General features: G+C 43.5%; 2 protein-coding genes and 1 long non-coding RNA gene across 3 annotated transcripts in view; 2 read left to right on the forward strand and 1 right to left on the reverse strand.

Moving 5' to 3' along the window:
• Positions 1 to 1,589: 1,589 nt before the first annotated feature.
• On the reverse strand, positions 1,590 to 33,623 carry LOC126073827 (uncharacterized). The gene is made up of 4 exons (XR_007516856.1): positions 33,534 to 33,623; positions 8,921 to 8,998; positions 5,261 to 5,647; positions 1,590 to 1,678 (listed from the first exon to the last, which is right to left on the reverse strand). It is a non-coding gene; the product is annotated as an uncharacterized LOC126073827 (long non-coding RNA).
• On the forward strand, positions 33,195 to 36,800 carry DUSP23 (dual specificity phosphatase 23). The gene is made up of 3 exons (XM_049880919.1): positions 33,195 to 33,257; positions 33,362 to 33,630; positions 34,759 to 36,800. The coding sequence occupies exons 2-3, from the start codon at positions 33,364 to 33,366 to the stop codon at positions 34,942 to 34,944; spliced, it is 453 nt and encodes a 150-aa protein (XP_049736876.1). The 5' UTR covers positions 33,195 to 33,257; positions 33,362 to 33,363; the 3' UTR covers positions 34,945 to 36,800.
• A 22,442-nt stretch (positions 36,801 to 59,242) lies between these two features.
• Positions 59,243 to 72,089, forward strand: part of FCRL6 (Fc receptor like 6) — a 20,358-nt gene continuing 7,511 nt past the window's right edge. The window contains 1 exon segment of the mRNA XM_049875714.1: positions 59,243 to 59,267. Within this exon segment, the coding sequence (XP_049731671.1) occupies positions 59,243 to 59,267 (25 nt within the window).

The following is a 72,089-nucleotide window of genomic DNA, read 5'->3' on the forward strand; positions in this document are numbered from 1 at the left end:
AGCCTACATAGGAACTCATTAAATGGTATCATGGGGATCCAATCTACAAAATGACCTGGTTTTTTTTAAAAACAAACAATTTGCAATAAAAAAAAAAAAGGACAAATGGAGAGATTATAGATTCAAAGAGACTTACCTATGCCATGGAGCCGATTCCAACCCACAGCGACCCTATAGGACAGAATAGAACTGCCCCATAAGGTTCGCAAAGCTATTAATCTTTATAAAGCAGACTGCCACATCTTTCTCCCTCAGAGTAGCTGGTGGGTTTGAGCCACCGACCTTTCGGTTAGCCAAGAGTGCTTAAAGACTACACCACCAAGGCTCCTTAAAAGAGACTTAGGACACATATCCCACTGCTGTCAAGTCGATTCCGACTCATAGCGACCCTATAGGACAGAGTAGAACTGCCCGATAGTTTCCAAGGACACATATAAGCCAATCAAATGCGAGAACCTTATTTGGAGACTTATTTAAACAAGCAAATTTCTCTGTAGATCTAACTCACTATTTTAAATTATTATATTGCTGTTGTTGTTAGGTGCCATCGAGTCAGTTCCGAATCATAGCAACCCTATGTACCACAGAAGGAAACACCACCTGGTCCTGCACCATGCTCACAATCATTATGTTTGAGCCCATTGTGGCAGCCACTGTGTCAATCCATCCCATTGAGGGTCTTCCTCTTTTCTGCTAACCCTGTATTTTACCAAGTGTGATGTCCTTGTCCCGGAACCAATCCCTCCTGACAACATGTCCGAAGTATGTAAGATTCAGTCTCGTCATCCTTGCTTCTAAGGAGCATCCTGGTTGTACTTCTTCCAAGACAGATTTGTTCCTTCTCTTGGCAGTCCATGGTAATATTCAATATTCTTTGCCAACACCACAATTCAAAGGCATCGATTCTTCTTCAGTCTTCCTTATTCATTGTCCAGCCTTCGCAAGCATATGATGCGATTGAAAATACCATGGCTTGAGTCAGGCACACCTTAGTCTCAAGGTGACATCTTTGCTTTTCAACTACTATATAATTATCATATAGTAGGCTATTATATAGCTCTGCTGTAGTTAGTTGCTATCAAGTCAGCCCTGATTCATGGTAATGTATGTATACATAAGTTAGTTAGATCTATTTGTTTTGATATGGAAAAATCTACAGAAACTTTCATATAATGTGATTCTCTTGCTATAAATGAATTAAAAAGAATACACATATACACAGTATGTTGTTAGGTGCCATCAAGTCAGTTCCAACTCAGAGCTACCACATGGGCGAGAGCAGAACTGCCCATAGGATTTCCAAGGAGCAGCTGGTGGATTTGAGCTGTTGACTTTTGGTTAGCAGCTGAGCTCTTTACCACTAGCCACCAGGCTCCAATATGTGGTATAAAAAACCAAAAACCCAACCCGTTGCTGTGGAGTTGATTCCAACTCATAGCAACCCTATAGGACAGAGGAGAACTGCCTCATAGAGTTTCCAAGAAGCATCTGGTGGATTTGAACTGCTGACCCTTTGGTTACCAGCCATAGCACTTAACTATATGTCACCAGGGTTTCCAATATAGTATATGAATAATCATTTTTCCAGATGTTTAAATAAGAAAATTAACAATGATAAACTTTGGGGAGTAAGTCTTCTCCTGGGGTGAAGATAGTGTTGTGTTGGCAAATTGGTTCTCTGAGGGAAAAAAAAAAAAAAAAAAAAAACCCTGGTTTGTAGCACTTGCTGATTTCCATGGTGTAAATTCTCCTGCCAGGTCTAATTTCAGGCTACTGACACTTTAGCAATAAAAAAATTTTTTTTTTTTTTTTTTTTTTTTAGCAATAGGCTAGCAAAATTCCCAAATATCTAGCAATCCATTATTGTGAGCCAGTATGGGCTAGCTCCAACTCACCACTGGGTGAAAACATACACTCTATTTGACAATTTAACACACTAGCTCAATTTATTTAAACTCTATTTTTAATAAATTTTATGTAAAAATAGAAGAAAACAGCTAAACACCATCACTAAATTTTTCATTTCCAGTTCTTGGCTACACATAGCCTTGGAAATAAGCCCAGGCCCACATTCCATGGCCACAAAGGAAATCAGGCAGCAGATACAGAAAACAAAGGAAATGTGCCTTTCCTGTTCTCTTTCTTTCCAGGTTCTTATAAGAACTCATGTTTGTGAACAAAAATAAAAGAAGTATATATGCTACAGAGACTCCAGTGGGCACCTTCTTATTCTCTTTAGTTTATTAAGATGAAAGACACCAGAAGGCAGGACTGTAAACAGGAAGACAAATGAAGAATACTGGGGTATGTGGGCCAGGACATTACGATTTATTTGTCCATTTTTGTGACCCTGATTGTTTTTTAAAACTATCTCAGAGCCATTTTCCCTTAGAGTGGCTACTACTGCCAAACAATAAGTCAGGCAATTCTCAAATCTGCCCTAACCCTCCTACAGTTATTCATCAAAAGACTGACTTCCTCCTGATTACAGAAAGATGCTGTAGAAAAGCACATTTAATTAGAAATCAAAAGATCTGAATTATCATTCTAACACAGATACTGTTTTGCTGTAAAACTTGGATCACTTAACCCCTCTAGGCCTCAGTGTCCTTAATCTATAAAATAAGAACTTCGAGCTTTAAGGTTTCTGAGGCTCTCTTTGGTTTTAAAAATTCTACAATTTTACTATTTCTCATGACCAACCCCTCTTCTTAAATAAGTTCCTTCCTTTCAAGAACTCACACAGATCCTCTGAAGTGTTCTTGGGTCAGAAAGACAGAGTTGGAGAGACAGCCCCTCCATGTGGACAGCAATGTTAGGGCACCAGAGCCTAGGACAAGGGATATGGGAAGAGCAATCCCCAGGAGGCACCGCAAGGATGCTGCTCCATGAGAGCAACAGGGCCCAGGGCCACAGCTGGGTCTTGGTGAACACTTCACCATGCACCTCATATGTCAGTGCCCACCAGTCCAGGTCATTAGGACCGGAGGCCCCATCACCATGAACAGTGTTAACTACTCCTGGTGACAACACAAAATTCCATCACTTTGTATCTCCATTATCTCCCACCGAAGTTTGGTTCAAATTAAAATCCCCACAGAAAGAATCCTACTCCTGTTCTATAATCACCTTTGCCTTTATTTCCAGAAAACGTTCTTTCTACAAGAATATGCACAGAAATCAACAATATCTGAGCCCAGCTCTGAGCCGACATAGATATAAAATAAGAACACAGAATCTTCATGACTCTTGAAGGGATATATGCACACACACACCACATACACCTGTGCAGAAATGGTATACCTAAAGAGGATGATAGCAGAAGAGAACAAAGTCTAGTTTCCAGTGAGATCACAGGAAAAGGCCAATGAAAGCTTTTTCAACTATAGTTTAAAATTTCATAAGCATTAGTTGACTCTTTATGAAGTCTAAAAGCCATTCCCCCTGAGGTTTGAGGAAGTAACAAAACAGTGAAGGAAAGTAATTTTCTCTGAGAGAAAATTCCTAATAATCACAAAGATCTTCATGTCATTTTCAGAGTATAAAATGCCTGTAAGTACATTACCTAATCTGAGTTTCACAACAAGCTATGAGTTATGGGCGTCATGGGAATCAGGAGACCTGTGTGCAGACCTGGACTCCTCCACTCATTACCTTGTGACCATGAGCTACTATTCTCAAGACATGTGTTTACATTTAACAGATGAGTCCCTGAGCGGGGCAAATGGTTAAAGCCCTCAGCTGTGTACTGAAGGATTGGAGGTTCAAGTCCACCCAGAGGTGCCTCTGAAGATGGGCCCTTCTATCTCCTTTTGAAAAATCAGCCACTGAAAACCCTATAGAGCACAGTTCTACTCTGACACACATAGGGTTGAGTCAGTCTATTTCACAGCAATTGGTACTAACAGATGAAGGAACTGAAGCTCAGATGGACTAAATGACTTGTCCTATCAACAGGTGACACACAGCCTGGAACAGACTAGAAAGAACAAAGACCTGAAGCGGTAGCTTCTTTATTACAGCATCAGCATTAACATAAAAATGACGAAAAAATAATATCCAAAGGCTGAGGTGGGCAGGGCAGGCAAAAAAAAGGACTACAGAGACTAAGGAGACAGGAAATCCATCACTGAAAAATTAATGTGGGTTATTTATTAGAGAAATGACTAACTGCATAAATGCCAATCCAAATGGAAGCTATAAAGAGAAAAATGAGGGGGGTGACCATGACTCACATGTGTGACTCCCTCTAAGCCCCAAATCTGCGAGATAACCTCAAGGCTGCCAAAGAGTCAGAGCCAGACATCAAGCATCTCACAAACGGGGTCATTTAGACACATCCCTGGTTCTTTTGAGTACCTCAACTTGTTAAGAAGGGTTAAGGCCTAGAAGCATCCAGGCACCCAAGAGTTCTTTGTTTAAAATAATATCATTTCATTTTTATCCTAAATCTACTGCTTTCAAGTTTTAAGTCATGCCACCTATTCTGAGGGAACAGTAAGGGTGGTTTTTATGCCTAGGTGACCACTTATAGAGATTTCAATCACAGAGCTCTCAACCTTGCTTTTTGCAGCCTGAAGAGTGTTGAGAACCATTTACTTTAACTCTTGGTGTCCCATAGGACCCCTCCCCCTGCTCCATCATGCAAAACACCTTGAGGCATTTCCCAGAAGGATAAGGAGGAACCAGAAGAAGAATTTTACAATGGTATCCCCCAAGGACTTTGGGATGACAGTAGCTGGGATGGAAGATAAAATCGAGGGTGGGAATAAGCCCTGTAGGGGGCACCATTCACATCATATCCTTATATTGGGCAGCACTAGAGTGAGTCCATTTTTCTACTTCCCACTTTCCAGTTGCAATCTCCCTATCTTGAGCTTTGTTTCTCCTAGGGTTTTAGGGGGAAAGAGGCAAGGCAAGGAAAGGATATTAATGTGTAAATTTTTTTCAAATATACCCCTTTAGGAAGTGTGGTGGGTATGACTCAGTTTCACAGTAGAAACTGGTAAAGTTTGCCACTGAGGACTCTACCCCAATCTCTGTGATGCAGAAACAATCACTGTGACATGATTGGGTGCTGACTCTGGGAAGAAAGAATCATTGATTCCAACATCTCTGTGTACCTGCTAACTATAACTTGTGTTGTACCGGTTTAGGCTCTTTCCCTTACATTTATAGAATGTGCTTTATATACCTCAGAGAGTCAAATCCATTCTGCTTTGTACAACTGGATAAGTCGAAGAAAAATGCAGAGACTTACCTTGGCATTAAGAAAAAAAAAATCAAGGACAGCTATTCCGTTTATGTATCATCATGGTCAAATGATAATATGCAGAGTACACTTTGGCTAAGGGGAATAGCAAGCATATACACAGTCAATGTGAGCTCAGCAGAAGGGTGAGGGGTTGCTTCAGTAAGAATTGCCTTCAGCATAGTAACATAGACCCAAATGCAGTGGCTTAAGCAAAACTCAGGGTTCATTTTCACGCATAAAAAAAAAAAAGGCCCAGGGGTGGTGGTATGGCTCCACGAAGTCATTGACTCAGATCTCCTCTGATTCATGAACCAACCATTCTTATTAGATGGCTTGTGCCCTCAAAGTCACAAGATGACTGCCAAGATGTGGCAATAACGTCTGTTTTCAAACCTAGGGAGGAAAAAATGGAAAAGCTAAAGGCAAAACATTATGCCCCAGCATTCTATTCCCCTTTCAAAGAACCTTCCCAGAAGCCCCACCCAACAACTTCCGTTTAAATCCCACTGGCCAGAACTTAATCATATAACCAAATGAAAATTGCAAGGGAGGCTGGGAAATGTAGTCTCTTGGCTGCACACAACCTAACCTGAATAAAATCAAGGTTTCTTCTAAGAAAAACAGAAAAATAGATCTTGAGTGGGCAAAGAGCCAGTGCTGTCACAGTGTGATGTAATCTGTGGGAAGCAGGGTGATTTCAGCTGAGCTCTTTGTAAAGTGGACCTGAAATTTTTGAAATGATGAACAGTGTGTGCTGTTGGTGTGTGCTTAGTAGGATAGTGAGAAAAGTACTGAGTCAGGTGTGAGATTCATGATGGGATGAGTGGTGGTCCATGTGGTCTCAGTGGGATGGTGAGGGTTCAGAGAACTAGTTAGTGTCCACGTGGGATCAGTGAGGCCTGCAGAAATGAGCCTTCACTAATACCTTCATACCTACTGCTATGGATTGAATTGTGTCTCCCAAAAATATCTGTCAACTTGGCTGGTCCATGATTCCCACTATGGTGTGACTGTCCACCATTTTGTCATCCGTTGTGATTTTTCCTATGTGTTGTAAATCCTGCCTCTGCAATGTTAATGAGGCAGAATTCAATCTACAAGATTAGATAATGTCTTAAATCAATCTCTTTTGAGATATAAAAGAGAGACGTGAGCAGAGGGACATGGGGACCTCATACCACCAAGAAACAAGAGCCAGGAGAATAGCACATCCTTTGGACCAGGGGTCCCTGTGCTGAGAAGCTCCTCAGCCGGGGCAGATTGATGACAAGGACCTTCCTCCAGAGCTGACAGAGACAGAAAGCCTTCCTCAGGAACTGATATCCTGAATTAGGACTTCTAGCCTACTAAAAAAAAAAAAAAAATTCCTACTAGACTGTGAGAAAATAAACTTCTGTTTGTTGAAGCCATTCACTTGTGATATTCTGTCATAGCAGGACTAGATAACTAAGATACCTAGTGTCTTGGTTATCTAGTGCTGCTGTAACAGAAATACCACAAGTGGGTGGGTCTAAAAAATGAAAATTATTTTCTCACAGTTTAGGAGGCTAGAAGCCCAAATTCAGCGCACCAGCTCTAGGGGAAGGCTGTCTGTCCCTGTAGGCTCTGGGGGAAGATCTGAGTCTCTTTCAGTTTCTGTTCCTAGGCTCCTTGGTGATCTTCATGTGACATCTATCATCCCATTTGTGAGCCTTATCTCCGGGCCTCAGCTGCTCCTTACATCACTCAGAAGTGATTAGGTTTAGGACACACACTACACTGAAACGGCTTCATTGACATAACAAAAACCCTATTCCCAAAAGGGATTACATCCACAGGTATAGGGGTTAGGAGTATAACACATATTTTGGGAGATACAATGCAATCCCTGACACCTATTTCGCAGCTTTTTTCAAAGCATCAGTCCATAAGAACTACTCAACAGATAAGTGTAAGGTGGGAAATACCGTTGTCCTATATGGAGGCCATGCCTACCCCTCCACCTATACGAAAGGTTTGTGATCAGGTCTGCCTTCACTGGGACAGAAGTTACTTTTATAGGTACAGGTGGCTCCTCTTGTCTATTTGCTATTGTCCTTCCATGGCCACATTTCCTCAGGTTGACAGTCTTCATACATCACAGCCAGCAGGTTTATACACCTCGACCCAAAGCTGGAGCTGCTAACAAATTACCTTGACATGTTGATTGCTTGCCTTATCTCACCCTGGAGGCCTCCACAGTCCTCCTTCACATCGCCACAAGGACTTCCAATTACTGCATTGGTTTATCAGGGACAGCTTTCTTGGTGTTCCCATTCCACTCTCTACGACCTTGGTTGTCTGAATGATACATCCTTTGAGTTGTTGCTGCATACCTCTTAGACTTGCCCCTGCTTATCTCTGCCTCTGTCCCTATAGGGTCTGTTTTATTGTCACACAGACTTGGCTTGTGGCCTTTACTGCATCATCTAGCACTAACTGTCACTCAAGCAACTCTAGGAAACCTATAGGTGGCCTCTGTGAGACAGATTTCCAGAAACTGAATGCCAAACCCATTGCTTTATGAGACTTCTTGAGTTGCACAATGGGAGGAAATATTTACTTAGAATTTCAAAGGACAACAGAAATTCTCAATACAAACCGGGAATGTGCTCTGTCCTTTGCCCAGTCAATGCTATGTTGATGACGGGAAATAATAGCTTACGTGTCGTGTGACTGCCCAGCACTGTTCTAAATCCTTCCCGAAATATGCACCCCCAAGCCTACCAGACTCTGGAGTTCATAAAACAACTACAAGTGCAGTGTAAAATGGGATGTTATGGGAATCAACTACTTTAAAAGCCATGCCTAAATTGCTTGATTTGGGCTGGAAGTGTGGTTGACAATATGCTCTTAAGTCAACATGAGCTTCTGAGAGATGACACTGACTCATCGACTTATCTACCATAAAAACATAATCAGCTATAATTCCAGAAATAAACTCAATGTAAAATCCCAAAAATCATGTCCTGAAAGAAGTGATATTTGAGAACCTACCCTATTTTACTTTGCAAATGTATCAATATATTCCCCCCAAAAAATGGCAAGAAATTTATCTTAGCTCGTTTGCCCGAGAAGTTACTCATAGTTGTATACTCAATATAACTGCAAGACAAAGTGCCTCAACTTTTCTGGGATCAGATACTGAGTTTGGTTTTCCCAACCACAGCTCTTGATTTGGGTTAGTTATTTTAGATGTGGAAATTCTCCTTCCTTTTATAATATCCTTTTGAGATAAGTTAGGATTCCACACAGGCAACGTTACTACAAAAATCTAGGCTCTGTGGGGAAAGTGACTTTTGTTTACCTTTGGAATGATGAGGAAGCAGTAGAAAGTGTCACCCATGAACTCTGTATCAAATATCCTACATCACAGGGATATGTCTGGCCTTTTTTGGAAAGGTGGGCTGACCCCAATTTCAAGACACCGCAGAACTCAATATAAATTTGGAACATAACGTTACAATTCTAGAGGCATAGCTAACTTAACAACTGGGAAGAATAACAATTATTGCCCCTTGATTACAAAGTATTTCTTCCATCTTATTACATGTAAAATCAAACTGTAGGACCAGAAGACCATGAGAATTGTGCCATATGCTAAATGAGGATATGAGTGACCCCTCCCTCAACAGCCTTCTTGCTTACCTGGCTGCTCAATAAGATGGAACTCCCTGTGGGGCCAGGACTGGTACTGATGAGGCATCCCAGAGCCAGGGTGGGAAGCTAGACAGCAAAATAAAGCAAGTCTAAGAATTAAAGGTAGGAATTGGGAGTGGGAAAAGCCAATAGGGCTCAGAAGCCAAATGAGCAGTCAGGGATCAGACACATAACAAGAGTCAAAATTAAGCTTGGAGGTTAAAAACTGAGCCAGCATAGGACCATAGTCTCATGGGACAACTCAGTCTGTTGGCATAACATAGTTCATAGAGATAATGTTCTATGTTCTAGTTTGGTGAGTAGTGTGTAGGGTCTTAAAAGCTTGTGAGCAGCTAAGATACAACTATTGGTCTCTACTCATCTGGAGCAAAAAAGAATGAAGGAAAACACAGACTCAAAGAAGAAACTAGTCCACCAGACTAACAGCCCATCCAAACAACAACCTCTTCTAGTACCCAGCTACCACTACCAACAATTCTGACCAGGGACACAATAGAAGGTCTAACAAAATTCAAATTCCTAAAGAAGGACAGACCTACTGGACCAATAAAGACTAGAGGAACCCCCAAGACTACTGCCCTAAGATACCCTTTGAAACTGGCACTGAAGCCACTCCTGGAGGTCACCTTTCAACCAAATAATACATTGGCTTACAAAATAAACAATATCACCTGTGAGGAATGTGCTCCCTCAAGAAATCAACTATATGAAACCAAACAGTCAACATTTATCCGAAAGCAAAGATGAGAAGGCAAGGAGGGGAAGGGAAGCTAGATCAATGGAAATAGAACAAACCCAATGGAAATAATGAGAATGCTGACATACTGTGAAAGTCGTAACCAATGTCACGGAAGAGTTTGTATAAAAATTGTTAAATGGAAACCTAATTTACTGTGTAAACTTTCACCTAAAACACAATAAAATACTAAAAAAAAAAAAAGCCCACAGTCAGAAACCAGGTACCCACAGGCAGGCTCCAGATAACAACACAAGTCAAAGATCACAAATTATGTAAAAGTCAAGAGAGTAGATTAAGAGGCACCATCGCAATGGCCTTGACTCTGTAGCACATGCTGTTTCAGGGAAGAAGACTCTTACCTGAGTCCTGTGGGGCCAATCCATGCCTGGTTGTGCAGGCAGAAGAAGGGGATCCATGTCAAATGAGATAGAGACAAATGACAGAGGTATAGATAGAGGTACCGAAGGGCACGTCATAGCATCACTACAGTGTCTGACAAAGGTCAGGGTTTTCAGTCAGTACTTAGTACCTATGCTGCATGAGAATTTCAGGACGCATTGGCCGGGAACACCCATTAGGGGTCAGGGAAAAAATGGAAATTAAGAAATTTTGCTTTGACTCTTTTCCACCTCCTTGTCAGTACCACTTTCTCATCTTCTAGCATCCTTTCCCTGTTGGTTCCTAAGCACCAAGTAATTCCATGCTGCCTGCCTGTGGTCCAAATCCTTCCACTAAGGCATAGTACCCAGATCTATCTCTCCACTCCTCAAAGTCTTCCAAGTTAATATGTATATTAACTTGGAAATTATATATATATAACATAATTATAATATATATGTTTTTACAATTTGGCAGGCATATCACAGATGTTAAGAGAAAGCAAATGTATTAACTGAAGTGTGAATGACTAACACTTTTAGCTCTCCTGAAGGTATTTGAATTTGAAAAGAAAAGCCAATTAATACAAAAGACCCTCTAGAATTCTGCCCCTAGCATTCTAGATGAATAGGAATTAGAAATCCACTGTCCCTCTTCTAAGACTCCCTGGGTGGCACAAACAGTTAACCCAGAGGCACCTCAGAAGGCAGGCCTGGTGACTACTTCCCAAAGCTCACATCCTTGAAAACCTTTTGGAGCACAGTTCCACTCTGAAACACACAGGGTCACCATGAGTGGGAATCAACTCGATGGCAGCTGGTTTGGTTTTTGGTTTGGTGCCTCTTCTGAAAAGATTATTTAAGCATATGACTTGAATTATAGCTTTAAAAAAAAAAAATGCTGGTTTTCTTTTACATTAAAAAAAAAATTCATTAACCAAAACTTCTAAGGACTCCTTTTAAAGGCAATAATTAACTCAATTTTAATCAGATAGAATTCCAGGAATAAATACAGATTATTTGAATTCTAATGATTTTCAAAAATGGTATTTGACCTCATCAAAAATTCAAACATTTCTGTGTTTTCTAAGACAAGAGATAAATTATTCCAGAGACTGCACTGCACAGTGGAAAGAGCATGAACTCAGTATCATCCTGGCCACGTTCATCCTTACCCTGGTGTCTTAGGCTCAGTTCTCTAGAGAAGCAAAACCAGTGAAGAGTATATATATACCCACCCACCAACCCACTGCCATCGAGTTGATTCCGACTCATAGCTATATACACGTATGTATATATAAACCCAAAAAACCCTGTGCCATCAAGTCGATTCTGACTCATAGCAACCCTATAGGACAGAATAGAACTGCCCCATATGGTTCCCAAGGAATGCCTGGTGGATTCGAACTGCCAACCTTTTGGTTAGCAGCCATAGCTCTTAACCACTATACCACCAGGGTTTCCAATGTGTATGTATATATATATATATGTATATACACGTGTGTGTGTGTGTGTGTGTGTGTGTGTGTAGACAGAGAGATTTATCTTAAGTAAATGGTTCACTCTGCTGAAGCTGGCAAGTCCCAAAGTCCATGGGCCAGGCATCAGCTGGAGGCTTCTCCTGACTCACATGGCTGCAGCAGCTGACAAACCCAGAATCAGCAGGTCAGATTGCAGGCTGCTGGTCCACAGGGCTGCAGAGTTGGCGAATCCCAATGTCAGCGGGTCAGGCAACAGACTGCTGGTTCAGGTCCCAAGAACTGAAGGTCAGATGATAACAAGCCGGAAATAGGATGCAGGGCAAGGGAGTGAGCTTTGCCAGAACATCCATGTATATCTTGAATGCAGTCCACACCCCCGAGGACGTTTCCCTTTCAAATGATTGGCTGATCACATCAGGGAGGATGACTACATCATTACGTAATTGCCAAATAACAGCATTACATTACCACCAAACTATATCATTACTTAACTGCCAAACCACTGAGAATCTTGGCCCAGCCAAGTTGACACACAAACTTAACCATCACACCTGGTCTCAGTTTTCTCACAGATATAATAATATCTGCCTTGCAAAGTTCTCGTGAAGATTAAAAATAACTTATGCAAAGTATCTAGCACAGTGTCTGGCACACCACAGGTGTTCAATGAATAGCAATTGTTACTATTAGCTAATTTACCTAAGGAAGGCCAATCCTCTTTAATTGTAAACTCACTTCTGTCTAGGCAAAAGGAGAGAGTGTATAGCAGGAAGAATATCCTGGTGTAGTGGTAGAAATCCTGGAATAAGATCCAGAAGACTGGGGAACAATCCAGCTTTATCACCCATCGGCTGTATCATTCCGTGCAAGACACTTCATCTGAAAAATGAGGGAACCAAACTACATAACAACTGTGCTGACTTCCAGATCAGAGGGTATCTGCCACTAGCTGATTGCCTTCCCAGGCAGAGAGAAGGCTGGTCAATGGTTGACACTGTCTGGGGACATCTTCCTAGATGGCCGTATGTTTGCCAAACATACCTCTGCATTCGCCATTCCACCTACAGTTCCCAACCCTGCTTCTCGTCTTTGGACTTTGCACAAGGACGCAAATGGCCTTAGACTCATTCATAACTTCAATACACAGTCACCTTGTGATCTAGGATAATCTGCTTGAATTTCCTGCACCTCAGTTTTCTCCTAAAAGTAGAAGAGTAACGTTCACCTCATTGAGTTTTTATGATGATGAGATGAGATACTATATATGAAAATGATCTATAGACAGTACAGCACCGTGTAAAGTTAGTATAGCAACTATGATTACCAGCGATTTGCACCACTGAAATCACTCTATGTACCCCAAGAAGTTTATTTCTGAGTCAGGACACTATGCACCTGGGCTCTTGCATCTTGTGGGTTTTGTGTGCCCAGAAGAATCAGACAGAATAGCGTTGAATTTTGCGGAAATCAGATATTGACTTCGGTTTTCCTAACTGACAAAGGAGGTTTGTTTAAACTTTCACTTATAGGCAAGTGGCAGGAACTTGTCTTAATGGCCCGGAAAAGTTTTTACCCCATTAGCAATTTCCTACCCACGTGATGACGGTTTTCCTATTTCAAGAGGCAACTGCAGAATTTCAGCAGAGCCACCTATTACCGATGGCGACAAATCAATCCATCGCTGGAAAGAACTGAATGAAGATCTGTCCCTGCAGAACCCCACCCTTAAGCTTTGCTGGACTTAATGTTCCATGGAACACCTATGGCCACAGGGAAGCCATAAAAAATGTAAGGCAGGCTAAGAAGAAGCTAAGCATGCTGTTAGGTTCCTTGAAATCGTTCTGGAATGACCCCTGCTTGCAGTGCCATGCAATGCGTGGAATCTCTTCCAGCATTTTCTCCTCCACACCCAAATCTAAAAGTTACTTGTTGATAAAAGATTTTCAGCACTTACCTTAGAATAGAGTCCCAAGTGCTGGATTTTCTGTGCAGTCAAATATGCAGATGCTCTAATTAGCATTTTTCCCTCTCCCTGAGTCCACCCCATCCACATGTGCAGGTCACCTGTCCTTGGGCAAGGCTGTTCCCATCAACAGGAGTTAGCAATCACTCACATGATGTAATTGAAGACATATCGCAATTCCCGCTGCCCAGAATATCTTCCCCACCAAATGCCACAGCATCTAACATTCCTGGTGTTCAACTCACTGCTAATGGTCTTCTCCTTCCTGAAAATGGCTGGATGAATAGATGGTAAGACACGCTGCACCTGGGCTGAGACTTTGCTACTCACTAGCTCTGCATCCTTCAGTAGGCACTTCACTTCCAAGGCTTTGTTTATTTTCTTCCCATAAAACAAGGTCATTTATAGAGTTATAAAATTCCACAGCTTTCCCAGGCATCACCGCAAATCCTCTAGATGATCTTACAGCTCAGGCGGGTTCAGCAATGCCCGACAATTCTTGCATTCATTCTCTGAAGTGATTTAACAACGCATAAGGTTCCTAGGTGGCATAAATGGTTTGCACCAGCTGCTATCCAAAAGGTTGGTAGATTGAACCCACCCAGCAGTGCCACAGAAGAAACGCCTGGCAATCTGCTTCCATTAAGATTACAGCCAAGAAAACCCTATGGAGCACTTCTACTCTGTAACACATGGGGTCGCTATGAGTTGGAATCGACTCAATGGAAATTGACAACAACAAAAATGCATATACTGCAATATGTTCTTACAAAGAAATACATAAAAGGAATAATAAGATGAGGCCAGAGGAAAAGTCATTACACCGAAATAAATCTCGAAAGCCCTATTTAATGACAAAGGTGGGGCACAAATTCAGCTTTGAGCTTCCTAGCAACCTATACAAAGAGGCATTAAAATAAAAACATATTGGTTGATCAAGAAAAGTACAGGTCTTCCTGATATTAAGCTCCGAGAGAAATTGATGTAGTAGACTTGGTCCTCAAAACAACCCAACAATAGCTATACTGAGGAGTTTCAAAGAGCTATTTCCTACAGCATCCTTTAATGCAACAGTGCTCCTGTTACCTATTGCTGCATGTTGTTGTTATTGTTGAGTGCCATCCGGTTGGTTCTGACTCATAGCAACCCTACGCACAACAGAATGAAACACTGCCAGGTTGTGATGGTTGAGATTGTGTGTCAGCTTGGCTGGGCCATGATTCTCAGTGTTTATATGTGATCACTCCCATGATGGGATCTGCTGAGCACCCAATCAGTTGAAAGGAAGTTTCCTTGGGAGTGTGGCCTGCATCTGAATATAAGCAGACGTTCTGGCTTTTTGCTTGCTCTGGATCCTGCACTGCTTCCTGTTAGTCTGATCTCCAGTTCTTGGGACTTCAGTTATCAGCTTATCTGCCAATCTTGGGATTCGTGGATATTCACAGCCTGTGAGCAAGAGCCCTGCTTTCCAACCTGCTGATCTTGGGCTCGCCAGCCCCAGCGGCTACATGAATCGGGAAAAGCCTCTATCCTTCCTAATCCAGGGACTTGGGATATTCTAGTCTCTACAGTCGTGTGAGCCGTTTCTTTGATATATATATATATATATATATATGTTTTACTGATTTTGCTTCTCTAGCAAACCCAGCCTGAGACATTGGTCCTGCACCATCCCCACAATTTTTGCTGTACTTGAGCCCATTGTTGCAGCCACTATGTCAATCCATCTCGTTGAAGGTCTTCCTGTTTTTTTGCTCCTCCAGGGACTGGTCCCTACTGGTAACACGTCCAAAGTATGTAAGAAGTCTCACCATTCTTACCTCTAAGGAGCATTCTGGCTGTACTTCTTCCAAGACAGGCTTGTTCACTCTTCTGGCAGTCCATGATATATTCAATATTCTTTGCCAACACCATAATTCAGAGGCATCAATTATTTTTCACTCATTCATTGTTCAGCTTTCACATGCATATGAGACAACTGAAAATATCATGGTTTTGGTCAGGCACACATTAGTCCCCAAAGTGACATCTTTGCTTTTCAACACTTAGAAGAGGTCTCTTTTGCAGCAGATTTTCCTAATGCAAGACATCTATTGATTTCTTGACTGCTGCTTCCACGGGCATTGATTGTGAATCCAAGTAAAAAAAAAAAAAAATCCTTGACAACTTCAATATTTTCTATGATGCAGCTTATTGGTCCACCTGTGAGGATTTTTGTTTTATGTTGAGATGTGATCCATATTGAAGGCTGTAGTCTTTGATCTTCATCAATAAGTGCTTCAAGTTCTCTTCATTTTCAGTAAGCAAGCTTATGCCCTCTGCATATCGCTGGTTATTAATGAGTTTTCTCCAGTCCATGCTGCACTACTCTTCATATAGTCCAGCTTCTTGGATTATTTCTTCAACACACAGATTGAGTAAGTATGGTGAAAGGACACAACCCTGACGCATACCTTTCCTGACTTTAAACCATGCAGTATCCCCTTGTTTTATTCCACTAACGGCCTCTTGGTCTATGTACAGGTCCCATATGAGCACAATTAAGTGTTCCAGAATTCCCATTCTTCTCAATGTTATCCATAATTTGTTATGACCCACATAGTCCAACGCCTTTGCATAGTTAATAAAACACAGGTAAACATCTTTCTGGTATTCTCTGCTTTCAGCCAAAACTCACCTGACATCAACAGTGGTATCCCTTGTTCCACCTCCTCTTCTGAATCCAGCTTGAATTTCTGGCAGTTCCCTGTCAAGGTACTGCTGCAACCATTTTTGACTTATCTTCAGCAAAATTGTGCTTGTGTGTGATATTAATGATATTGTTCGATAATTTCCACATTCTGTTGGATCACCTTTCTTTGGAGTGGGCATTAATATGAATCTGTTCCAGTAGGTTGGCCAGGTAGCTGTCTTCCAAGTTTGTTGGCATAGATGAGCACTGCATCTGTTTGTTGAAACATTTCAATTGGTATTCTGTCAATTCCTGGGGGCTTGTTTTTCGTCAATGCCTTCAGTGCAGCTTGGACTTCTTCCTTTAATACCATCAGTTTTCGATCATATGCTACTTCCTGAAATGGTTGGACATCGACCAATTCTTTTTTTATACAGTGGCTCTGCGTGTTCCTATTCCTGTTGCTACAACAAAACAAAACAAAAACCCTGTTGCTGTCTAGTCTACTCTGACTCATAGCGACCCTAGAGGACTGAGTAGAACTGCTCCATAAAGTTTCCAAGGAGCGGCTGATGATTCGAACTGTCAACTTTCTGGTTAGCAGCCAAGCTTTTAACCACTGTGCCACCAGAACTCCACTGCTGCATAGCAACCCCAAAATAGTGGCTTGAAATAATAACAATCATTTATTATTATCTCCCTGGGGGTTGCCTGGCTCCTTTATGGTCTCTTACAGAATTGCAGTCAGATGGTGGCTGTGCCTGGAGTCATCTGAAGCCTAGGCTGGGGGCTAGGACAGCTGGTCCTCTTTAGCTCTCTTATCTCTAGATGGACTCTCCATGTGACTCCAGCATGGTAGCTTTAGGGCAGCTGGAATTCTTATGAGAGGGAGATAATCAGTCAGGCTTTATCACCTTTTATGAGCTAACCTCAGAGGTCACACAGCATCCCTTCTGCCACATTCTATTTGTTAGAAGCAAGTCACTAACACTGGCCTATATTAAAAAGAGAAAAAGAAAAAAACAATCATCGCCATTAAGTTGATTCCAACTCATAACGACTCCATGTGTTACAGATTAGAACTCAGCTCCATTGGGTTTTCTTGGCTGCAACCTTTACAGAAGCAGATCACCAGGCCTTTCTTCCAAGGTGCTGCTGGGTGGATCTGAACTGCGAACCTTTTGGTTAGTAGTTGAGCACAAACTTCTCACACCACCCAGGGACCTAAGAGAAGGGGAATTAGTCTTCATCTTTTGATGGTGGAGTATCTAAAAACATGTGAACATATTTTAAAGCCACCCAAAATGACATGATAGAAATTTGCAATTCAATAAATGCAATTCTTTTGAAAGCCAGAAATGGATAATCTGACTTGATCCAGGAATAAAATCCACACATATGGCCAGTGATAGTTACACTGGGCAGCTCAAATAGAGAACATTTTCATCATTGCAGAAAGTTCTATTGGACAGCACTGCCCTAGAATAATGAAGGAACTGCATATCCCTGGGCTGTCAATCAGAATTGCTAGCCCTTCTAATTAACTTTTGGTAAGTTGTTGGGGAACAGAAAGTTAGCATTTCACAAGAGCATGAACTGCGTGAAATTTGTGTTGCTAATAAAAGCATGGTCCATACACCTTAAAAATCAACCAAGTAAAAGCTAGGGGCACTTCCTTTAAAGAAAATGAAAGCTCCTAACCAAGACCCAAATAGCTGGCCATCCTGCCTCCATGTGGCGGTTTCAGTGGAGAACCTGCCAGCAAGGCCTTCGTGTTTTCCTCAAGACCAAAAAAACCAGGTGCTATAGAGTCAGTTCTAGCTCATGGTGACCCTCATGTATCAGAGCAGAACTGTGCTCCATAGGATTTTCAACGGCTGACTTTTCAGGAATAGATTGCAAGGCCTTTCCTCTGAGATGCCTCTGGGAGGACTTGAACCTCCAACATTTCGGTTATTAGCCAAGCATGTAAACTGTTAGCACTACCCAGGAACTCCTTTCCTCAGGACGGTTTCCCCAAACCAGTTGGGGGATAAAAGAAAAAAATCTAAGCTACAAAGTTAATTCCTTCACTCTTTCATTCAACCAACATTTTTGGAGCAGGCATGGATGCTATGATTTTTACCTGAAAATTTTTTTCAAAACAGGTTTACCAATCTCCCAGGCCTCAGAACTAAACAAATGTCAATAATGCACCCAAGAAACACCTAGTTTTAAGTAGCATGACTTTCTAATGAAACCACCAGAGAAAACTGGCTGTAAAATGTGCCCTTAAGTGGTGCAGTGGTTAAATGCTCAGCTGCTAACCGAAAGTTCAGCAGTTCAAAACCACCAGCTCCATGGAAGAAAGATGTGGCAGTCTGCTTCCACGAAGTTCACAGCCTTGAAAACCCAAGGGAGAGTTCTACTCCGTCCTGGAGGGTTGCTGTGAGTTGGGGTCAACTCGACGGCACTGGGTTTGGTTTTCTGGTTTTAAGTAGCTGAAAGAGTTGGCCTGCCACACATAATCATTATTAAATCGCAAAAGCTAACTGCCAAAAATGGTGCTTTGGGATTTAGAAAAACTGAATCCAAGCTACAGTATTTTCCAGTAATATAGAGAGGTCATTGCTGGTTAGTGACAATAAAATTATATCATCAGCATAGAGAGTACTTATTTTTATACTTTTCATAACAGGCATACATGAAGCTACAGCATGCACAAATTGCTTCAAATTATTATGAGACAAATTAAAAAGAAGGGTTTGTGGAGGCACGGGCAAAACACAGTCCCATTTTTTAGACTGAAATTATTATCTGACCTCTTTGTAAACCATCCCCATGAAGTTCCGCTGTGGTTTCAAGCTCAGTTCCACATCAGCGTTAGTTAGCAGATCCTGCATCCCAGCTGTTCTGGTTAGCCCTCCAAGTCCGTCTCCACACTTCCCCATCCCGCTCTTTGCCCCAGGAGGCTGACCGGCATGCGCTGCACCAACAGGTTCCCTTGCCTTCTGGCTTCTGGGTGAGTTCAGCCAGTGGAAGGAGCCAGCAGGAGATTAGAGAATGGGATGAAAGAAAGGTCAGGGTATCTATCCCCCCAGCTCTCTCCCTGGCAGGCCATCATGGTTTTGCTGCATTCCTTTACCAAAGGCTACGGCTGACATCAGGCAGACTTCTTCATACTGCTACACTCTCAGGTTCCAGTAACCCCTCACTTCTTTTGATCAGTCAGGCCGGTGAGTTGCCACGGCTTCCCGCTACCACTAGCCCAGGGTACTGCACTGTCCTTTGTAGGTTTTCCTCAACCCTGCCTTCACCTTTGTATATATAATTCCTTTATTAATTTTTCTTCAGTTACTCAGTTTGTATGGACTCTTTCCTGATAAGCCCTGGCTGGTACGCCAGACCTTTACTACTTTTTATACACAAAGACAAAGGCAAGATCAATAAAATTTGTAAGCCATCTTAATGTTATTCCTGATGAATTTCTCCAACACAAAATAAAAAGTGTAACATGGTTAATAATGGAATATTGTACCTAAATCCAACCTGTTCCTCACAGAAATTATTAGTCTATAGAAAAATCCAGAACTATATTATAAAAGACAAAACCAACACACCATTTAAATAAAAAGTCCACCAAAATAGTGGCTCTATGATTTGATAGAGCAAATTTGTCCTTTAAAAGAAGTAGGGGGAGATAAAGTTAATAAGGATAAGCAAATTAGCAAGAATAAGGGCCCCCATTCAGAGAGCAGAACTTAAGCAATTTTGGTGGTAAGAAGTCTTCAGAAGGTGCTTTGTAATGAACGTGAGGAAGTAATACCAGGGCCCCATCAGTGAAGACACTTGTTATCCAAAAGGCTGGTGCAGTTGTTCTTGAGTTAAAGGCCCTGCATCTGCTCTACCCTACACCACAGCTGTGCACTGAATGAATGGGACAGTCAATAGAAACTTCCATTCAAAAAGAAGAGGAACAGGGAGTCACATAGCTGTCACTGGTCCATAGCTATTCTGAAATCCAACGAGGCATATGTACAGGTCCTCATACTCTGGATACAGGGAATGAGTCTTGATTAGGGCTGATTCTACTTCTTGGAAGTGGTTCTCTAAAGCATTAGAGAGTCTAGTAAACACCACTTTAAATTTTTCTTAACCAAGTCTTATTTTGTTGTTGTTGTTAAGTGCTGTCAAGTCAGTTCCAACTCACAGCAACCTTATGTACAACAGAATGAAACACTGCCCAGTCCTGTGCCATCCTCACAATTGTTGCTATGTTTGAGCTCATTGTTGCAGCCACTGTATCAATCCACCTTGTCAAGGGTCTTCCTTTTTTTTCACTGACGCACCACCTTACCAAGCACGATGTCCTTCTCCAGGGACTGGACCCCCCTTGATAACATGTCCAGAGTATATGAGACAAAGTCTCGCCAACCTCACTTCCAAGAGGCACTCTGGCTGTACTTCTTCCAAGACAGACTTGTTGGTTATTCTAGCAGGAAAATCGAAGAAGAATTGATGCCTTTGAATTATGGTGTTGGTGAAGAATATCAAATATACCATGCACTGCTAGAATAACAAAGTTTTATAGCCACACTAATAATTTAATTTTTACTGTAAGGCCATTTCTTGCTTTGAGAATCTTTTGCTAGTTAGAGAGACTGGAAATGTGAAAGAGTTTTATTTCTCAACCCAGCACATCCTGCCTCCTCATATCTGCTTTAAATTGTTTGTAAACTGAGCGGGTTCCTTCTTTGGCTTATCTCTCTGCCCCATATCTTATCATATATAACTTGAAAAATGCTAACTGATACCTTCAACATTCCACATGGAAATCTCTTTAAACCAGATCCACAAGTTCTTTAGGTATATTTTCTATCTTCAAAGTTACTGTAGGTGATAGTGTTGCCAGTTGTCCCACTACAATATAATACTGGTTGCCCTTTATCCAGCCTACAGTAGCAGCTTCCACTCAGTTCTTCCAGTTTCCACTAACATTCTACCTGTTACCCTTACAGCCTCTGCCAGCCACTCAGAGTCAAAGCCAATGCCAAAGAGTTTAGGGTTTTGTTATGACAATACACCACTTCCAGGTATCAATTTTTATATCAGTTTTCCATGTTTTTACAACAAACCACCCCAAAACTTACTGGCTTGACAGCAATTTATTATTTCTCAAGATTCTGTGAGTTGGCTGGGTCATTCTTCTGTGGGTCATACCTGGGATCGCTCATGCAGCTGCATTCATCTGGAGGCTATTTGGTGACCGGACTCAACTGGTCTCTCCTACCACATGGTCTTTAATTCTGGACTTCTTCATAGCATGGTGGTCTCAGGGTTCCAGAAGGACAAGCCCCAATGTATTAATCAAACTTCTGCATATTTCACACTTGTTGATGTCCCATTGGCCAAAGCAAGTCACATGACTGAACCCAGTATCAATGTGGTAGAGAAATATATAAGGGCTTATATACTGGGAGATGAGATTCACTGGGGTCATTTCTGTAACAATCTACCACAGCAATAAAATGTAATCTTCATGCTCTTCTCTGTATCCCCACTCAGTTGTGTAGCCCATCTTGCCCATCTAGGTATATCTGGTATATATTTGTTTAATTGAATTGAAGAAGCACAGAGTTATGGAAACACAAGCACCAGAAAGGCTAAGCATTGACGATCCAAGACTATAAAATAAAGCTAACCATTAAAAATCATTTTTCCTCACTATCTTTCCATGCTCTTGTGAATCAAAAGTATTCCCTGGCTGAGGGTCTTCAGGGTACAATGAATTTCATATAAATGACTCTGACTCATCAACTTTGTTACGGTCATAAGCAATTCTAGAAATAAATTCTATATGAATCTGAAATTTTCCTCATCTTAAATAACTGTTTGAACATCTGAATAATCATACAATGTAGATTACTCAGTATTTGCACAAGAGAAAAAGGACTGAATAGAATTGCTGGCTTTTCAAACCCAGTATTTGGATTTTACTAAGATCAGACATTGGACTTGATTTGTCTTTCCCATCTGAGAATATAGGTATATTTAGTTTTCCACTAAAATAAAGAGAATCAGGAATGTTTTTTAATGTCCCAAAGGCTCTCTCCCCATCAGTCACTTTCTCCAGAAGAGGTTGGAGTTTTTCATCAACGGTGGTAGGGATGAACACACTTTGAAACTGACTTTTGATTAACAATGTCTTGCCTTTAAAGGTTGATAAGCCATAAAACTTTGTGCTAAAAGACACATTCTTTCCTTGCTACCAACAGTGATTCTAAGAATCCAGGCATGTTTGCACTATTTTTCCCCTTGAAGCAGAATATCTCATCAAAGTGTGAAAAGGGGATTCACTAAGAACACAATTTGCATGTGGCAGTTTTCCATGCTGCTGTTTTGTTTGTTTGCTGCTTGTTACATGATTAACCCTCAGCCTGAGTGTCCAGTCCTAGCACTGCAAAAGATGTTCCTCAACATGAGGGAGAACAACTCCCTGTACCAATCTAGGGGACAAATGTGCACCAAGTGGAACAAAGAGGAGTTCTTCAACCCATATTCTGGGACCAGACTCATGCCCCCAGGGGCAGATTTTTTTTTTTTATCAGTTTTCCATGTCTGTGCAACAAACCACCCCAAAAATTATTGGCTTAACAATTATTATCTCTCAATATTCTGTGAGTTGGCTGGGTCATTCTTCTGTGGGTCATATCTGGGACCACTCATGTAGCTGCATTCAGCTGGGGGTCACTTGGTAAGTACAGGCTTACAGTAAACAAGGTACCCACAGGCTTGTTTGTGTTTACTTATCTGTAGTGTACAATTTCACATGGGTTTCACCACATCTTTGATGTGAAATTGTGCACTACAGATTAGTAAGTAAGCACACGTAAGCCCATGCGTACCTCGCCTATTGGGTATTCGGTCCCTGCATACGCCCCTAGCTGAGGGCAAGGAGGAATGGATGCCTTTGTTGCTCTGTGTTTGAAACACCTACTACTAGTTGGTCCTGATAAGTATGCAGAGCATTCAATAGTCAAGGAGGGCCCCTGGCATGATGGTAGCAACAATAAAACCATTTGCCCTCAACTCTGACTTATGGCAACCCCATATGTGTCTGAGTACAGCTATGCTCCACAGGATTTTCAATCACTGATTTTTCAGAAGTAAAATCATCAGGCCTTTCTTCTAAGGTGCTTGTGGGTGGACTCAAACCTCCATCCTTTTGGTTAGCAGCTCAACGTGCTAACCATATGCACCGCCCAGGGACTCCTATGATAACAATAAATCCACTGCCGCCGAGTCGATTCCAACTCATATAGACCCAACATGACAGAGTAGAACTGCCCTATAGGGTTTCCAAGGAGTGGCTGGTGGATTTGAACTGCCGACCTTTTGGTTAGCAGCTGAGCTCTTAACCACTGTGGCACAATAGCCACCATTTATTTCGCTCTTGCTGTGCGAAGAACTGTTCAAGCACTTTTCTGATGGATTAACTCATTTAATCCTCACAACTCTATGAGGTAGGTGTTATGATTATCTCCACTTTATAGAGGAGGGCACCAGGCTACAGAAAGAGATAAAACAATTTATTCAAGGTCCTACCGCTTAAAAGGCAGAGTCAGGATTTGAACCCAGGGAGTTTGGTTCCAGAGCCCATTGTCTTAACCATCAACTCAACCTCTTCAATGACACAAGTCTCACGCAGAATCTAGAATTCCTTCCTGCATCTATGACTTTGTTACTATACTCTCAAGATTAAGTCAGTGACACTCACACACTTTGATGTTAGTTGACTTATCTAACTGTCTGACGATTTGTAAAAATTGTTAACAGAAAGGCAATTACAGAAGCCTCTGGTCAGTCACCTAAGGCCAGTGACATCTCAATCCTAGTCATCGTCTCCTTGACTGTCTGGGAGCCTATATTTTCCTAAAACTTGGATGGGATTGCTACCCAGGCCATGATCTCTACAGGTGTCTCATGGCTCCCAAATCCCACAGGGTGGGGACTCTTATGTGCCATGCACCTTCCCCAGCCACCACCATTACATCCTGATCTAACACACCCATTAAACTTGTTGCCCGGCGATTCCGTCTCATAGCGACGCTACAGGACAGAATAGACCTGCCCCCATAGAGTTTCCAAGGAGTGCCTGGTGGGTTTGAACTGCTGACCTTTTCGTTAACAGCTGTAGCACTCAACAGCTACACCACCAGGGTGTCCAATCTAACACACAGTCAATCAAAATATGTTTGTTGAGGGCCTACTCTATGCCAGCTCCCGTAGAAAGCATGAAAGATAGACCTGCATACAGGGAGTTTTCAGCCCTGGCAGCCCTGACTCCCAATTTAAGAAACATGATTAATTTGGGGAAATATCAACCTGGAAGTAATTGGAAGGGATGTTTTAGAAACGATTCAGATTAAATCACCTTTATGGTCCCTTCCAACCCCACCCCCATCCTCTTGATTTGTCTCTGAGGCAAGCGTTTATTAGTTTGATTTCGACACACACACTCGTACCTGTAATTACTATATAATGTCTGTTTACTTTTTTTAAACGAAAATGAATTTAAATTAATCTTGTTTTGCGAATTTCAAGGCACCCCCTGAGATAAATGAAGACACTCCAGGGTGTCATCAAAGCAAGGCTGAGAATCCTTGCTTTAGAAAAGTGGAGAAGTGAGCTCATTAAACCTTCAAGAAGCCAGAGGGGAGGAATGTATATAGACATACAGAAAGAGAAAGCACATTAGAAAGAGCGTTCTATCTGTATGTTACTCACCTACACACACAAGGGTAGTAGCCAAAATGTGGTTATCTCTGGGTGAATTGTCTATTATAAACTCAGCATTACTGCCATTTACTTCTAACATTTCTGTACCACCAAGGAGAGGCTCAGAACGACATTTCCCTAAGTTCCCTTCCCCATAGAGTTTGGGTGTCAATGAGAAGCACTTGTGTAAGACTTGGAAGGTAGAAGACAGGAGAGGCCTTTATTCTCCAGAGGTAGGCAAATGCATAGGCAGGTGAGAGTTCCAAAACAACATCCAGATGAACTTCCCAGGACTCATCCACATTCGTGCTGCAAACTGAGAGCATTGGCGGGAATTTTCCAGAAGTTCTAGAAGCTCCAGAGATTTACAGTGGGATGGCTTCCAGGCAAGGTCTTTGAGAGCCACTCACTTAGATATTACAGACTGAGATTTTAGGAGAAGCTTCCCTGACCTTTGCTACCACAGCCTGCCCAACAGGTTTGTTGTTGTTAGGTGCCATCCAGTCAGTTTCAACTCATACTGACCCTGTGTACAACAGAATGAAATGCTGCCCAGTCCTGTGCCATCCTCACAATCATTGTTATGCTTGAGCCCATTGTTGCAACCACTGTATCAATCTGTCTCATTGGGGGTCTTCCTCATATTCCACCCAACAGGCATGTAAGCCTCTAATTCTTTGTATTGCCTCCCTTCATACTTGGAAAACATAGAGTGGCTTCTCTTTTCCTGGTTGAACAGTGACTAATACAATTAGTATTTTTTGTGTATGTATATTTTAATGATTTTACAATACCAGTTGCTATCAAGTAGATTCAGATTCATGGCAACCCCATGTGTTTGAGAGTAGAGCTGTGCTCCATGGGGTTTTCGCGGCTCTACCTTTCAGAAGCAGATTGCCAGGGCTTTCTTCCAAGGCACCTCTAGACAGGTTCGAACAGCCAACCTTTCAGTTAGTATCTAAGCACTTAACCATTTGTGATACCCAAGGACTCTGTTTTTTCAGTAAACATGTATTATTTGTATAATAAATTAATTAAAGCTTTAAAATGTTTTAAATATATAGTGCAATACATATATCTGGATAGAGATGCTACAGAAGCTCAGAAGAGGAATAGAAAACATGAATTGTAACAGAGGGAGGCATAGCAAAGAAGGCTTCCTAGAGAAAGTGGTTTGTTCCCAAACTGAATCTTGAGGGAGATAAGACATGGTCGCAGGGAAAGGTACCAGTAGGACAAGAGTGTGCAAAGGCACTGAGTGAGCACTGCCTGTCTGAGGACTTGCACTTGGTCAGTGTGATGGCGACACACATCATTGCAGAGAAGTGAGGTGAAGTGAGACGGAAGAGATAAGCAAAAGACTCCATCCAGGACAGCTTTACATACCAGACTAATAAAATTGGAGGTTTTCTCCTGAAGGTGATAAGGAATTATCTGTGTTCTATGGAAGTCAATGTGGCTATACAGCAAGAAAATGTGTCAAGAGTGGAATAGTAGAGACTAGTCCAGAGACCCAGAGAGGTGGTGGGTCATAAGGATGTTCTGGAAGGATGGGATTTGGGTGGGAAGAAGGTCTACTGTGTATAGGGGAGGGGAAAGGAGTCAGGGCGGGGGTCCATGGCTCCTCTCCCTTCCCCCCAAACTGTAGGGAAGCTGGAAGCACTTAAACTGCTGTGGCTAGAGGACCAACAGAATATCTTCTCAGTACCTCCAAGCTTCGCTTCCTCTTTGTAGACTAAGGCTTAGAGTATGTTGACTCGAGCAGTTTCTGCCATGACTGGAAGGTAGTTTAAAGGTGAAAAGAGTGGAGAGATGTTTTAAGAATTCCTCCAGAAAGGATATCTGGGAACTAAGCCCTTCCTTGCAACAAAAACAGGAAAGGCGCAAAGTACATTTAAGTGTATTTTTTTGGACAATCTTCCTGACCTGTAGATAAAGTCAATAAATTGTTCCAAGCAGGGACTGTTAGGTGCTTCTAATCAGCCTTGGGCTTTCATCCAGGCCAGTTAGGCCCCTTTGAGACCCCTCTCTCTGCGGCTTGGCTCCTCTGCCCACAGCCCTGCCCAGCCAAAGCATCTGCAGGTGTCACAGCTCCAGATAGGAGCTCTCCAAGTCACCACCTTGGGGCCAGACCATGTTTGGATGCTACTGATGGCTGTCAAGCAGAACAGAGCTACAGGGCAAGGTGGTCTATGACAGGATTTCTCAGACATAGGTGTGCATACAAATTATCTGGGGATCCCAAAGGTTTGATGTGAAGCCTGAGATTCTGCATGTCCCACAAGCTCCCAGGTGTAAGGGGAACAGCCAGGAGGGTGGGAAGATGCCTAGAAGGAATCAGATGTTGACTATTCCTCAGCCCGAATGATTCAACATATTTGTTGCATCTACACTGAAAAATAAGGTAAACAATGAAATTTTGTGATCTACAGTTTTGAAGATTGGAAGTCTTAATACAAAGGTAGAAATGGACAAGAAGTAATACATACAGCAGTTTAGAAACCTCAAAGGTATAGTATTAAGGTCAACATACTAAAGATAAGAAAATAAAGTAAGTAAATAAGGGCATCTGTACTAGTTTTCTCCTGCTGTGTAACAAATTACCACAAACTTAGTGGCTTAAAATAATGCCTATTTACGATCTCCCAGTTCTGTAGGTCAAAGGTCAGAAGCCCAGTTATGGGTTACCTGGGTCCTCTGCTCAGGGTCTCACCAAACTGAAATCAAGATACCAGCGGGGCTGCAATTCTCATCTGAAGCTCATTCAGATTGTTGACAGAAGTCACTTCCTTGAGGTTGTAGGACGGACGTCTCTACTTTCTTAGTAGCTCTCAGCTCAGGATGCTCTCAGTTCTTAGAGGTCATTTGCAGTTCCTTGCCACATGGCCCCCCTGTGCAACTCATAACAATACTGTTTACTTTCTCCAGGTCAATAGGAGCACAACTCTGACGTCTTCTGTCTCCAACCTCTAGATCCCCTTTTAAGAGCTCTCCTGATTAGATCAGATCCACCCAGGACAATCTCCTTTTTGATTAACTCAGCTGATTAGGGACTTTAATGACATCTGCAAAAATTCTTTTTGCCATGTAACATAACTTAATAATGGGACTGATATCCTCTCATCAAGGTGAAAGGATGATACAGGGCAAAGACCATCTGAAATCATCTTAAATTCTGCTTACCACAGCATCCCTTGACTGCACCTTTGCATTAAAGATATTCCAACACAAAGTATAATTTTTTAATTTACTCTCTTCAGGCTCTAAGTCATCCCATTGTGGCGGTAGCACCAACTACACGTCAATACTTTGCTTGGCTTTTTATATATCCCTAGATTATTTAACTTATCAAATTAACCTGTGGCATAGGTATATTAACCATATTTTGTAGATCAGGAAATTGAATCTTAGAAAACTTTAATAATTTGTTCCAGGTCATATAGCTCAGTGGCCCAAGTCTATCTGCTCTTAACCATTAGACCAGATGTTTGATAGAATGGATGGAGTCCTAGCCTGAACCAACTAAGTGATCTTTAGTTTCTCTACCTAGAAATGCACATGTAAACCAGAAGCTCTCTGAGGTGCCTCCCAGTTTTGACATGTATGCTGCGAAAATTGCAATACAAGTATTTTTAGTAATTTCTTCCTTTTATATCTACAGTATCTCCAAGCAAAACAAAGGTGACAACAGTGTGAAGGATAAAAGGAAGAGAGTCCACCACAAGAGTTTTCATAGAAAACGTGGCTCTTACCTAATTGAGTGGTCCCTCTTCTCTGATTCTGTTCTCACTGGTGATGGTCACCTGCCTTTGTTGAATAGCTTTTCAAAAGCCAAGACTCACCTCATCTCCAACTTCCATAATCATAGTATCTGGTATAAGGAAGCACCCCCCAACATCCCAACATAAAGTCCCAACGTGTTCTTGGAATGTTCTACAGCAAAAACATAATTTTAAGTGTCATAAATGTGAGACAATTGTCAAAAGTACAAGAAACCAACTAGTAAATGGTGAAATTTCAGCCATAGTATGTTCTGGAACAGTACACAAATCACAAATTTTTCAACAAGATAAAAAAGAGAAACAAGGAAAAGCTATCAGTGCCACCTGGTGGAAAGACCTATATTAAAATGTCTAAGGTAATCTGGCCGCACCTCAGACCACTTCAGAACATCTATACCCAAGGTTGACATATATCCAATAGATACCACTATAGCTTTACTGTTTGCTTATAGGCAATGGTTCTGGTTGGTAGAGGATCTGTTCTGATTGGTTGCTTCCCATGTCCTGCCCAGTTGTTAAAGAATTTGTATGTCATCTCTAAGTATACAAACACCACACAAAACCCCCACATCTACAACATCGTACACATGCAAAATCCACTTCCAGACGACTCTGGTTGTTTCCTCTACACAGCATGGTTCTCCGAATGTAGAAAAAATTCATTACTTTATCACAACAACAATTGGGCCAGATACATGGTGCTCAAAAATGTTAAATGAACTAAAAAAATAAGTAGAATGCAGGGTGTACATTTTTGGGGAGTGTCTTGAGTTTCTAGGACTGTGACAATGTGTGTTTGTGTTTCTTTTCAACGGCACGAGTTTGAGGACTGTACTGAGTGTTGTGTGAGCACCTAAAACTGTTCTGTCAAGCTTTACAACGATGGTTACTTCAAGTGTTTTGCAATGGACAGAGAACAAAATGGAAAGGAAGATCCCCATCATCCTAAGACTTTCCTGGTGGCTCCAACCCAAGCTTATCTTTCCCCCACTGATGTCTTTTGCACTTATTATTTTTACTGCACAATTAGCTTTTTCATATATACTATCTGATTGTCTTTGAAAAGCAATTTAGTACTTTATTATATGTTATGAAAACAATTACAGCTGAGTCTAACTTTCTCCAAGTATGCTGTAAATTCCTTGAAGTCAGGGGAATTACTCGGCTTAGTGCTCAGCACACCACTGGCATCAACAGACTGTTCTGCAGAAGTAAACATGCGCACACACACACACACACACACACATACACATCCCTACCTTTTGTACCCATGCATACCATAGAAGCAGTGCATTACAAAGAGCAAGGCTTCTTTATCCCCTTTTCACAACTAACTAGACTTAACAACGATCATAATGACACAGTCATTCTTTCCTTAAAGCACCCAATCCCGAAACCCAGTGCCGCTGAGTCGATTTCGACTCATAGCGACCCTATAGGACAGAGCACAGACATGTAAAAAGTATACATCAGAGAGGTGCTCACACAACACTCAATACAGTCCTCAAACTCGTGCCACTGAAAAGAAACACAAACACACATTGTCACAGTCCTAGAAACTCAAGACACTCCCAAAAAATGTACACCCTGTCTTGCCTATCTATGCATTCTACTTATTTTTTTAGTGCATTTAACATTTTTGAGCACCATGTATCCAGCCCAAATGTTATTGTTATATGCTGTTGAGTCGATAAAGACTCATAACGACCCTACAGGAGAGAGTAGGGCGGCCCCACAGGGTTTCCTAAGCTGTAATCTTCATGGGAGCAGGTCACCAGGTCTTTTCTTCCTTGGAGTCACTGGGTGGGGTTCAAACCGCCAACCTTTTGGTTAGCAGCTGAACACTTAACCACTGTACCACCAGGGCTCCTGGATCCATATTAGATGCATGGAATTCAAAGATAGAAAGATGCAGCCTTGACTCCTAGGCAAACAGGTAAGCCCAACACAATATACCAACTGCCTTACTGCAAGTATATATTTACACAAGGTGAGATGGGGGTACAGAAAGTGCCTAAAACCTTCCTGAAGGTCAGGTAACCCTTTACAGAGGAGAAGGGAAAAGACGATCAGTATATGGGTGGGGGCGGGGGGTTGACATTGTTAGGATGCAGGAGTCCTAATTCGGAAACCACCTCTCTCACTGGGCCCAAGACAGGAAATTTAAATGGCACCCTTGACAACAAAACACTATCCAGGGCAGGGTCTTGGGCCCTTTCCACCATGAGGCTGTCGGAAGGGAGGAACAGAGCCGAAAAAAGGGAGGAATTCCTTAAAAAGGGAGCCAACTGGCCTTCCCAGAAGGCAGCTGACTGGGGGAACTCAGGCGGTTGATAGCTGTGCTTCCACCCCTGCAGAAACCCACACATGAAGGGGAGCACCACTGGGGCCAGGGGAGGTCATGGAGGAGAGAATCTCTGCCTGCCCTCTGGAGAAGATGGGCTTTAAGCTGGGTCTCGAGAAGGTAGAGAAGGGGCAGGAGGTAGTGGGGAGAGAAGTGAATTTTCCCAGAACAGTGAACTGAGCAAAGAAAAGTAAAGGGAATAAGAAAAGGTAAACTTGAAAGGAGCAAGTGCTGGAAACCACGTGGCCACAACCAGTGCCAGAAACTCTGAGGAGCAATTTGATTGAGAGAAGGAGGTGGAAGGGGATGGTGACTGGTGGCTGGGAGGCCACAGCAGCGAAAGAGGAAAAGGAATGAATTGGGGGCAGGCTAGAAACGGAAAGACTGGTAGGGTGTCATGTGGGAAATGGGCGTGGAAACAGGAAGGGGTTAATCAGGCTGTGATTGTCTGGAAGGGGAGGAGGGTAAATTTGGCTGCTCCAAGGAGCTGAGGAGAGGAGGTAGAGATCATGCTTCAGAGTCCCGGGGCTGGGTAAACAGTAAGTGCATTTCCCACAAGGTCAGCTTTCACTGTGATAATGCCAGAGGTATAAGCAGTGAAATGTGTGTGCTGGGGGCGGGCAGGGAGAAAAGGGAGGGAAGTTCATTTTCCTGGCAAAGTGGCCTGGCCTTGGAATCAGACAGACCTTGGATCTACCAGCCTAGCTCCTTACTAGCTGTGTGTGCCTAGTCCTGTGCCACCCCCATGATCACTGTGATCCACAGGGTTTTCATTGGCTGAATTTCAGAAGTAGATTTCCAGGCCTTTCTTCTTAGTCCCTCTTAGTCTAGACGCTCTGCTAAAATCTGCTCGGCATCATAGCAACATGAAAGCCTCCAGTGACAAGACGGTGGTGGCTGCATATGAGATACATCGGCCAGGAACTGGGGTCTTACACTCGGAAGGTGAGAGTTTGAGCACAGAACTGCCAATGCCCCCAACAAGCTTCAGACTGCTCACCTACAAAAGGGATACAAAAATATCTTCCCCATGGAGTTCTTCAAGAAAGCACTTAACACAGGGCCTGGTACATAAAGAAATTCCACAAGGGTTAACGATTTCCATCATTATGATTCTGCATCACTCGAAGCACGTTATTCACAGCGAGGATATGGACTCTGACACGCTGTGTTCAGATCCAGGTCCCCTCCTCCTAAGAACAATACTGACAAACTCTAGTCAGTCCAGTGGCGGATGACCCAGAGAGACTAAAAACCAGGAAATATGAAGAAAAATTGTGAAAACTGAAGGTGTTTAGCCCAGATGAAACTTGGGGACTTGAGGACGGTTCAATGAAGATGAAGGAACCTTCTGTTTAACTTTAGGACACAGTTCTGGGCTGTGGAGAAAGGTTCTGGAGGCAGGCTGCTTGGTTTCGAATCCTCACACACCTTAGTCGAGTTTAACTTTTTCCTAGCCTCAGTTTTCTCATCTGTAAAATGGAGTTAATTAGATTACGTACGATATAAGGCTATCGAGGCATCGAAATGAGTTAGCATATGTAAAATGCTTAGAAGAGTGACATAGAGTAAATGCTCAATAAATGTTAATTCTTATGTTGATATTATAATTACTATTACTGTCGTTTTTCAGGGCGCCAGACGGCAGCCCAGCATTTTTTGATAATCGCAGTAGTGGAAAAATGGGAATGGCTGCCTGTGTGCAGTAGCGATTCCACTTTACTGGAAGAGTTCCAAAAGTCACTGATAGTGACTAGTCAGAGTCGTAGGAGAGCAGATTTCTCCCCCAAGGTGGAGTTAGATTTTTGTCATCTCTTAAGCCCTTGGGCATCACTTTCAAGAAACACGGGCCAAGCCCTCGGGGAGGCAGGGGCAGTTGGCCAAAGATGCACTAACTCTAACCGACCGCCAGAAAGCAGCAGAGTTCAACCCCCGTGGCTTCATCCACAGAAAACCGTTCTTATTTGTTCTGAGTTTTCCCTCCTGGCAGTTTGAGTTGCTCCACCAATCTCCGTGCGCACCGCTGCAGTAATCCCGCCCATTACTAATTATTCAGCCAATCATCTCGGTGCTTTTGGGGGGCATCCCGAGCCTTCAGGTCGCTGCTCTAGCCCCGCCCCCAGGCCGCTCGGCCAATCCCCTGTGGCGGAGCAGGACGTAACACGGGGCTGTGTCGTGGTGACCACGTGGCCCAGAGGAGGCAGAGGCCAGGTAGGTAGAGGGTAGCCGGGCCTGGGGCGGGCCAGGGGAGGAGTGGGCGGAGCGGGCCTGGGCTGGCAACACCCCCTGACCCGCTGGCCCCTTCCCTCCCCCAGCCATGGGCGTGCAGCCCCCCAACTTCTCGTGGGTGCTCCCAGGCCGGCTGGCTGGGCTGGCGCTGCCGCGGCTCCCCGCCCACTACCAGTTCCTGTGGGGCCTGGGCGTGCGGCACCTGGTGTCCCTGACGGAGCGCGGGCCCCCCCACAGCGACAGCTGCCCGGACCTCACCGTGCACCGACTGCGCATCCCAGACTTCTGCCCGCCGGCCCCCGACCAGATCGACCGCTTCGTAAAGCTGGTGGACGAGGCCAACGCCCGGGGAGAGGTCAGCAGGCGGGGTCAGCGCAGGGAGGGAGGGACCCAGAAGGGGTCAGTGGAGGACAAGGACGGAGCTAGGGAGGTGTCGGCCAGCAGTGTTAGCTGGGCTTGGGGCGAGACATTGGGGGAAGGGAGCAGGGGCAGGGGACAGCAGTGCACAGCAAGGACATCAACCGAGGGGGGTGGTGTGTAAATGGGAGGACTCAGAAAGGGTGAGCAGTGTGAATTGGGCTGGAGGAAAGGCAAGTAGCTGAGGAGGAGAAGCAGCCGCGAATCAGCTCGTGTGAGTGGAGAGGGAGAAAGGGATGGGCAGACATGGGAGAAAAGGGGGTTGAAGTCAGGGAGGCTATTTAGCAGACCGCAGAGTGACACTGTCCCATCAAATATAACAGAGCCACATGTGTGATTTTTAATTTTCAAGTCATCGCATGATAAAAATTAAAAAGCAAGAAAAATTAGGTTTGATAATATAGTTTGTTTAATCCAGTAACTCAAGAATATTATTTCAAATTATAATCAATATAAAATAAATTCTTAATTAGAAGTTTTTATTCCTTTTTGTACTGTATTTTCAAAATCAGGTGTGCATTTTATCCCACATCTTAATTTAAACTAGCCACATTTCAAGTACTAAGTAGCCACACATGGCTAAAAAAAAACCAAACCCACTGCCGTTGAGTCAATTCCGACTCGTAGTGACCCTATAGGACAGAGTACAGCTGCCCCATAGGGTGTCCAAGGAGCACCTGGTGGATTTGAACTGCTGACCTTTTGATTAACAGCTGTAGCTCTTAACCACTGTGCCACCAGAGGTTAGTAGCTTCTGTATTGGACTACATAGGTAAAGGGTTGTGGGGAGGCAGACCAGGAGCCTAACTCTTGAACCAGCCACTTCTCAGATGATTGGTGGCCTCCAAGCCACCTAGGTGCAGGGGCAGTCCTCCCTGATTTTGCTGTTGCTTTTTGCGCTCCCCCCTACCACCACCCCCCCCCTCCCCGGGCTGAGCCTTCTGCCCAGAGTCCTGAGCCTGACCAAGAAGCAGCAGTTGTGGAGAGAAGGAGTCTGACCCAGGTGAGGGACAGGAGAATATTGAGAGGGCCTTGGGCCCCACTCCATCAGGCTCTGTTTTCACAGGCGGTGGCAGTGCACTGTACCCTGGGCTTTGGCCGCACTGGCACCATGCTTGCCTGCTACCTGGTGAAGGAACGCGGCCTGGCTCCAGGAGATGCCATTGCAGAAATCCGGCGCCTTCGACCCGGCTCCATCGAGACCTATGAGCAGGAGAAAGCAGTCTTCCAGTTCTACCAGCGAACTAAATAAGGGGTGTCGGCAACCTTCTGCCTGACGTGTGTGATCAATGGGGTCAGAGACACAGAAGCAGACTAAAAGTGTTCAGCCCTCCAGCTCCCAACTGGCTCCAGAGACTGAAATAGCCATCTCCTGCTGCTGGGTCCTGATTGAAGGGATGGCTAGGGCCCCATTGAAGTGATGGGGTCCCTCTGCTGCTTCCTTAAATAAATAACATATAAGAACCAGCTCAGATTTGCATAGCACTTGGCAGTTTACAAGCACTCTCATGCATCACCTAATTTGATCCTCACCATAGCCCTGTGCTATGGGAAAGACAGACAATCCATCCTTGTCCCTCTAAGGAGGCTAAGGCTCAGAGAGGCCGAATAATCAGCTACTCAGGGTCATACTGGTAGAAGATGGAAGGATGGGCCAGGACTACAACAAACATCTTCAACTTCTTAAAGATGCTGACACCATCTTCCTGTTTCCTGACAATATTTGATTGCAGCTTCTGAGGAACTACTAAATAAAAAACCCAAATCCCCAGCATCTCAGCCTCCTGGCATCTCAGGGTCTCTAATGCTAGACTGTTGGCACGATGCCTCAGTCTAGGCTCACCTGCCCTGTGTGTTTTATCCCCTTATTCCTCATGGGGCAAAGACGGCCCAGATGCTGTGCTCACAATAACCACCATCTTTGTCTCCCAAGGGCTGGGCGCCTCTCACTGGCTTCAGGCTTTCCTCAGCTCAGCTGGGACCCCCAGCCCATTATACTGTTAAACATTGCCCCATACAACGTCAGGCCAAAGAATGCTGGAATTGAGCCAGCCTGGGTGGTTATCCAGAGCAGCTATTTGATAATTAAATGGAGAGCTTTGTGGCTATTGAGTCTTGGCCAGATTTCTCAGATGTTACCTTCACTTCTCCCCTGTTGGGCCCCATCCTGTCATCACCTCCAGCACTCTTAGGGCTTCTGAGAGATAGACTGGATGGGCCAAATGGGCTCTATGCTGCAACTTCTGCCTGTGTTCCCGTTCACTCCTCTGCTATGGCAAGCTGGGCTGGTTAAGGTAGAAATTCATCATGAAACATGTATGGCGTGCCTCTGTGCCAGGCTCTGTTAGATGGCAGAGGCCACCTAGCTGAATGAGACATGAGTCCTGCTTTCATGGCACAGAGCCTCCTGGAGAAGACGGGTACAGGTGGAGACCAACCACGTAGAATGGGTACTGTGGCAAACTCGCACTCAGGGAACAGTAGAGACATAGACGACAGAGGTGTCAAGGGCTCCTTATAGACCCCATCCCATATAGGCTAAACCAGAGCCAGATCTGAGCCACCTGCTCCTCGCTCTTCCTTTCGCCCACCACCCATCCACCTCACCCCCAACCAGCTCATACAAAACGTACATCAGCCAGTCTAAGGGAAAGAAGAAGGGGCCTTTAAGGGCCCCTCTTTCCCCTCTGTGTCAACCCTGAATAATCACCTCCTGTGTTCTTTTTCCCTGGCCCCACCTAGTCTACCCAGGTGAGGACATCTCCCAAAGAAAAACCCAAACCAGTTGCCACTGAGTCTTTTCTGACTCATGGCAACCCTTTGTGTGTCAGAGCAGGACTGTGTTCCCTAGTGTTCTCAGTGGCTGATTTCTCAGAAGTAGATCACACGCCCTTCTTCCAAGGCACTTCTGGGTGGGCTCGAACCGCCAACTTTGCAGTTACCAGCCAAGCGCCATTAACTGTTTGCGCCACCTAGGGACTCCTGCCAAAGAGAAGAAACCCACAATTCCAGGCATCCAGGTTGCAACAGAAAAATGAGAAATAGCAGAGAAGACGCACTGAAACCTCCCACCAAAAGCTCCGTTCACCTTCCCACACCTGTCTATCCCCCTCCCAGCAGCATGACCCCATTCTATTTCTTTTTGTTATTGTAAAAATGTAGATAACACTTGCTGCTTCAACATTTTTGCACTGGTACAGTTCAATGAAACTGATTACATCAGTCATGTTGTGCAACCGTCATCAACAACCATTGCCATATTTTCCATCCCCATAAGCAGAAAGTCAATACTCGCTAAACAAAGATTCTCCCCTTTCCCGTTCTCTTCCAACCCCCTCCCCTCCCCCCAGCCCAAAATTCTTGATGCAAACCGGAGCATCTCCAAAGGGTGTGTGTGGGTGTGTGTGGGGGTGTGTGTGGGTGTGTGTGGGTGTGTGTGTTTTCACCTGAAGAAAGTGAAGCAGAAAGGATGTGAATGGCCCACTTCCTGGGCCCCTTTCCCCCATTCTGAGGGCTTATGAGAATCCGGGGAGAGAGGCGTGACGTTTGATGTTCAAGTCTCTGCCCTGATCCTAACCTGCTGGGGGGCGGTACAGCCAGTCTTCTCTTCTGTCTCCTACATCTTCCCCACATCCTCCACATCCTTTGCCTCTCCTTCCCCCCAGGTTTCTTCGCAGGAGACAGAAAATTTTTCTAACCCCATTAAAGCCCTGTGTGCAGCCTCCATCCCCATAATTTAAGCAGATCTCCTCTGCATCAAGAGTTCCTTAGGGAAATAAGCATATAATTATGTGCTTACGGAAATCAGTTTTTAAATAAGTAAGAATTGACTTGAAGTGAAAACCTTATCCCTCCATCTACCTTGGGAGGTAGCTTGATGCTCCCTTTGAGCTCATGTCCACCCCCAGATGTTTTGCCTGCCCCCTCTTCTGTATTCGGCCACCCATGAGGGGTAACAGACTAGCCATGACCCCTCCCCATTCTCTCCTACACTGAGGTGGTAGGTTCAATCTACAAAGAACCTTCACGTTACACCAGACGGGGGGTTTCTCAACCTCAACTCAATAATATTGATGTTTTGAGTTGAATAGTTCTTTGCCGTAGGGGACTGTCTTGTGCATTGTAGGATGGTTAGCAACCTCTCTGGTTTCTACCTACTAGATGCCAGTATCATACCCCACACACACAATGAAAGAGACAAAAATGTCTCTAGACATTGCCACATGTCCCCTGGGGGGCAAAATCACCCTGGTTGAGAACCACTGCAGAACACCAACAAGCACCAGACACAATCATAGGTCTTCATTTCCAATAAGAGTGGAACTGTCCCGTAGGGTTTCCAAGGACAGCTGGTGGATTCAAACTGCCAACCTTTTGGTTAGCAGAAGAGCTCTTAACCACTGTGCCACCAGGGCTCTCCAGTAGGAGTAGAGGTGGGGAAATACTTGAGAATTTCTCCTGTGGATGCACACATCTTAAGGGCGTATGGGCCAGTTCAAACACCTTTCCTTTTTCAAGCAATGTCCAGCTGCCCTTCTCAGTCCCTCACCTTTTCCCAAGCTGGGCTTCCAAGATGAAGTTAGACACCATTAACTTTCTGTATTCGAGATATTATTCTCAGTGAGTTGCTGGTGGGCATAACTGCAGTAGCATCTACTCCTGCCCCGCCCCTCCCCCACCCCCATGTTTTTAAAGTTTCCACTCATATTTATTCTTTGATGCTGAATAGAGGCTTTACTTTGTGGAAAAGTCCCTCTGTATCATATGGACTCCACACCCATCGCCTCTTTGGTTCCTGTCCCAGAAAATTGTTCTGATACTAGGAGGAGCCCCAGCCAACTCCGAGAAGCTTCCTCTCTGGCCTGGGTCTCCCACCTCCGCTTCACCTGCAGGATGCCCTGTCTATGTTTCTTTTGCTTTCTGAATTCTAGGTTCTATGACTGCCTCACAGGCCCATGTCCCAGCACAGAGCTTCCTGCTACAGAGAGAAATGCAGTAGGGACATAGGCCCACACCCTGCATACTCACTGCTGGCTGCCCTACCCCCTGCATCAGTATTTTGTCATCAGTCCCTGACCTTGACCCTTACAGCTATCCATAACATGTAGGGCTCCTGTCCCTCAGGGCTGCTCACCACTGACTCCCATGCCTAAGGAGCCTGCTCCTCAGGCACTGCTCCAGGTCGTACACACCCCTGCATGGCCCAACAGATCAGATGGCCCCAGTGCAATGATGAGCATGTGCCCCAGGGAGAGATTTGATCCAAACTATAAACCATTTCCCAGAATGAACTGGACCCATTTGCCAAGCTCACATCGAACCTTCTGCTGTCTTCATTTTGCCATTCTTGCTGAGAAGGAAACTAATTTGGTCTCACAGGATTGTTTTGTCACGAAGCTATATCACTTACCACTGATACATTTCATATTTTTCTTGACTATGCTTACTTAGGTGGTTTGGTTTGGTTTGGTTTTACATACAATAGCTCATTTAGTCCTTATGACAACCCTCTGAACAAGGTACTATTATAATGACCAGTGCACAGATGAGTAAACTGAGGGCCAGAGAGGTTAAGTAGCATACACATAGCTACAACCAGGATTCAAACTTGGAGCTAACTATAAACCACCTTCCCTCTCGGGAGCAAAGAGAAAAGACTTCGTTGTCATTTAAAAACATATAATAGCATTTTGTGTTCCCCAGAATCGAGGTGTTTAGACTCACAGGGCCCTCAGTGGACCTCAGTAATCCCCCTGCTTCCCTGATGCTGCGGCCTGAGCTTCAGCACCATTGCTCTGAATTGAGTGTATGGCTGCCCACTCAGCCATCATTGTAACAGGCTTCTGCCTCAAGCTTCCAGCTCCATCAAAACTGTAGTCCCCTGTTGATTTAAAAATATGGTACATAAGCACTTCTTCCATTACTTTTAAATTTTTCTCCGGCTATTATGGATTCAAGGCATACTCCTGAGAAGGCAGCATACTTGTCCAAGCAAGCAGAAATCTGAGAAAACACTTTGGTGCACATCCATGCCTAAAGTTGATGACTTATTTGTAACCTTGATAACTAAGTCCTTTGTGCCAATAAATTGCTTAAATTGCTTCAACCACTCTCTCTCTCACCCTATTTTTTCCTTGACTTATTCTTTCACCATGGATGTGTGGTTGTGAAACAAATTAATGAATGTCACCTCTGAGTTTTCAATATGCGGGATTCAGAATGGCAAACAGTTCTGGGACTTTATTCCCTAGCTTTTGTAATAAACACACCAATATCTCTTCTTTGTCAATGTGTATTGGGTAGTGACTCTGCTCCAAACCCAAGGTGGGCCATATGGGAAATAATTGATGCATCCATCCCCATAAAGTGATACTTCTCACCTTCTTCAAGAGGTTTTATGTGCCCTTGGGCTCCACCACCTCTACCCCAAGTAAATTCACTGATTTTCAAGGTTTCTGTAGGTGCCCTTTGTGAAATCTAGTCTGGACTGGGTACCTAGGGCCATGTAGTAAAATTAAAGTAGCCCACACTGGGCAGAACCATGCCATTCTTGACCGTGCCCTATAAGGCCCTGAGGAATCCGATCCCGTCCTCCATCTCCTCCTTCATACGCTCACCTCCCCCACAGCCCTTGGTCTACCTATGTTGTGGGTCCCCAAGACACCCCTCAGGTTTAATGAGTGACTAAAAGGACTCTCAGAACTGAGAAAAGCTGTTATACTCACAATTTTGGTTTATTACGGCAAATGGATACAGATTAAAATCAGCAAAGGAAAAAGGTGCAAAGAGCAGAGTCCAGGAAAAACCAAGCACAAGCTTCCAGTTGTCCTCTCAATGGAACCACATGGCCAATGCTTAATTCACTCACCAACAGTGTGACAACACATACAAAATATTGCCAACCAGGGAAGCTCACCAGAGCCTTGGTGTCCAGGATTCTTATTGGTGGTCAGTAATGTAGACATGGAGCACCCATGGAAGGACTTTTGCTACTCAGTTCCAGCCCTCCAGAGGTCAAACTCTGGCCCAGGGTTCGCGGTATACGAAAACACTTTTATCAGGCATGTTATTCCAAAGGCTTGGAAGTTATCTCCCAGGAGCTGGTCAAAGGCCAGTCCTAAAGGCACTTGGCATGTGTAGGGTTTGGGCAACACCAGGCCTGCTGAGTTAATCCTTTACTGCATAGTACCAGATACTTTGTGCTCTTTCCACATCACAGTCTAGGCGCATGCTATCCCTCTGCCTGGGATGCTTTGCTCCCCGACTCTACCTGGCCAACCCCTACTCCTTCTGCTGGTCTCAGTTTAACATCATTTCCTGAGGGAAAGAATTTCCAGCTGCCACAAATACTCCCACATACCCCCCAAAACATCTGTCTTTCTACTTTGCAGCCCTTCACTCAGCTACCTATAATGATTCACTTAGTTACTTCATGTCTCTGTTTCCTGCTAGACCTTAAGGACCATGCATCCAGCACAGTGCCACATGGATGTCCAATAAACATGTGGTAAGTGACTGATTTTCTGCCACCTACTTGGCTGTCTGCACACAGATGAACAGGATGAAAAGGGTACCTCTAAGGATTGTATGGTAAGGTATGCATGATATGTGTACACCCCTAAGCGTACATGCAAAAATGGACAAGCACAATTAGAAAAGGTGCTATGCATAAATGCTTAACCAATGCTGGAGTGATTAAAGAGGTAAGAGAAGTGAGTCTTGTAGAATTTCATCAAAAAGTCAAATCTTCAAAAAGATGTGGAGGGTGTGGTTGGATAGCCTAAACCCAAAAAAAAAAAAAACCCCGTTGCCATCTGGTGGATTCCAACTCATAGCGACCCCATAGGACAGAGTAGAACTGCCCCATAGAGTTTCCAATGAGCACCTGGTGGATTTGAACTGCCGACCTTTGGGTTAGCAGCCGTAGCTCCTAACCACTATACCACCAGGGTTTCTAGATAGCGTAAGGGGATATACAAATGCTGGATGTTGTTAAAAATACTGTTATCTGTCAGGTGCATAGTCCACATAGGAAGGCTTAGAGAGAGAGGTGGACAAGATGAATGGGTGGGAGCAAGGGAAGAGAAAGATAAAGGGAGCCAGTTGGCATAGGTGAAATAAAAATTTCATCCAGTGGGTAGCAGAAAATACATGGTTAGGTTAAGGTGGTGAAAGGGCAGCAGAAATTCATGCCAAAGGATTAGGATTCTATCTGATCAACAGGGTAGCATCACCACAGGTTTCTGAGCAGAGGACATGTCACTAGGTTCCAATTTTTTCTTAAGTTACATTTTGACAGAATGGCCCCATTACTTAGTAGCAGTGTGGTGCTTTATGATTTAACACTGCCAGAGAGACAAGGTCTCAGCGCTGCTGATTTTTAAGACTTCTCGGAAGATAAGAGTTAAGTAAGGATCTGCTTTCCCTGCTTGCTGGAAGTTAATGACTTCCATGCTTTGCAAAAGAAAGTAAAAAGGGTTGTTAAGTCAAAGCGCTCACCCTCTGGGCTTGCCGGGTATGATTTTTTAATGCTTTTCAAATGGGAAAGGATCTCAAGTGAGTGTCGTCTCTATGTGCTAGAAATTTATGTCTTTTAGATGGCAGCTGGTACTGGCTCCTGCACACCCACCACTCTGCCGAATGCACTGGTGCTCCTGGCCAGTGTTGGGCTGTGACCGTATCCCCGTCAACCCAGGTCAGAGGTCCACGGGGGGAACAACGGCTCCAGGTGCTGCACTCAGTCCAGCACCCTGGTATTTCTCCCCGTTGTCCCAAGGCCAAGTGGTTTCCTTTGAGCTCAAACTTTCTACCTCAACTGTACCCTCACTCCCCACACCCCTCTCCCGTTATGTCTGTCCCTTTCTCTTCAAACCTGTCTTCTCCTCTCCAAATAGTGGTGAATTTGTCTAAATGAAAGGAGCCAAACCTACCGGCTGACATGTTTTCCTGAAAGTGGAGGGCATGGTTGCATGCCACTTCGTGTGTGGAAGGGAGAGCTGGGACTGTGAAGACAACTCCCCCTACAGGAGCTGAAAAAGGCAGCTGCAAATGTGAGAGCTCCCTGAGCCCAGGGTTCTCCTTGTGGGCACTCTCCAGCTGGAGTCCCAGTGAATAATAGGCCAGCACTGGGAACCCAGGGAGCCTTCCACTGCCCCTCAAAGGATTCCCCATAGCTCAAGGTGGGACTGGGCAGAAAGGGGGACTTTGGGTCTCCACACTTTGTCTGCTCTCCAGGCCCAGGGATTGCAAATCCGGCCCGCCACTTGTGCTCAAATCCCTCAGGGAGCGAGGGAGCCAGGGAATGCATGGAGGACTCCAGGCTCATGCAGAGTCAGGCTGCACAGTTGAGAGTGACCATCAACCCACCCCAAGCCCCTTCTGCTCATCTGATAATCCAGGAGCCACAAAGGAAGTCAATGACATTCCCAGGCGGGACAAATCAAAAAGGAGTTAGGAAAATGAAAATTAAAACAACAGTAAGATATGATTGTATATACATCAAGTTGCACACACACAGCTCCAAATCTCAGAACACTAAAGTTGGCAAGGCTAAGGGGAAATGAGACCTGTCAAACTGCTGCGGGGTATGTCAGTTGGTACGATAACCTTTAAGAGTGATGTGGCCATGAGCTCACCCCCATCCAGCACGTGCTCTCTCTCTCTCTCCATATACATACATATATATTACAAATTCTGCATGGGAGCATCCTAGAGACACATATGAGGCTGCTCATTTATTATTAAACATAAAAAAAATTTTTTTTAAACATAGTACATATTTATTAAGCACTTCCAAATGAACCCAATGCCATCGAGTCGATTCCAACTCATAGTGACCTCACAGGGTTTCCATGGCTGTAAATCTCTATCGAAGCAGACTGTCACATCTTTCTCCTCTGGAGCGGCTGGTGGTTTCGAACCGCTGAACTTTTGGTTAGCAGTCAATCACTTTAACCACTGCACCACCAGGGCTCCTTTTAAGCACCTAAAACCCCACCCACCACCGTCAAGTCGATTCCGACTCATAGGGACCCTATAGGACAGAGTAGAGCTGCCCCATAGAGTTTCCAAGGAGCGCCTGGCGGATTCGACCTGCCCAGCTTTTGATTAGCATCCATAGCAATTAACCACTCCGCCACCAGGGTTTCCTTTTTAAGCATCTACTATGTGTAAATATTCCAGGCAAGAAAATCCTACAGAGTGGTCCTGCTCTGTAATATGAGCCAGAACTGACTCAATGGCAGCGAGTTTGGTTTTTTTTTTTCTTTGTTTATGCGCCAGGCACAGTTCTAGGGGCTGAAAATTAAGCATGAACAAAACACAGAAACTTCTGCTCTCATGGAGTATACATACGACGTTGTTTGAGTAGCCAAAAAACTGAAAGCCATCTAAAAACATTGTGGGATAAACACCGAACTAGAGCTATTGCACCAACTTAGATGGATTTTGGAAACAGTGTTGGATGGGCAGAAAAGAAATTTGCAATATTAGGTACAGAATATCATTTGTTTGAATAAAAACAAACAATACTAGAAAATTTTATGGGTATGTATGTTATAAAAAAATAAATGCTTGGATACTCATCAAACTCAGGATCTTAGCTGCCTAGGGAAAGGCCGAGAGGTAAAGGAACTGGGAGAAGAGATTCAAGCTTAACTGGAATGTCTTATTTCTTAAAAACAGAACACCTGATATAAAAACAAAACAGTATATATGAAAATATTAGCATTGTGTATTTTGTATTTTAACCATACTGGTGTTTGTTTTAGCAACCTGGGTCCTTTTTAGTTCAAAGGACATATGGACATTTTTATTTTATATTGATTTCAATTTTTCAAAAAGAGAGGAGAGGAGGATTGAGACTACATCTGTCAGTGACACAGGGGTTGGTTGGAGTCTGCCCTAAATGTGTCTCTGGGATCCTGCCCTTCCACAATGACCACCTACCTGGCCATAAAAAAAAAAAAAAAAAAAAACCCATTGCCATCAAGTCAGGACTCAGCTCATAGCAACTCCATAGGACAGAGTAGAACTGCCCTATAGGGTTTCCAAGGAGCAGCTGGTGAATTGGAACTGCTGACCTTTACAGTTAGCAGCCGAGCTCTTAACCACTGCACCACCAGGACTCCCACCAAGCCACAGACCCTGCGAACTAGGGACAAAGAGTCCACCAGCTCATGCCGCTGCCGCCCTGGATCACGGGGAGCTGCTTGGCGCCCCCTCGGGGCCAGATCGAGCTTGGCAGCGGCGTCTTCAGGAGGTAAGAATGTGGAGCTCTGGAAACTCGTCCACGCCGCCGTGGGAGGTGAAATGGTTCAGCCGCGTCGTAGAGCAACCTGGCGCTATCTTGTAAAGTTGAGGAGGCATCAAGCCCTATTGTTCAGGGCTTCTGTTTTAAAGATTTTGTTCTAGGGGAAAGTCTCAAACATGTGAACAAGGAAACATTTACAAATGTTCTTTGCAGCGTTGTTTACAATGGCCAGTAATTGAAAATGGTATCATTATGCATCATTAGGAGACTAGATAAATAACGTTAGACATCTGTATCCAATGGAATACTATACCACAGTGCTCATAACAACTAGAGCCACGTGTGTCAGCCTGGATGCTGAGGAAAGGGTGAGTTGCAGAGTCCTCCCACAGTAAGATACCATTTACGTACAGTTTTGAACATGCCGAGCAATACTACATGTGGTTTGTAGGCACACATACATGTAATTATAGGATAACAGGAGACATGGGAATGATAAAACCAAATTCAGGGGTTAGTTCTATGAAGGGAGGGAGGAGAACAAAATTGGGGAGGAAAACCCATGGGGCTTCAGCTAATTTCACGCTTTTTTATTTCTTAAAAAAAAAAAAAACCTGAAGTAAATGTGACAGAATTTTAAAATTAAATGGAGCTGGGCGGTGGGTACCTGGCTGTTTCTTATGTTACCTGTTATACATTTCTGAATGTTTAATAATGTGTGTGTGTGTATATATATATATACTGTACATATATATAGTGTCATGGATTGAATTTTGTCCCCCAAAAATATCTGTCAGCTTGGCTGGGTCATGATTCCCTTGTGATTGTATGATTGTCTACCATTTTATCTTCTGATGTGATTTCCCTATACATTATAAATCCTATCACTGTGATGTAATAAAATCAATTAGCAGCAATTATACTGATGAGGTCTACAAGACTAGGTGGTGTCCTAAGCCAATCTCTTTTGAGCTATAAAAGAGTGAGGCGAGCAGAGAGACGTGGGAACCTCATGCTGCCAGGAGGGCAGTGCCAGGAGCAGAGCGTGTCCTTTGGACCTGGGCTTCCTGCGCTGAGATGCTCCAGGACCTGGAGAAGACTGATGACAAGGACCTTCCTCCAGAGCTGACGGAGAGAGGGAGCCGTCTCCTGGAGCTGACATCCTGAATTTGGACTTGTAGCCTGCTGGACAGTGAGAGAATGTATTTCTCTTTGTTGGAGCCATCCACTTGTGGTGTTTCTGTTGCAGCAGCTCTAGATGACGAAGATGTATATAGAGAGAGAGTTACTTTTTTAAGGACAGAGGGAAAAGTGGTGGAAAGGGGAAGGGCCTCTGAGGCTAAGGGAAGAGCAAATGAAGGCCCCGAGGAAGCAAGAAGCTTGTGTGTTAGCAGATCTGAAAGATCAGCCCGAGCCCAGTAAGAGAGGGAGACCTAAGACGAGGCAAGAGAGGTGGACAGGGCCGGGCATGCAGGGTGTTACAGAGAGGGAGCGTGTTTTATTCTCAGCGTAATGAAAAGACGTTGAAAGTTTTAAGCAGAGGAGTATCTACAATGAGCCTATTTACATTTCGAGTAGACCACTCTTTTCCTCTGTGTGTAACATTGATAGAGGAGGTCAAGAGCAGAGGCTGGGAAAAGAATTGAGAAGTTTTCACAGCAATGTAAGCAAGAAATATTGAGTAGCTCCAGTGTAATGGTGGCAAGTACAGATGGCAAGAATAAGGCAGAATTGAGATATATTTTGGAGAGAAATCGATAGAACCTGGTGATAAATCTGATGTGAGGGGTGACTCTGAGGTTTCTATTTGAGTAACTGGTGGTGCTATTAACAGAGATGAGAAAGACTGATGAGGAGAGGGAGGCACAACAAGGAGAGGGACAAGAGCTGATTTGGGATACGTTAAGTCTGAGATGTTTGTGGAGATAAAAAGAGGCAGTTGTATATTCGGGTCCCAAGTCTACAGAAATGGTCAGGTCAGTCAAGAAATACAAATATGGGTGTCATCGGAGTATTACTCAAAGCCATGGCACTAGGGAGTCAGCATAAATAGAGAAAAGAGGGACCAGGACTGAACTCTGAGGATCCCTGCATTTACTGTCAGGAAGAAGAGGATGGTCCAGCAAACAGGTGAAGAAGTGGTGGCCAGATATAAAAAAAAATTTTTTTTTTTTTTTAATAGGTAGGAGGAATATCAGGGGTGACATGATGGATGCCAAGAAAGAAAAGTGTTTCGAGAGGGAAGGAGTGGCCAAATCAGTGGAGGGCAGAGACTCGTCCATTGGGGTTGGCAACACAGAAGTCATTGTGGCTTCGACAAAAGCTGTTCAGTGGAGTGGTGTGGGCTGAGGTCAGATCATACATAATTGGTGAGTGGGTAGTGATGGTGGAAGTGTGGGCAATTCTTCTGAGAAGCTTGGCTATAAAGGAAGGAGAGAAATAGAGTGGAAGCTGGAAGGGGTGAATAAGGCACAAAAGAGAGATTTGTTTTATTGTGGATGGTATTTGTGCCTGTTCGTATGCAGATGAAAAGAATCCAGTAGACAGAGAGAAACTAATGGGGGGAGGGGGAAGAGGGGATGAATGCAGGGTGGAGTACTTTGAGAAGAGGAACAGGAATGGAATCTGAAGCCACACAACTACATGTGGCTGAGCCAGGGTTCTAACTCAGGTCTGTCTGACTCCAAATCACATGCTGTCTCCCAGATACCTCATTGTCTCTCTTTATTTTTTACTTGCTCCCGGATGTCCTATTCTCAGGGTCCAGGGCACTAAACTCTTTATCACCACCTCCTCTAAATACACAAGTCTTACGGTGTTCCCATTTCCATTTGGGTTCTGCCTTTACCCAGGGAACTGGAGGAGAAAATAAGCAGGCTGAAGAAAATTAAATCTGACCTATTTTATGCTTTCTGTATAAAAGCATGAAATAGATTATGTTTGACAGTGGTAAACAGAGGATCCAAAACATTCAATTTATCGCTTTAATTATATATGCTTTTCTTCCCCAGTCTCCAGGGGGAGAATGAGTTACAGGACTAAAGGTACGGAATTATTTTTATACTAGACTAACTCAGAGCCAACCACCTTTAGATCTACAGAAACTCTTAAATACACTTATTTATGAGTAAGAGAGTGAGTTGTCAGCCCCATCCAGGGAGGCATTCCTTAATTTCTAAGGCTGTTTTTGGTAACCACAGGCTTCTAGCTGAGGCTGTCCTATTTAAGCACAATTGAAAATTTTTTAACATGCTGCCTAAAAAGATGCATGCAAGGAAGAATGCAGTGGGTGTGTGTCATGGATTAAATTGTGTCCCCAAAAAATATGTGTCAACTTGGTTAGGCTATGATTCCCAGTATTGTGTGGTTGTCCTCCATTTTGTGATTGTAATTTTACGTTGAGAGGATTAGGGTGGGATTGTAGCACCACCCTTACTCGGGTCACTTCCTTGATCCAAGGTAAAGGGAGTTTCCCAGGGGTGTGGCCTGCACCACCTTTTATTTCTCAAGAGATAAAAGAAAAGGGAAGCAAGCAGAGAGTTGGGGACCTCATACCACCAAGAAAGCAGCACCAGGAGCAGAGTGTGCCTTTTGGGCCTGGGGTCCCTGTGCCTGAGAAGCTCCTCAACTATGGGAAGATTGAGGACAAGGACTTTCCTCCAGAGCGGACAGAGAGAGAAAGCCTTCACCTGGAGCTGACACCCTGAATTTGGACTTATAACCTACTAGACTATGAGAGAATAAATTTCTCTTTGTTAAAGCCATCCACTTGTGGTATCTCTGTTATGGCAGCACTAGATGACTAAGACAGTATGTATAAAATGAAAAGTGAGGAAATAGAGGTGGGATATGAAATTGTCAATCAAAGGAACAGCATAGATGACATGGAAGGCCCTCCAAAGAAATTGTTGCTCTCCCCCTACCATGGAGGAAGGACTAACATTACGGAATTCTTTCTATACTAGACTAACTCACAGTCAACCATCTTTAGATACAGAAACTCATGCTTAAATACACTTATTTATGAATAGGAGAATGAGAAGATGAGAGGATCTGAAGGGAGTGGATAAGATTACAACTGCTACTGTGCACAAGCCAGACCAGTAGGAGGGAATCCCTGCTTTATCTCAATCTCCATCCAACACGTATTTCTGGTACACACACTCTTTGCCAGGCACTGAAGGTACGCAAAGAACAAAACAAACACGGCCCTTGCCCTCAAGAGGCTTGCAGTCCTGTAGGGGGACACACACAAGAGGCAATTCCAATGGAGGAAGAAAGGGCTAAATGCTAAGACAGAGGGTGTTTGTGCACCGGTCTGGGTGGGGGACAGTGATCAGGAGTTTCTGCGGGAAGTGATACACAGGTTGAAATATAAGAAACGACTAGGACTTAGCCAAGATGAGGAAAATATACAGCCCATGTGTGTACACACACACGCACACAAAATACTTATAGTACAAAAGGGTCACGTTCCTACCCAGCTAATTTTGCAGTGGGAGGTGGCACTTTGGAGTTGTGACACTCAGGTTTCTGACTTGCACAGCAGGGTGGGGAGTGGGCCTGTTGACTAAAGCAGGAAACACCAGAAGAGGAGCAGGATGGGAGGCAGAGGCTGGGTTCAGTCTTGACATGTTGAGTTGAAGGAGCCTCTGAGCCCTCCTACATAAGCTCTCAGGTACACGGTTGCATATTCAGATCCAAAAACACATAGTTATGCCCTGGCTAGAAAGACATATTTGAGATCCTTTGGATTAGAGGTGATCGTTTAAACCGTGACCACAGATGAAAACGTATAGAGTAAAAGGAGAAAAGAGCCTGAGACTGGAGTCAGGAGAACTCCTTCAGGGCCACCAGAGGTGGCTGAACCTACAGAGGAGAGTGGGAAGGAGCAGCTGGGGAGAAGAGCCAGGAGAGGGCAGTGTCACAGAGCGGATGGAGACGTTTAAGATGGAGGGAGTGGTCAGCAGTAACAACCTTAACATGTAATCAAATAAAATGAAGTAAAAAGTGCATCCACAGGATATGCTGGTGATGTTTCAGAGACTTGAAGAGGCTGAAGCCAAATAAAAGTGAGCTGAGGGATGAATGAGAGGTGAGCAAATGGAGACAGGGAGAATAGATGCCATGTTTCTAAACCTTGTCATGGCACATATAGAAAATTATATTTAAATTGAGCATTGGATAATTAAACAAGGCTGCTCCCAACTGGAAGTGTAGCCCCACCCAGCCGCCCCGAAGGCTGAAATCAATATCTCACAGCACCTGAAACCATTTGAGGCACGCCAATGTGTCTCAGGGGCAATGGTGGTTCCATGGTAGAATTCTTGCCTTCCATAAAGGAAACCTAGATTCAATTCCAAGCCAATGCACTTCACGAGCAGCGACCACCTATCATTTGAGGCTTGTGTGTTGCTATAATGCTGAATACGTTTCAGCAGAGCTTCCAGACTCAGATGGACTAGGAAGAAAAGCCTGGCGATGTACTCCAGAAAATCACCCTGTGGATTACAACAGTATGATCTGCAACTGATCATGGGGATGGGGCAGGAAAGGACAGCGTTCCATTCGTTGTACATGGGGTCACCATGAGCCAGAGTTCGACTCGGTAGCAGCTAGCAACAACAAGACTGTCTCAGAACAACAACGGGTATAGCGTGGCATAGACCACTCTTTCAAGGAGATTGGCTGTGAAGGGGCACTGGCAGTGGGTGTGGAGCCAAGGGAAGGGTAGCTGATTTGTATTTGGTTGGGTTTGCCGATGAAAGAGAATTATCTTTCAGGAACATCCATGGGAATGATCTAGTTGAGATGAAGTGACTGAACTCACAGGAGAGTAAAGGGTAGAAGGGAAGGTGCCTTGGGAGTATAAGGTCCTAAGGAAATGTAAGGATAGAATCCAATTTTAGGTGGAAGGGGGAACATGTAAGACATTGTGTGTGCAAAAGTGTAGTCCTCTCCACAACACTATAAAATGGTGTCATTCTTACCATGTTACAGATGTAAAACCTGAGGTTCAGTGAGGTTAAGTCGCTGTCCCAGGCTCCCCACCCGTTAAACAGAAGAACTAGGATTAGAACCCAGATCTTTCTGACTTCAGAATTCCTAACAATTATACTTTGGTGAATCTTGAACCTCATATTGTGCTGGGTCTAGAGATGCGAAGATGAATTAGGCTTGGCCCTTGCCTTTGAGGAGATCACAAACTGGAAGTAAGGAAAGACAATAAAACAAATATAAAACTGTGATAAACAGGATAATAGGGACATGAAAAAGGTGTTTTAAGAGTCATAAAGACTAATACCAAGTGTAAGCAATATGTTAGGCTGGGTTCTCTAGAAAAGCAAAACCAGTAAAGAGTATGAATATCTATAGAGAGAGATTTATATAAGGAAAGGGCTCACGTGGTTGTAAAGCCTGGAATGTCCCAAATCCGTGGGTCAGGCTGGAGGTTTCTCCTGATTCACATAGCCACAGGGGCTGGCGAACCCAAGATCAGCAGGTCAGACAGCAGGGCTCTTGCTCACAGGCTGCGAAGACTGATGAATCCCAAGATAGTCAGGCAAGGCAGCAGTTCAAGTCCCAAGAACCAGAGGAGCCAGCTGCAGGATCCAGAGCGAGCAAAAGCAAGCCTTGCCAGAGAATCCACCTATATTGGATGTAGGCCAGACTCCCAAGGAAACTCCCTTTCAATTGATTGGCTACTCACAGCAGATCCCATCATGGAGGTAATCACGTTGTATCAAATCTCATCACAGAAGTGATTCCATCATTGTACAGTTGCCAAGCCACTGAGAATCACGGCGCAGCCAAGTTGACGCAAAACCTTAACCATCACGTGCCTGCCATTTCCCTGTTCCTGGAGGCAGGTATGAACTGGGCATAGATGAACACTTGGACGGACGGACGGTCAGACGGACAGACGGATGGATGGAGAATGAGGTTTCAGTGCTAACGAAGAATACCTCCTTAGGGCAACTGTTGTCCATATGGCCACGAGGGGTCATTGCAGACCTGACACAATCAAAGTTTTTGCTTTGGAGACTCCACACTCTCTGGAAGGAAGAAGAAAGAAGGAGGGCAAGATGATGCCCAGATGCCTCATGGCATTTTCCACCACCTGCAGGCCAGGCCCAGAGCTTCATTCCCAGTCGGGTCCCATCTCCACCTTACTGGCCTTCTCAGCTCGTGTTTTAAATTTTAGGCTTTTGGCATGTTTGTCCAATATGTTTCTCTCACAGACCTTACTCAAAGAAATGGCCCCAGGTCTTCCACTGGGCCTCCAGTTCCAGCTAAAGGTGTGGCGTTAAACCCAGCAGGCTTTATAGCTGAGGAACTTTGCACAAATGACTTTACCTTTCTGGGCCTAATAGGTAAAAGCTACGATTGGGGAGAGACTTTGGTGGTTTAAAGCTTCCTCACTCATTTTTTCTTGTAACAACAGCTAAACTTTACCACCACCCTCTGTCTGTCAGTTGGCCATACTGTGATGGCTTGTGTTTTGCTATGATACTGGAAGCTATGCCACTGGTATTTCAAATACCAGCAGGTGGGCAGGTTTCAATGGAGCTTCCAAACTAAGGCAGACTGGGAAGAAAGGCCTGGTGATCTTCTTCTGAAAACAAGCCAGTGAAAACCTTTTGGACCACAACAGAACTTTGTCCAATATAGTGCTGAAAGATGAGTCCGCCCTATGCTGGAAGGCGCTCAAAATGCCCAGTGGCCACAATGATAGACTCAAGCATACCAATAATCACGAAGATGGCATAGGACCAGGCAACATTCTGCTTTGTTATACATAAGGTTGCCATGAATCAGAGCTGACTGGAGAGCAACTAGCAACAACAACAATCTTTATCAAGCACTTACTACTTGCCAGGCATTGTTCTAAGCCTGCCATGCCCAATACGGTAGCCACTGTCCACATGTGGCTTTCTAAATTTAAATTAATTAAAATTAAAAACAGTTAAAAATTCAGTTCCTCAGTCTCACTAGCCAGTTTCAAGTACTCAGTAGCACATGGCTAGAACGGGATAGCCTAGAGAACATTTTCATTATTGCAGACAGTTCTACCAGACAGCACTAAGTGCTTCACATGTGTTTATTTTATTTAAACTTCATAGCAGCCCTGTGATGCAGGTATAATTATTTATTGACTTTAGAGATAAGGACCCTAAGGCACGGAGCGGTTAAGTAGCTTGGCCCAAGTCTCTCAGCAGATTAGTATCCAGAGCAGGATTCAAGCTGCACCATGCTGCCTCTGCCCAGAGCTACCCCCTCACCCCAGCTCCCTTCATCCTACTACCTAGGAGTGGGCAGACTTTTCCCATCCCTGTATCAGCCATTGTCCCTAGCTACTCCCCTGCCGGCTGACCCTTAGGGAACCTGGCCTTCAAGCTCTTTCTGGATGAGAATCCCAACCCTATTATCTTCCCCACATACCTCCTTTTAGCCCCTCATTTCCCTTAGGCTATTAAGGTAGTTTTTATCCTTCCCCTAACCCATTCCAGTCTTGGTTCAAGGTCAGCCTGGGTCCTGGGACATTCCCAACCTCAGCAGCAGCTCTCCTGCACCTGAGGTCACCTTCATCCTCAAGGGGACAGCATGCTGCCAGGGCAGCTCAGAAAGCCAACTTTCACTAACACCTCTGAAGGGGCGCAACATCTCGCTCTGCAGGGGTAGAGCAAGAAGACAGGCTGCAGATCACTCACTCACGCTGCTGGAATCTAGTGAAAGTGGAAGCAGCCAGGGGCAAGGTGTCAACTGTTCCGCACACAAAGCGCCAGGGGTGCTGGAGAGCTAGACCATTTGCAGTGGCCCCTTCTGTCTCCTACCCCAGCTGCTGCTGCTCCCCCAAAGGGCCTCTGGACCTGCAGACACCTCAGACAGGGAGACCTGTTGAAAAGAGAGTGATAGAAGAAAATGCATGAATGTTAACATCATTAGGTGAGTGTGCAAGATATCCAACTCCTACTAGATTTACTCATTACTTTTACCTCTCTGCTGATCATCAAGTCACAAAGGAATTGCCTGAGTGGTGTGAGATTGGTTTCTCACTTCCACTGAATGAGGGAATCTAGGGCCAGAAGACTTAGAAAATTCACCCTCCCCATTCCTGCCTTTAGCATTGTTGTTGTTGGCTGCCGTTGAGTTGGCCCTCGACACATGGTGATCCCAAGCGCAACAGAGCAAAATGCTGCCTGGTCCTGCACCATCCCCAGGATCAGTTGCAGATTGGGTCATTGTGATCCACAGGGTTTTCATTGGCTGGTATATGAATGTAGATTGCCAGGCCTTTCTTCCTAGTCTCTCTTAGTCTGAGAGCTCCACTGAAACCTGTTCAGCATTGTAGCAACACGCAAGCCTTCACTGACAGACCAGTGGTAGCACATGAGGTCCACTGGCCAGGAATCAAACCCAGGTCTTCCACATGGCAGGCAAGAATTCTACCACTGAACCACTTGGTTGTTTTTGTTAGGTGCCGTGGAGTCAGCTCTGACTCATAGCCACCATATATACCACAGAATAAAACACTGCCCAGTCCTGCGCCATGCTCACAATCATTATTATGCTTCAGCCCATTGTTGCCGCCACTATGTCAATCCTTCTCGTCAAGAATCTTCTGCTTTTCCGCTAACTTATACTTTACCAAGCATGATGTCCTTCTCCAGGGACTGATCCCTCCAGATAACATGTCCAAAGTATGTAAGACGCAGTCTCACCATCCTTGCTTCTAAGGAACATTCTGGCTGTACTTCTTCCAAGACAGATTTACGTGTTCTTTTGGCAGTCCATGGTATATTCAATATTCTTCGCCAACATCACAATTCAAAGGTATCAATTCTTCTTCAGTCTTCCTTATTCATCGTCCAGCTTTCACATGCATATGAGGTGACTGAAAACACCATGGCTTGGATCAGGCATACCTTAGTCTTCAAGGTGACATCTTTGCCTCTCAACACTTTAAAGAGGTCTTTTGCAGCAGATTTGCCCAATACAATGCATCTTTTGATTCTTGACTGCTGCTTCCATGGGTGTTGATTGTGGATCCAAGTAAAATGAAATCCTTGACAATTTCAACCTTTTCTCCGTTTATCATGATGTTGCTTATTGGCCCAGTTGTGAGGATTTTTGTTTTATGTTAAAGTGTAATCCATACTGAAGGTTGCAATCTTTGATCTTCATCAATAACTGCTTCAAGTTCTCTTCACTTTCAGCAAGCAAGGTTGTGTGATCTGCATACGCAGGTTGTTAATTAGTTTTCCTCCAATCCTGATGCCCTATTTTTGGTTTTTTTTTTTTTTTAATACAGTCCAGCTTCTCGGATTATTTGCCAAGCATACAGATTGAATAGCTATGGTGAAAGGATACAATCCTGATGCACACCTTTCCTGATTTTAAACCACATAGTATCCCCTTGTTCTGTCCGAACAACTTCCTCTTGATCTATGTACAGATTCCTCGTGAACACAATTATGCGTCCTGGAATTCCCATTCTTTGCAATGTTATCCATAATTTGTTATGATCCACACAGTTGAATGCCTTTGCATAGTCAATAAAACACAGGTAAACATCCATCTGGTATTCTCTGCTTTTGGCCAGGATCCATCTGACATCAGCAACGATATTGCTGGTCCCCTGTCCTCTTCTGAATCCGGCCTGAATTTCTGGCAGTTCCCTGTTGATATGCTGCTGCAGCAGCTTTTGAATGATCTTCAGCAAAATTTTGCTTGCATGTGATATTAATAATATTGTTCGATAATTTCCACATTGAGTAGGATCACTTTTCTTGGGAGTAGGCATAAATATGGATCTCTTCCACTCAGTTGGCCAGGTAGCTGCCTTCCAAATTTCTTGGTATAGACAAGTGAGCACTTCCAGCGCTGCATCCCTTTGTTGAAACATCACAGTTGATATTCCGTCAATTCCTGGAGCCTTGTTTTTTGCCAGTGCCTTCAGTGCAGCTTGGACTTCTTCCTTCAGTACCATCAGTTGCTGATCATATGCTACCTCTTGAAATGGTTGGACATCGACCAGTTCTTTTTGGTGCCATGACTCTGTGTATTCCTTCCATCTTCTTTTGATGCCTCCTGCATTGTTTTATATTTTCCCATAGAATCCTTCACTATTGCAACTTGAGGTTTGAATTTCTCTTCAGTTCTTTCAGCTTGAGAAGTGCCAAGCATGTTTTTTCATTTTGGTTTTCTATTTCCAGCTCTTTGCACACGTCATTATAATACTTTACTTTGTCTTCTCGAGCTGCCCTTTGAAATCACCTCTTTTACTTCATCATTTCTTCCTTTTGCTTTAGCTGCTCGACATTCAAGAGCAAGTTTCAGAGTCTATTCTAACATCCGTTTTGGTCTTTTCTTTCTTTCCTATCTTTTTAATGACCCTTGCCTTCTTCATGTATGATGTCCTTGATGTCATTCCACAACTTGTGTGGTCTTCAGTCATTAGTGTTTAATGCATCAGATCTATCCTTGAGATGGTCTCTAAATTCCGATGGTATATACTCAAGGACATACTTTGGCTCTCGTGGACTTGTTCCAATTTTATTCAGTTTCAACTTGAACTTGCGTATGAGCAATCGATGGTCTGTTCCATAGTCGTCCTCTGGCCTTGTTCTGACTGATGATATTGAGCTTTTCCATCGTCTCTTTCCACAGATATAGTTGATTTAATTCGTGTGTATTCCTTCTGGCAAGGTCCATGTATATAGTAGCCATTTATGTTGGCGAAAAAAGGTATTTGCAATGAAGAAGTCATTGGTCTTGCAAAATTCTATCATGCGATCTCTGGCATCGTTTCTATCATCAAGGCCATATTTTCCAACTACCAACCCTTCTTCTTTGTTTCCAACTTTCACATTCTAATCACCAGTAATTATCAATGCACCCTGATTGCACCAATCCTGAACCACTAATGCACCAATCCTGAACCACTAATGCACCAATCCTGAACCACTAATGCACCAACCCTGAACCACTAATGCCTAATAACATGAGAAATAGTTACTAAAAGTAGGCTTAACAGCAAGAATAAAAAAAAAATCTGATGGTCAGTTAAGGTACTGATGGTCAGTTAAGGTACTGGTACCACTCTTTAGTTCATAGTTCAACTGCTAACAGGCTATCACAGCAAGTTCATGAGTACTATAGGAAAAGCTGTATACGAACACAATTACAAGGGCACAACTTGATGTCAGAACTCAATAATTACAACTTACAAATAAGTATACAAGCAATACTTCTTATTTACAAAACATAAGACACTGTTTCTTAAGTCCAGAAAATACAGTAAATCATATCTTATGAGGAGATTAAGTTCTAAAGACAGTGTGTAAGATGAAAATTGCTTAAACAAAATTGTTGTTAGGTGCCATTGGGTCAGTTCCAACTCATAACGACCCTATATACAACAGAATGAAACACTGCACAGCCCTGTGCCATCCCTACAACTTTGCTATGCTTGAGCCCATTGTTACAGCCACTGTGTCAATCCATCTCATTGAGGGTCTCCCTCTTTTTTGCTGACCCTCTACTTTACCAAGTATGATGTCCTTCTCCAGGGACTGATCCCTCCTGATAACATGTCCAAAGTACATGAGATGAAGTCTCACCATTCTTGCTTCCAAGGAGCATTCTGGCTGTACTTCTTCCAAGGCAGATTTTTTTCTTTCTTCTGGCAGTCCACGGTATATTCAGTATTCTTTGCCAACACCGTAATTCAAATGCATCAATTCTTCAGTCTTCCTCATTCATTGCCCAGCTTTCCACACACATAAAAAACAAAATTACTCTCAAAAATTTCTTAAACTGCACATAATGTAAAAGAGACATTAAGTAACAGGCAATAAGCACACCAAATTCTTTCCAAACTCTACGGAGCTTCTCATTTAAAGACTCTCAGGAACGGCTTTGCTGTCAGAAAGTGCTTCCTAGTGTTTTTCCCAACTGCTTCAGTGTTTCGCCTTAAATTCTATGTTGTCTTTGGAGGAAATCAAGATGTGCAATATTCTTCTCTGCTGAGGCACAATTGAGCAATTTCTAGTTTTTTCTATTACAGACAATGCTGCTATTATCATTCTTGTACATATCTTTCGATGCCCACACTGCCAGCGTTTCTGCTCAGTATTTAAGCTCAGAATATACCTGGGAGTGAACATGCTGAGTTACCCGGTATCCATAGGTTTAGTTTTAGTAGATTCTGCCACACAGGTTTCCAAAGTGGTGGTACCAATTTACACTCCCACTTCTGGTGTATGAGAGCACCAGTTGCTTCTCATCCTCACCAACACTTGGTTATCTGTCTTGATAGTTTATTCTTATGGCGGTGTAATGGTATCTCAGCGTGGTTTTCATTTGCATTTCTGCAGTGGCTTATGAAGTCAAGCTCCTTGCCTATGTTTATTTGACACTTGCATATCTGTTTTTGTAAAGTCCTTATCCAATCATTTAGCTCATTTTTCTAGTGGGTTGTCTCTTTTTTTCCTATTGACTTGTTGCCTTGTAGAGTTTCTTGTATTCTAGATGTAAGCCCTTTGTCAGTTATACGCATTGAAAATGTTTTATGTCACTTTTTGGCTTGCCTTTTTATTCTTTTAATGTTTTCTAATAAACAGTTCTTCTCACAATAATATCCTGTTTTAAAGCCTTCATTTCAGAACCTCCAGGCCCACTCTACTCCAACTTCATCAATCCCTGATCCCCTCCTGAACTGGCCCATTCTCAGGATCCACTCCTCTGCCTCATTGCTGTGCACAAACACATTCATCTTTGTGGTGGGAAGGGCATCTCAGAGAACTGGGAGTCACTAGGGGGTGGGGAGGGGTAGATGAGATGAGTATTTCCCAGCACTGTGCTATCTGCCAGGCCAAGTGATTCTGAGACCAAGCAAATTCTGGCAATCTCTGAATCTTTTTGCTGGGGATGTCTCATAGCCATGTCCCATCCTGATTTCCTGGGATAAGGTTTCCCAAGTCACAGAAAGAGAGTTAGGAAGTACCTCGTAATGATTTACCCTGCTCCCTCATGCTTCACTTCAAGTCAGTTCATACATGCAATACTCCTTCAGCCAAAGAGGAAATACCAATCTGAGCTTTCAAAGTTTCCTGCCCACTTCCTCTATTTAGACTATCAAGCAGTAACACCATCCAGATCAGAGGAGCCATGACCCACCCCTGGGCTGGTGGCCAACATATTCTCCCCCCACCCCCAAATTTACCTCTGATGTGTTCCATCCAGTGCACCAGGACAGGCACCTCACTGCTCTGGACAGTTGTGCTGCTCACTGAATATGAGTATCCTGGGCACCAATGACTGTAAGTTGTTCCTGGGACACAAAGTTCAGGATCACATCTTTCCCAATGCAAGTGGATTTGTGGATGAGCATGAGTCAAGCATGCTTTCAAGAGATGGGGACAGGGTATTTCTTATCCCATCATCCTGGGTCCTTGGCAGAGCAGCCCTTTGATGTGTGAGTGCTAAAAAAGAGGGGAAAAAAATCACATTCTAAAGCCTCCTTGCTTCACAACAGTATTTTTGCCCTGCAAAAACAGATTAAAATACTCATTAGGGCTGTCTCTATAGGAAAACATTATAGAATGGAAGGAGGCTGCTTTGGGAAAGGGGAGAGATCACGGGAATAGGGAAAAGCAATTCCACATATTTTGTTCAGCGATGGGAGGAGGAGTTTTATGGGGTGGCATGTGTTTATAAAACCTCAAGCCTTTTTTTTAGAACCAGTCAACAACGACCAGACTTTTCATCTGGTCAAGAGGCTTATGCTCTGAACATCTAAAGCTTTTATGAAAGTGACCTTTCCTCATCTGCCTGCATCTGCTCTCTTTTGGGGGAGGGGGGCCAGATCTGACTGGTCCTTGGGGCTGTTTTGGGTCATCAAACCCATTCTCTCTGATTCATGTCCATCTAGTCTCTGATCCACTTTTCTCCATGCCAGGGACTCATGCAAATGACTGAAGGACTGGTCTAGGGATGGAGGACTGAAGCGAGGAGGGTCTCTGGACTCACCCAGATTCAGCTCCATTTCAGCCAGTATCGCTCTGCTACGTTAAAAGAAATAAGTTCGTGCATATATTTCACTTCCCTTTATAGTTTCTGAGTTGATCTACTTTTGTTCCCAGTTGGTTGGGTGGGTGGGTGGGTGGGTGGGTATGTGGGTTGGTTGGTTGGTTTGGTTGGCTGGTTTTCAGCAAACCAGAAAAGCAAAACTCTTCCTAAGCATAATCTCTTCCTGGACAGAGTTTGTGGGAATTTGACTCCCAGGAGGAAAAGTCTTGTTCCACTCAGGACTCTTCCAACTCCAGCATCACCACGCGATGCTGTATGCTCTATGAATGGCCACTGGGGCAAGTAAAAAATGTCTAAAGCTTACACTCAGGGCAGAAACAAGATGACATAGTGCCTGGATACACTATCCTGTAGTGTATCCTGTATCCTGGATGGCCCTATCCTGTAGAAGTAACAATTCTTGGACTTGACCAGCTAAAGTCCAAGAGATTCCCATCTTAGAATTCAGGAGCTTGATGGGAAATAGCCAAGAAAGAGAGGAGAGAGAGAGAGAGAAAGTAACGGACAGCATAATGCAGAGCCCAGGCAAATCAGGTCAAACTTGAAGCTCAGGGCTCCAGAAAATCAGCCTAAGAACATACAGTCCCCAGGGCTGGGTGTGTGAGAACATAGTTACCACAAGTGCAGAGCTACCATACCTTCTTGGGTGTAGACAGAAAGAAGGAAAAAAAAACATTGAATGCCTACTTTATAATTATCTCCTCTAAACTTCAGAGCCTTATGAGATAGGCATTTTTATCCCCTTTAAACAACTGAGGAAACTGAAGTTCAAAAAGGTTAAGAAACTTGCCTAGAATTACCCCTTCTAACAAGAGCAAAACAAAAATGTGAACCCGGTACATCTAATGTCAAACCCCATGCTTTCTCATTCCACCATACTGCCTGTAGTCTAGATGTAGTTGGACTCTAATAAATAAAACTGGAAAATAGTAATTCATTTAAAATGCCTAGCAGATCATGCTTGCACAATAAATAGTAGAGCCCTCATAGCAAAGTGGTTAAGAGTTCAGCTGCTAACCAAAAGGTCAGCAGTTTGAATTCACCAGCGGCTCCTTGGAGCCCTGATGGGGCAGCTCTGCTCTGCCCTATAGGTTGCTACAGGGTTGCTATGATTTGGAATTGACTCGATGGCTATGGATTTTTGTACAGGGCCTTGGTGGCTCAGGGGTTAAGAGCTCAGCTACTAACCAAAAGGCCAGCAGTTTGAATCTACCAGTCGCTCTTCAGAAACCCTGTTGGGCAGTTCTACTCTCTCCTGTAGGGTCATTATAAGTCAGAATCAACTCAACGGCAATGGGGTTGATTTTTCATTCTTTCTTTTTGTTTGTTTGTTTACCATTATTGGCTATCAGGGATCCCGGAGGCTAGGGGCACTGACGTTGAACAACTGGTCCATGGCTGAACACAAAAGATGCAGTTAAAGTTTAGGAGATAAGTCTTAATTCTTCTGAGCCAAACATAGGCTGACTTCACTTCAATATCGGACCCATGCCCCACATGCACACACAGCATCTATGACAGGTGTCATGGGTTCTCTGCACAGCCCTCCCAGCAGCATGTCCCACCATGGCTGAACAGTTGTGAGATAGTTCTTCATATTGAGTTGAAATCTGCCTCCGTGAACACTGCAGCTTCCATACATTAAACTCATTTCTGGGGAAAGCAGTGGTTCAGTGGTAGAACTCTCACCTTCCCAGTGGAAGACCCAGGTTCGATTCTCAGCCAATGCACCTCATCACAGCCACCACTTGTCCATCATTGGAGGCTTGCATATTTCTATGATGCTGAACAGGTTTCAGCAGAGCTTCCAAACTAAGATGGACTAGGAAGAAAGGTTTGGTGATATACTTCTAAAAATATGCCAGTGAAAACATTATAGATCACAATGGTCTGATCCACAAACCATCATGGGGTTGGCACAGGGCTGGGCAGTGTTTCATCCCATTGTACATGGATCATCATGAGTTAGGGGCTGACTCAAAGCCAGTTAACAACAGCAAGTTCCATTTCTGCCCTGTGAAGTAACTCAGAATAAGTATTTCCTTTCTTTCAAATTTAGCCCACCAAGCATTTGAAGACCACTATCAGCCCTGGTGGCAAAATGGTTAAGTGTTTGGCTGCTAACCAAAAGGTCAGCAGTTTGAATCCACCAGTCGCTCCTTGGAAACTCTATGGGGCAGTTCTACTCTGTCCTGTTGGGTCACTCACTATGAGTCAGAATAGGCTCAATGGCAATGGATTTGGTATTTGATATCATGTCCTTACTCTATTGTATATTCCCCAGATAAAAATCTCCCCAATCTCTTAACAACTGTAATATGAAATGGTTCCTAGACCGTGTTCATAGTCCTGGTCTGCATTGTCTTGATGAACTTTGTCAGTGGGCTAGGAGCTCCTTCCTATAGTGCCTGACTCTGCAGAGCTCAGCAGGCTGCTGCCTCCATTGTTTGGGGGCCCCATTATGCAACTGGGGCTGACAATAGCTCTTGGTCAGCTCACCACACAGTTGCATCATCTTTGGTCTATAGCTAACCGAAGTCCCTGGGCTCTTTGTATAGGAACAGCTGTGAGCCAGGTGTCACCCAACTCTGTATGTTCCCAGTTGACTACTGTTTTGATTACAGATCATAGTTCTGCAATCATAGCTCCAAGGTCTTGCAGCACCATGGTCAGTGAGTCATCAGGATTTGGGGACGTGGGCTCATCTGGAGTGCCTCTATGCTTTATGGATGACTTCTCTTGTTATAGGCTTCAGTACCCTCATCCCTGTTTGTTCAGCACTTTGAAGTTGCAAGATCATTTTCTGGGAGGGAGGGAAGGCAGAACTACAGAGTAAGGCCTCAGTCACTCTGAGGTCAGGCTTCCTTTCTGCTTTCAGTTAATATAGTAACCACTTTCCCAGGCAGTGGGTCAGTATAGTCTTCACGATTACCCTGTAAAGAAAAAATGACTATTATCACCATTCTCATTTTACAGACAGAATGAGGACTCTGAGGTTCTTTGAAATTAAACTTGTACAAGGTCACACAGAAGAGGTAGATTCAGGAATCCATCCTGGGCCATATGGTTCCAAAGCCTGCATGTGCTTCATTCCACCAAGCTCATAGGAAGGGATATATTTAGATGTGTGTGGAGGGGTTGGGGGGAGAAAGATGATAGAGGAATGGTAAGAAACAAACTTACAGTTCTGCGCACACCTGAGAATCTGTGACAAAGCTGACCCCGAGATGAGCAGACAATTAAGCTAAAAAGGTTCCATCTATGTCCAAAGTAGTGTAGATAACAAGGATGTCAACACGTAATTGAACATGACCAAGCACCTGCTCTGAGAGGGTTTTCACCTGCCCCTCCTGTCTTAGTCGGCTAGTGCTGCCCTAACAAAAAAAAAAAAAAAAACCACAAAGTGGTTGGCTTTAAAGAACAGAAATTTATTTTCTAACAGTTCAGGAGGCTAAAAGTCCAAATCAAGGTCTTGGCCAAGTCGATTGCTTCTGTGGGCCTCTTTCCTAGCTTCTGGTGTCTGCTGGTGATCTTTGATAATCCTTTACTTGTAGACAGGTATCTGTCTTCCCTCTGTGTGTCTCTGTATCTATTCTACTCTTTTTATATAAGTTATTAGCTTTAGAACCCCCATGCTTCTGTCAGTTTGTTGTACTGTGGGGGATTTCATGTTGCTGAGATGCTGGAAGCTATACCACCAGTATTCAAACACCAGCAGGGTCATCCATGGCAGACAGGTTTCACCTGAGCTTCCAGACTAAGACAGAGTAGGAAGACAGGCCTGGCAGTCTACTTTTGAAAAGAATTAGCCAGTGAAAACCTTATGAATAGCTGCAGAACATTGTCAGATATAGTGCCAGAAGATGAGCCCATCAGGTTGGAAGGAACTCAAAATACTACTGAGGAAGAGTTACCTCCAGAAAGTAGAATTGACCTTAATAACATGGTTGGATTCAAGCTTTCCGGACTTTCATTTGCTGATGTGGGACGACTCAAAATGAGAAAAAACAGCTGTAAACATCCATTAATAATCCAAAACTGGAATGTACTAAGTATGAATCTATGTAAACTGGAAACATCAAAAATGAAATGGAAGACATAAACATCGATATCCAAGGCATTAGTGGACTGGTATTGGCCATTTTGAATCAGACAATCATATGATCTACTATGCTGGAAATGACAAATTGAAGATGAATGGCATTGCATTCATCGTCAAAAAGAACATTTCCAGATCTATCCTGAAGTACAGTGCTGTCAGTGGTAGGATAACATCCATACACCTACAAGGAAGACCAGTTAATACAACTATTATTCAAATTTACACAGCAACCACTAAGGTCAAAGATGAAGAAACTGAAGATTTTCATCAACTTCTGCAGTTTGAAATTGATCAAACATGCAATCAGGAGGCATTGATATTACTGGTGATTGGAATGCGAAAGTCGAAGACAAAGAAGAAGGATCAGTGGTTGGAAAATATGGCCTTGGTGATAGAAACATTGCTGGAGATCCCATGATAGAATTTTGAAAGACCAAAAAAGTCTTCATTCCAAATACTTTTTTCACCAGCATAAACTGCAACTATATACATGGATCTCGCCAAATGGAATGCACAGAAATCAAATCAACTACATCTGTGGAAAGAGACAATGGAAAAGCTCAATATCATCAGTCAGAACAGGGCCAGGGGCTGACTGTGGAACAGATCATCAATTGTTCATATATAATTTCAAGTTGCAGCTGAAGAAAATTAGAAGTCCACGAAATCCAAAGTATGACCATGAGCATATCTCACCTGAATTTAGAGACCATCTCAAGAACAGATTTGAATCGTTGAACACTAATGACTGAAGACCAGACGAGTTATGGAAAGACTTCAAGGACATCATACATGAAGAAAGCAAGAGGTCATTTAAAAGACAGGAAAGAAAGGAAAGACCAAAGAGACTCTGAAACATGCTTTTGAACACTGAGTAGCTAAAGCTAAAGGAAGAAATGATGAAGTAAAAGAGCTGAACAGAAGATTTCAAAGGGCGACTAGAGAAGACAAGTATTGTAATGACATGTGCAAAGACCTGGAAATAGAAAACCAAAACGGAAGAACAGGCCTGGCATTTCTCAAGCTGAAAAAATTCAAGCTTTGAGTTGCAATAGGGAAGGATTCTACAGGAAATGTATTAAAAGATGCAGGAAGCATTAAAAGAAAATGGAAGAGAGGGGGCGGATCCCTCTTGCAACAAAGACTCGGAAAAACAAGTGAATCGATCACATACATAACAATCTACGAACTCTGAACAACAAACACAGATTTAGAGACGGAGAACGAACAAATACGGGGAGACAGCGATTGTTTTCAGAGCCAGAAGCCAGCATACCAGTCAGGTGACCTTCGGAGCCCGATTTGGGGCACAGCCCAGGGGGGCAGACGGCACAGACAAGGGGCCCAGCCCTAGCCCCCGAACCCATCCCGGGAGGGAGCCCAGCCGGTTGGCGCAGGCAGCGTGGCAGCGCAGTCGGTGGGAGAAGTCCCCGGGAGGCAGTGACTGGTCTTGGAGCAGGGAGAGCAGCGTCCCAGCCGGGGAGCCGTCCCGCTGGGATTTTGGCAGGCGCCGGCGGGGCGTGAGCACGGGGTGCAGCTCCGTCCCCCTGAATTGACCCTGGGGCGGTCCCAGCCAGTTCGCGCGGGCCCAGCCGGTTTGCGCAGGCGGCGTGGCGGCGCAGCCGGTGGAGGAAGTCCCCAGGAGGCAGTGGCTGGTCTTGGAGCGGGGAGAGCGACGTCCCAGCCGGGACGCGCAGTCGCAGCTCAGGCACGGAGAGCTGCTCCGCTCTCCTGAGCTGACCCCGGGGCGGGGGGTGCCCACCGAGTTCGCGGGAGCAGCGCACGACACGGCTGGCGGGACAGGGAGTCCCCGGGAGGCAGCGACTGATTTTGGAGTCGGGAGTGCTCCGCCCCAGTAGAGGAGCCTTAACCTTGGGGGTGGGGCTGACAGCAGAAGATCTGACCATGACGCAGCGGGCCAGACCCCCCGGGGGGCAATCTCCACACAGCCAGTACGTATAGGCGACGCGCCCCGCAGAAATCTCAGATATAAGAGTCATTCCAAGTAAGACAAACAACACTGGCTATATTCTGAGGTGCTACACTCCTAGCTCTCTGATCCCTCCCCCATCCTCCCCAGGCAGCTCCATTAACATCCAAATAGCCTGAGCCGGAGGGAGAACTCTGATAGGGATCTGACTGCATTTTTTTTTTTAGCAGATTTTCTGGAAAAACTAGTTTCCCAGTGATGGCTCGGAGACAGCAGTCCATATCAAACCACATAAAGAAGCAGACCATGGCAGCTTCTACAACCCCCCAAACAAAAGAATCAAAATCTTTTCCAAATGAAGATACAATCCTGGAATTATCAGAATCAGAATATAAAAAACTAATTTACAGAAGGCTTAAAGACATCACAAATGAAATTAGGCTAACTGCAGAAAAAGCCAAGGAACACACTGATAAAGCTGTTGAAGAACTCTAAAAGATTATTCAAGAACATAGTGGAAAAATTAATAAGTTGCAAGAATCCATAGAGAGACAGCATGTAGAAATCCAAAAGATTAACAATAAAATTACAGAATTAGATAACGCAATAGGAAGTCAGAGGAGCAGACTCGAGCAATTAGAATGCAGACTGGGACATCTGGAGGACCAGGGAATCAACACCAACATAGCTGAAAAAATAACAGATAAAAGAATTTAAAAAAATGAAGAAACCCTAAGAATCATGTGGGACTCTATCAAGAAGGATAACCTGCGGGTGATTGGAGTCCCAGAACAGGGAGGGGGGACAGAAAACACAGAGAAAATAGTTGAAGAACTCCTGACAGAAAACTTCCCTGACTTCATGAAAGACGAAAGGATATCTAGCCAAGATGCTCATCGAACCCCATTTAAGATTGATCCAAAAAGAAAAACACCAAGACATATTATCATCAAACTTACCAAAACCAAAGATAAACAGAAAATTTTAAAAGCAGCCAGGGAGAAAAGAAAGGTTTCCTTCAAGGGAGAATCAATAAGTTCAGACTACTCAGCAGAAACCATGCAGGCAAGAAGGGAATGGGACGACGTATACAGAGCACTGAAGGAGAAAAACTGCCAACCAAGGACCATATATCCAGCAAAACTCTCTCTGAAATATGAAGGAGAAATTAAGATATTTACAGATAAACACAAGTTTAGAGAATTCGAAAAAACCAAACCAAGGCTACAAGAAATGCTAAAGGAGATTGTTTGGTCAGATGACCAATAATATCAGGTACCAGCACAATACAAGGTCACAAAACAGAACGTCCTGATATCAACTCAAATAGGGAAAGCACAAAAACAAACAAATTAAGATTAATTCTAAAAAATAAATAAATAAAATAATACACATAACAGGGAATCATGGAAGTCAATAGGTAAAAGATCACAATAATCAAAAAGAGGGACTAAATACAGGAGGCATAGAACTGCCAGATGGAGAGTGATACAAGGCGATATAGAACGATACAAGTTAGGTTTTTACTTAGAAAAATAAGGGTAAATAATAAGGTAACCACAAAAAGGAATATCAACTCCATAACTCAAGAAAAAAGCTAAGAAAAACGTAACGACTCAACTAACATAAAGTTAAACATTATGAAAATGAGGATCTCACAATTTTACTAAGAAAAACGTCTCAGCACAAAAAAGTATGTGGAAAAATGAAATGGCCAACAACACACATGAAAAGGCATCAAAATGACAGCACTAAAAACTTATTTATCTATAATTACGCTGAAAGTAAATGGACTAAATGCACCAATAAAGAGACAGAGAGTCACGGACTGGATAAAGAAACACGATCCATCTATACGCTGCCTACAAGAGACACACCTTAGACTTAGAGACACAAACAAACTAATACTCAAAGGATGGAAAAAAATATATCAAGCAAACAATAAGCAAAAAAGAAGAGGAGTAGCAATATTAATTTCTGACAAAATAGACATTAGACTTAAATCCACCACAAAGGAAAGAGAAGGACACTATATAATGATAAAAGGGACAATTGATCAGGAAGACATAACCATATTAAATATTTATGCACCCAATGACAGGGCTGCAAGATACATAAATCAAATTTTAACAGAATTGAAAAGTGAGATAGACACCTCCACATTTATAGTAGGAGACTTCAACACACCACTTTCGGAGAAGGACAGGACATCCAGTAAGAAGCTCAATAGAGACATGGAAGACCTACTTACAACAATCAACCAACTTGACCTCATTGACTTATACAGAACTCTCCACCCAACTGCTGCAAAATATACTTTTTTTTCTAGTGCACATGGAACATTCTCTAGAATAGACCACATATTAGGTCATAAAACAAATCTTTGCAGAGTCCAAAACATCAAAATATTACAAAGCATCTTCTCAGACCACAAGGCAATGAAACTAGAAATCAATAACAGAAAAACTAGGGAAAAGAAATCAAATACTTGGAAAATGAACAATACCCTCCTGAAAAAAGACTGGGTTATAGAAGACATCAAGGAGGGAATAAGGAAATTCATAGAATGCAACGAGAATGAAAAGACTTCCTATCAAAACCTCTGGGACACAGCAAAAGCAGTGCTCAGAGGCCAATTTATATCAATAAATGCACACATACAAAAAGAAGAAAGAGCCAAAATCAGAGAACTGTCCCTACAACTTGAACAAATAGAAAGTGAGCAACAAAAGAATCCATCAGACACCAGAAGAAAACATATAATAAAAATTAGAGCTGAACTAAATGAATTAGAGAACAGAAAAACAATTGAAAGAATTAACAAGGCCAAAAGCCGGTTCTCTGAAAAAATTAACAAAATTGATAAACCATTGGCTAGACTGACTAAAGAAAAACAGGGAAGGAAACAAATAACCCGAATAAGAAACGAGAAGGACCACATCACAACAGAACCAAATGAAATTAAAAGAATCATTTCAGATTACTACGAAAAATTGTACTCTAACAAATTTGAAAACCTAGAAGAAATGGATAAATTCTTGGAAAAACACTACCTACCTAAACTAACACATTCAGAAGTAGAACAACTAAATAGACCCATAACAAAAAAAGAGATTGAAACGGTAATCAAAAAACTTCCAACCAAAAAAAAGTCCTGGCCCGGACGGCTTCACTGCAGAGTTCTACCAAACCTTCAGAGAAGACTTAACACCACTACTACTGAAGGTATTTCAAAGCATAGAAAAAGACGGAATACTACCCAACTCATTCTATGAAGCTACCATCTCCCTGTTACCAAAACCAGGTAAAGACATTACAAAAAAAGAAAATTATAGACCTATATCCCTCATGAACATAGATGCAAAAATCCTCAACAAAATTCTAGCCAATAGAATCCAACAACACATCAAAAAAATAATTCACCCTGATCAAGTGGGATTTATACCAGGTATGCAAGGCTGGTTTAATATCAGAAAAACCATTAATGTAATCCATCACATAAATAAAACAAAAGATAAAAACCACATGATCTTATCAATAGATGCAGAAAAGGCATTTGACAAAGTTCAACACCGATTTATGATAAAAACTCTTACCAAAATAGGAATTGAAGGAAAATTCCTCAACATAATAAAGGGCATCTATGCAAAGCCAACAGCCAATATCACTCTAAATGGAGAGAACCTGAAAGCATTTCCCTTGAGAACAGGAACCAGACAAGGATGCCCTTTATCACCGCTCTTATTCAACATCGTACTGGAAGTCCTAGCCAGGGCAATTAGGCTAGACAAAGAAATAAAGGGTATCCGGATTGGCAAGGAAGAAGTAAAGTTATCACTATTTGCAGATGACATGATCGTATACACAGAAAACCCTAAGGAATCCTCCAGAAAACTACTGAAACTAATAGAAGAGTTTGGCAGAGTCTCAGGTTATAAAATAAACATACAAAAATCACTTGGATTCCTCTACATCAACAAAAAGAACACCGAAGAGGAAATAACCAAATCAATACCATTCACAGTAGCCCCCAAGAAGATAAAATACTTAGGAATAAATCTTACCAAGGATGTAAAAGACCTATACAAAGACAACTACAAAGCTCTACAACAAGAAATTCAAAAGGACATACTTAAGTGGAAAAACATACCCTGCTCATGGATAGGAAGACTTAACATAGTAAAAATGTCTATTCTACCAAAAGCCATCTATACATATAACGCACTTCCGATCCAAATTCCAATGTCATATTTTAAGGGGATAGAGAAACAAATCACCAATTTCATATGGAAGGGAAAGAACCCCCGGATAAGCAAAGCATTACTGAAAAAGAAGAAGAAAGTGGGAGGCCTCACTCTGCCTGATTTCAGAACCTATTATACAGCCACAGTAGTCAAAACAGCCTGGTACTGGTACAACAACAGGCACATAGACCAATGGAACAGAATTGAGAATCCAGATATAAATCCATCCACGTATGAGCAGCTGATATTTGACAAAGGACCAGTGTCAGTTAATTGGGGAAAAGACAGTCTTTTCAACAAATGGTGCTGGCATAACTGGATATGCCTTTGCAAAAAAATGAAACAGGACCCATACCTCACACCATGCACAAAAACTAACTCCAAGTGGATCAAAGACCTAAACACAAAGACTAAAACGATAAAGATCATGGAAGAAAAAATAGGGACAACCCTAGGAGCCCTAATACAGGGCATAAACAGAATACAAAACATTACCAAAAATGATGAAGAGAAACCAGATAACTGGGAGCTCCTAAAAATCAAACACCTATGCTCATCTAAAGACTTCACCAAAAGAGTAAAAAGACCACCTACGGACTGGGAAAAAATTTTCAGCTATGGCATCTCCGACCAGCACCTGATCTCTAAAATCTACATGATTCTGTCAAAACTCAACCACAAAAAGACAAACAACCCAATCAAGAAGTGGGCAAAGGATATGAACACACATTTCCCTAAAGAAGATATTCAGGCAGCCAACAGATACATGAGAAAATGCTCCCAATCATTAGCCATTAGAGAAATGCAAATTAAAACTACGATGAGATTCCATCTCACACCAACTAGGCTGGCATTAATCCAAAAAACACAATAAATGTTGGAGAGGCTGCGGAGAGATTGGAACTCTCATACACTGCTGGTGGGAATGTAAAATGGTACAAGCACTTTGGAAATCCATCTGGCGTTATCTTAAACAGTTAGAAATAGAACTACCATACAACCCAGAAATCCCACTCCTCGGAATATACCCTAGAGATACAAGAGCCTTCACACAAACAGATATATGCACACCCATGTTTATTGCAGCTCTGTTTACAATAGCAAAAAGCTGGAAGCAACCAAGGTGTCCATCAACGGATGAATGGGTAAATAAATTGTGGTATATTCACACTATGGAATACTACGCATCAATAAAGAACAGTGATGAATCTCTGAAACATTTCATAACATGGAGGAATCTGGAAGGCATTATGCTGAGCGAAATGAGTCAGAGGCAAAAGGACAAATATTGTATAAGACCACTATTATAAGATCTTGAGAAATAGAAAAAACGGAGAAGAACACACACTTTTGTGGTTACGAAGGGGGGAGGGAGGGAGGGAGGGAGAGAGTTTTTTATTGATCAATCAGTAGATAAGAACTGCTTTAGGTGAAGGGGAAGACAATACTCAATACAAGGAAGGTCAGCCCAATTGGACTGGACTAAAAGCAAAGAGGTTTCCGGGATAAAATGAATGCTTCAAAGGTCAGCGGAGCAGGGGCGGGGGTCTGGGGAACATGGTTTGAGGGGACTTCTAAGTCAATTGGCAAAATAATTCTATTATGAAAATATTCTGCATCCCACTTTGAAATGTGGCGTCTGGGGTCCTAAATGCTAACAAGCGGCCATCTAAGATGCATCAGTTGGTCTCAACCCACCTGGAAAAAAAAAAAAAAAATGAAGAACACCAAGGTCACACGACAACTAAGAACCCAAGAGACAGAAAGGGCCACATGA

The sequence above is a fragment of the Elephas maximus genome, chromosome 3, assembly GCF_024166365.1.
Source record: "Elephas maximus indicus isolate mEleMax1 chromosome 3, mEleMax1 primary haplotype, whole genome shotgun sequence".
NCBI lineage: Eukaryota > Metazoa > Chordata > Mammalia > Proboscidea > Elephantidae > Elephas > Elephas maximus.

Coding starts and splice junctions, on each gene's coding strand:
- DUSP23 (XM_049880919.1), top strand. CDS start 33,364: ATGGGCGTGCAGCCCCCCAACTTCTCGTGGGTGCTCCCAGGCCGGCTG. Junction 33,631..34,758: donor AGGCCAACGCCCGGGGAGAG/GTCAGCAGGCGG, acceptor CTGTTTTCACAG/GCGGTGGCAGTGCACTGTAC.